Source organism: Bos taurus, chromosome 11, assembly GCF_002263795.3.
Source record: "Bos taurus isolate L1 Dominette 01449 registration number 42190680 breed Hereford chromosome 11, ARS-UCD2.0, whole genome shotgun sequence".
Taxonomy (NCBI): Eukaryota; Metazoa; Chordata; class Mammalia; order Artiodactyla; family Bovidae; genus Bos; species Bos taurus.
The window spans coordinates 82,390,227-82,462,091 of NC_037338.1; the positions used below are offsets into that span (position 1 = coordinate 82,390,227).

The 71,865-nt window shown below is 46.0% G+C and overlaps 1 protein-coding gene across 1 annotated transcript; it reads right to left on the bottom strand.

The window, feature by feature from the left end:
* Positions 1-17,608: 17,608 nt before the first annotated feature.
* On the bottom strand, positions 17,609-23,523 carry MYCN (MYCN proto-oncogene, bHLH transcription factor). The gene is made up of 3 exons (XM_002691523.5): positions 23,331-23,523; positions 21,193-22,096; positions 17,609-19,104 (listed from the first exon to the last, which is right to left on the bottom strand). Exons 1-3 carry the CDS (start codon positions 23,484-23,486, stop codon positions 18,500-18,502), a joined length of 1,665 nt encoding a protein of 554 aa, XP_002691569.2. The 5' UTR covers positions 23,487-23,523; the 3' UTR covers positions 17,609-18,499.
* Between the last annotated feature and the right edge of the window lie 48,342 nt (positions 23,524-71,865).

The following is a 71,865-nucleotide window of genomic DNA, read 5'->3' on the forward strand; positions in this document are numbered from 1 at the left end:
TGCGGGAGACATAAGTTGGATCCCTGGGTCGGGAAGATCCTCTGGTTGAAGGGCATGGCAACCCATTCCAGTATTCTTGCCTGGGAAATCCCAAGGACAGAGGAGCCTGAGGGGCAACAGACCATGGGGCCGCAAAGAGTGAGACACATCTGAGCAACTAAACAACAACAGAAGTGCTTGGTGTCCAGCAGCAGGAGCCAGTGCACGTGTCTGAGCACCAGGACCCGGGGGCCAGGTCCTCCCTCTTCACCTCCCAGGAGCATTTCCCAGTCTCCCAGGGCACATTGGCGCCAGGCAGCCAGAGCCCCCAGTGCTGAGATGACAGGAAGCCGGGTGGCAGAATCTGTCCTCCACCCCACAAAAGACAGGAAATCCAGAGCTGAAGGTTGAAAATCTGACCTCAGCTCACCCCTGCATTGTGTCGGCCGGAATGAAAGAATGGGCTGCACAAAGGCCTCTAAAGAAAGTGATTAGAGCCTGTCCCCCGGGGCGAGGCAGAGAGAGACACCAGCCCAGCCCCACCACCCCAGCTCACAGGCCGGGTGGACCGGCCCACAGCTCCCAGGACGAGGACAGACTGAGTCCCTGCAAACGGGAACACCCAAGGCTCCCCCAGAGAGTGAATGCCTGGGGCTGCTTCTAACCAACCAGACTCCTGGAGCACAAAGGCCAGTGTTTAAAAAAAGTGTTAGTGCACGCTCAATTGTGTCTGATTCTTTGCAACCCCATGGACTATAGCTCACTAGGCTCCTCTGTCCGTGGGATTTCGCAGGCAAGAATACCGGAGTGGGTAGCCATTCCCTTCTCCAGAGGACCGTCCCAACCCAGGGATCGAACCCAGGTCTGCCACATTGTAGGCATTTTTTTTTTTTTTTTTACCATCTGTGCCACCAGGGAAGCCTCAAACCCCATCGGAGCAGGACTTGGTGACCGCCAGAGGGGCTGGAAACCTGCATCCTCTCCCCAGCTCTGCCAGCACTTTTCCTGGGCTTGACCTCAGTTTCTCCACCTGTCATGTCAAATTGGAATCACCTCCACCCAGCACAGAGGTGATTAGGCAAATCAAGTGAGCTGTACTTAGTCGCTCAGTCATGTCCAACTCTTTGCAAACCCATGGACTATAGCCCGCCAGACTCCTTTGTCCATGGGGATTCTCCAGGCAAGAATACTGAAATGGGTGGTCATGCCCTCCTCCAGGGGATCTTCCCAAGTCAGAGATCAAACCCAGGGCTCCTTCATTGCAGGGGAACTCTTTACCATCCAAGCCATGAACAGGCTTCCTGGAAGTGGGTAGCCTATCCCTTCTCCAGGGGACCTTCCCAACTCAGGAATTGAACCGGGGTCTCCTGCTTTGTAGGCGGATTCTCTACCATTTGAGCTAAGCTATTGGGTAACAATAACCTCTTCCATTCCTGTGATGCTTTGCATCACCCTGAGGTCCTTTATTTCATTTAATCCTCCTCGCAATCTGTAAGGTTAGAATGATCGCTCCCTGTTACAGACGAGGTCATAACTCCTGAGAGCTCAAATGACCCCCAGCTCAGAGAAGAGGAAGAATAAGCTGAAAGCATCCTCCCCACGTGCACACATGCACACACACACACACACACACATGTGACCCAGAGGCTCCAAGCTTGGTGTCAAGATGGAAGGCAGACCTGCACCAGTGGACGACTAGATGGGTGAGGGGTGGCAGGGGAATCGATCCTTCAGGACTGGCCATGTCTGTTCGGGGTTTTCCTGGAGTCTCTTACCTAAATGGACTAGAAGGTTTGTTTTCTTTTTTATTTAATGATAAAAAATCATTGTTTACCATCATTAAATATTTATTATGGGCCTTTTCACTGTATTAACTCATTTAGTGAAGGTGAACGTCATTCAGTTGTTTGACTCTGTGATCCCATGGACTGTAACCCACCAGGTTCCTCTGTCTGTGGAATTCTCCAGGCAAGAATACTAGAGTGGGTAGCCATTCCTTTCTCCAGGGCCCCTTCCCAACCCAGGGATTGAATCCTGGTCTCCTGCATTGCAGGCGGCTTTTTTTTTTTTTTTTTTTTAACCATCTGAGCCACCAGAGAAGCCTCAAACTCCAGCGAAGCAGGCCTCAGTGAGAGCCAGAGGGGCTGGAAACCTGCATCCTCTCCCCAGCTCTGCCAACACCTTTGCTGGGCTTGAGCTCAGTTTCTCCACCTGTCATATGGGAATCACCTCCACCCAGCTCAGAGGTGATTAGATTCCTCTGTCTGTAGAATTCTCCAGGCAAGAATACTGGAGTGGGTAGCCTTTCCCTTCTCCAGGGGATCTTCCTGACCCAGGGATCGAACCCGGGTCTCTTGAATCTCCTGTACTGCACCACTGTGCCATCTGGGAAGTCCCATATTAACTCATTTACTCCTCACAAGAAAACCAAAGTACTATTTTTATTTCTATTTTCCCAGCGTGGAAACTGAGGCTTGCAGAGATGAATAATAGGCTCAGCGTTAAAAAGGAATCCGGAAAACACACCAGGTATTCTCACCCAAGAACCTATGCTCTCAACCTGAGATGTTAAACTGGCCCTCACATGGAGGATGGGGTCCGAGTCACATCTTCTCATTGTAGCTGTAAAGGCTATTGCACCCAGAGCCACACAACGGAGGGAATCTGGGCAAAACTTGGAAAGAACAATGTTTCATTTCTGTCCTGCAAATAACAGTCACTAGGACATGTTTCCTGAGTTCCAGAAGCTCACAGTCCATTGGGGAGGAGATGGTGTGAACAGAATGACAAAGTTGTGTGACAGCAGGCATTCTCTGATGGGGGCCTGAGTGATCACAGTGCCAGGAAAAGGACAGCCTGCCTGAAGGAGTTGCAAGGGGCAGAACAGCGAGGAACTTGTGAGCCAAGCGTCCAGGTGAGCTGATGACCAGCAAGGGGGCTGATGGAGGTGGAGAAGGGCCTCCACAGAGAGGCCCTGGCACCGCCCTGGAGCTCCCGGCCATGGATGAGATGACCAGCCTTGCAGTGAAAAGTAGAAGTGAAAAAGTTGCTCAATTGTGTCTGACTCTTTGTGACCCCATGGACTATACAGTCCATGGAATTTTCTAGGGCAGAATACTAGAATGGGTAGCCCTTCCCTTCTCCAGGAGATCTTCCCAAGCCAGGGATCAAACCCAGGTCTCCTGCATTGCAGGCAGATTCTTTACCAACTGAGCCACAGTGGAAGCATGAGCTGTCTATGGGCTCCGTGTGAAAGATCAGACAGCTGACTAAAGGTTCCTATGTACTTGGCCTGAGCCCCCTCCACCTGGTGCCCCCTTCAGATCCAGGCACTTAGTCCTACCCTAGTCACACTCTTCCTCACAGGGCCCAAGGGGACATGCCCACTAGATGCGAGAAGAAGCTGGTGATGCGAGGTAAAAGGGGCAAGCTAAGATAGGGCCCCCATTTGTGCTCTTGGTCAAGCCTGACAAATGCCTCCCTTTCCTGGATGGCACTGCAACACATTCGAGCAGAGAGAAGAAAGCAATTCGTTTCCCAAGGATATGGCCCAGGTCTCTACCAATTTCTCCTTTTATATCTGCTAACATTTGCCTTATATATTGAGGTGCTCCTATGTTGGGTGCATATATTTTTTATAATTATTATATCTTTTAAAATTGATCCCTTGATCATTATGTACTGTCTTTCTTTGTCTCTTGTAACAGCCTTTATTTTAAAATCTGTTTTGTCTGATATGAGTTTTGCTACCCTAGTTTTTATTTCTTAATTGGCTTAGCTGCATGGCTTGCAGGATCTTAGTTCCCCAGCCAGGGATTGCACCCAGGCCCCTCAGTGAAAGTGCCCAGTGCTGACTATTGGACAGTCAGGGAATTCCCCTACTCTAGCTTTCTTCTGATCTCCATTTGCATGGAATACCTTTTTCGATCTCCTTACTTTCAGTCTGTGTGTGCCTCTAGATCTGAAATGGAAAGAGAGGGCTCTCACACTCTGCCCTCAGCAGTCCCCAGAGCCACAGGGAGACACTGCACAATCCCTGGAGCCTCTAATGGTTCATGCTTGAGGCTCTGGGCTGCTCTGTCTGTGCCCCTTGTTCACGCCCCCAGCTCTGCTCTAGTGAACATGCCTGTGCTTCCTGCCATGAAGCCTAGGCTCTATCATCTTACAGTGATTCTCATTCCTTGCTGGATGTTAGAAATACCTGGGAAGGCTTTGAAAATCTTCAGCATCAGGAATCCCCTGGTGATCCAGTGGTTAGAACTCCACACTTTCACTGCAGATGGTGCACGCTCAATCCTTGGTCAGGGAACTAACATCACATAAGCCAAGTGGTGTGACTAAAATATATATACTGCTGCTGCTAAGTCGCTTCAGTCGTGTCCGACTCTGTGTGACCCCATAGACGGCAGCCCACCAGGCTCCCCCATCCCTGGGATTCTCCAGGCAAGAACACTGGAGTGGGTTGCCATTTCCTTCTCCAATGCAGAAAAGTGAAAAGTGAAAGTGAGGTCGCTCAGTCGACTCTTAGCAACCCCATGGACTGCAGCCCACCAGGCTCCTCCATCCATGGGGTTTTCCAGGCAAGAGTACTGGAGTGGGGTGCCATTGCCTTCTCCGAAAAAAAAAAATATATATATATATATATATAGATATAGATATATAAAATATATATAATATATAATCTTCAGCATCATGTGGATTTAGTGAATCCAGAGATCAAAAAGACTGTGACTCTTCTCTAGGAGTTTCACAGATAGCAAAACATACATATCTTCATTGGGATATTCATAGTACTTATTGAGGAACTTGGAAGATGTAGCCTATTTTCTCTATTTTAATGATGATTAACTTGAGGCCCAGCAGGATGCCTGGCCACTATGTAAACAAATCACCTAACACCCAACGTGAAACATGAGATGCACACAGCAGAAGAGGGTAGAGTGGTTGTAAGGCAGCACAGAAGAGGGTTCAATGAATTCCAACAACATGGGTCACAGAGGGCTTTGTGGAAGAGACAGCCTATGAGCTGAGCTTGAAGAATGGTGGTGTTGAGAAAGGGGGGACAGGGTAGCCTCCAGATAGAGGGATCACCAGGAAGAGACACACAGTGTCTTTACCCTGTGATAAACCTTATTGCTATGTGAGCCCACAAATGCTATGGTTTCTGTCATTTGCAGCTTATTTTTCTTTGTTTAAAGAAAAGTCCTGAACAGAAATATAAAACATTTAACTGGCATTTTCAGTTCTTTGAAGTACTCTGCACCAGGGCTGCTGGTATAATTGTTCACATTGTGTCCTACCCAAGAGGTGCCCTCCTGGGGCCAGGGGCGGGACTGGGGTGGGGAGTTGATATCCAGCTGCATTCTGTTCACCAATCCGTGCATCCAATGTGGTCTGCATCTGCCTAGAGAGGAGAGGAAAGTGAAAGTGTTAGTCACTCAGTTGTATCCAACTCTTTGAGACCCCATGGAAGTATAACCCTCCAGGCTCCTCTGTCCATGGAATTCACCAGACAAGAATACCGAAGTGGATTGTCACTCCCTTCTCCAGGGGTTTTTCCTGACACAGGGATCAAAACTGAGTCTCCCGCACTGCAGGCAGGTTCCTTCTGTCTGAGCACCAGGGGAGAGGAGAAGCCTTTCTTTAATTCATGCAAAGGTGCCATGTAGGCTATTGGTAGGCAGTGCTGCAGATCAGAAGAAATACGAAATCCATAGCATTCAAAGCAATTTGTTTCTGGACTTCCCTGGTGGTGTGGTAGATAGGAATCTGCCTGCCAAAGCAGGAGACACAGTCCAATGCCTGGTCCAGGAAGATCCTACATGTTTCAAAGCAACTAAGCCTTTGCGCCACAACTACTGAGCCTGTGCTCTAGGACCTGAGAAATGCACTGCAATGAGAAGTCCATATACTGCAACGAAAGTAGCCCCCGCTCACTGGACCTAGAAAAGGCCCATGTACAGCAAAACACCCAGCACAACAACCTCCCCCACCAAAATTTGTTATTCTCAGAGTCTAAGTGTCTGCTGATATCCCCAAATCTGTCATTTGGGGTAAGACAAAAAAAAAGAGAGAACTGTTCCCACCAATCCAAGTGGTTTTTAGATTTTGTATGGACACAGTGTGAGTGCATGTAGTCATCGTTTGATCTCCTTTTAGTCTGGGGACATAACAATGTAGGGGCTAAAAAGAACATACCCAGCAACCAGATTTTAAGAAGATTCTTTCATCCACCACAGACACGTAAGAACCAGAAATCTACAGATGGGAACAAGAATGACTTCAAACATAACACAATCCCAAACCTTCATTTTACAGAAAGATACAGTTTAGAGAGAGGTTTCCCAGGTGGCTCAGTGGTAAAAGAATCTGCCTTTCAATGCAGGAGGTGCAGGAGACACTGGTTCGATCCCTGGGTCAGGAAGATCCCCTGGAGGAGGAAATGGCAACCCCCTCCAGTATTCTTGCCTGGGGTATCCCATGGACAGAGGATCTGGTGGGCTTCAGTCCATGGGGCCACAAAGAGTCGGACACAACCGAGTGACTGAGTATGCGCTCACACACAGTATAGAGAGACACATTCAATCATTCATTCATCACTTGCTGCTTGCCTACTATGTGCAAAATTCATTCTAGAAAATACAGAACAAAGGCCAGAGAGCCTCTTACCCCTAGTAAGAGAGATAAGACATAATAAAAAAATAATTCATGACCTAATAAAGATACAAAACAAACAGGCATATTCATATGTATTTATGTGTTTATGGAAAAATCTAGAAAGATGTACACCAGCATTTTAATAGTTGTTCTCTCTGGAGGGTGGGTTACTAGTGATATTTTTGTTTCTCTTTTATACTTCATTGGCTAATTTTTTTCATAGTGACCATAGCTGGGAGGAAGCGAGTTACCTTCATTTCCCAAACCCAAAATGATACAGGAAAAACACCAGGTGAGGTTAGAGGCTGGGAAGACAAGTCTACAGTGTGAAGTTTTGTGAAGGAGAGACCTTAAAGCTGGTTCCTGGAAGATGTGTGGGCTTTGGATGTGAGAAGATGAGTGGAGGGAAGAAAGAAAACACAAGGTCAACAAGGCTTGACATAGAAGAAACTGTGAGCAGTGGCCTTGCTGAGCCAATTCTGAGGCTCTCAAAGGTCTGGGCTCCTCCTACAAGTTCAGGAGTGCTGAGGAGCTCCCCCAAGAGAAGCAAGCATGATGATTACTAGTTATTGAAGCTGACAAGCACCATCCAGGGAATTTTGTATGGCTTAAATATATGCCAACAAAGGTCTGTCTAGTTAAAGCTATGGTTTTTCCAGTAGTCATGTATGGATAAGAGAGTTGGACCATAAGGAAGGCTGAGCATCAAAGAATTGATGCTTTTGAACTGTGGTGTTGGAGAAGACTCTTGATAGTCCCTTGGACTGCAAGGAGATCCAACCAGTCCATCCTAAAGGAAATCAATCCTGAATGTTCATTGGAAGGACTGATGCTCAAGTTGAAGCTCCAGTACTTTGGCCACCTGATGCAAAGAACTGATTCTTTAGAAAAGACCCTGATGCTGGGAAAGATTGAAGGTGAGAGGAGAAGGGGATGACAGAGGATGAGATGGTTGGATGGTATCACCAACTTGATGGACATGGGTTTGAGCAAGCTCCAGGAGTTGGTGATGGACAGAGAGGCCTGGCACACTGCAGTCCATGGGGTCACAAAGAGTCAGGCACTACTGAGTGACTGAAATGAATTGAATTAAATATGCTCATATGTTCTTCCAGAGTCAGGTGAGACCCAAGTGAATCCCTCTCCTCAGACCCCATGGCAAGTTCCCCATTGCATGGAGGTGGTCCTTAGACTCCACCCATCCATCTCACCTGCTGCCCCAGTGTGCACTTGTACCCTAAACACACTCCATTCATACCTCCATGCAGCTCCACTCAGGCTGCCCCTCAACCCAGAATGGTCTTCCTGCCTTTCCCCTTCATGCCAATCACCCATCTTTAAGGCTACCTTGCATACCATCTCCTTTATGGGAAGGCTCTCTTGTGCATCCTGCAACCCCAAGTCTCTGAAAACTATCTGCATTCACATCTCACCTTCCTTCCCAGGTGATGGTCAGAGTCCTCAGCAGCCATGACTGTTCTTCCCACCAGCCCTTCATCTCCTTCACCTGCCCACAGGTCCCATCCCTGAAAGGGTTGACTAGAACGGCATTGAATGCTTTATATTTTGTTGTGGAGCCCTAGTACAGGAAGGGCAAATGTTATGTGGCTCAGGAGACTTGGGGAGCCTGGCATTCTGTAATCCTCAAACTCCAAGAAATCAAAGCAACATTGTATTTCGACTTCACAACACATTCTGTGATCAGGCATCGCAGTAGCATTTTACAGAGGAGGTAGGGATGTGGAGAGGGAACCCCCACACTGCAGCCATTCTGCACTTAAGAGCTGACTCTCTCAGGGCCCTCCAGCATGAGATTTATAATAAGGGTACCATCTGCATATTGAAGAGTCTCCAGATCAACTCTCATTCCCAAGCTCCAGGCCCTTTGTCCCTTCTCTTAATAATATGCACATGTCATTAACATGACAGACTCTTTCCCCTTCAGGGGGCCTGGGAAGGGAGGATCTTCAGCTGGGCACTTGTGCCCCTTGAATAAGGATTTTCAGAATGTGGAAACTATTGATCCCTGGGAGTTAACTGAGGGTGACTCCCCAAAGCTAAATATATGTAAACATCTCTTTTAAAGGTGCTTAAAGTCTCTCCTGGTGGCTCAGACAGTAAAGAATCTGCCTGCAATGAGGAGACCTGAGTTTGACCCCTGGGTCAGGAAGATCCCCTGGAGGACAGTATGACAACCCACTCCAGTGTTCCTGCCTGGAGCATCCCACGGACAGAGGCGCCTGGCGGGCTACAGTCCATGGGGTCATAAAGAGTCGACAGGACTTTGTGACTAACACTTTCACTTGCAGAAGGTCTATTTGACTTGCCTTCTCCTTCATTCTGTGAAAGAACCCACCTTCAAATCCTCAGGGATGCCATCCTTCTTCCACCCACCCTTCCCCTCAACAGACTTCTCCAAAATGGTTTCACAACCGCCAATAAAAAGGAAAACTCCAGCCCGGGAGTCATGAATCTCACAGATGACGTTAACAGCAATTTCATCACAGGGTCTTCAACCCAGGGAACGAAGCCCCAAGCCCTGTCTAGGTGCCTGAACTACAGCTCCTCTGATGTAACAGAATACACCTCCCCAATGGGTGTTGTGGAGGATTTTACACCATGTGTCCCAGGCAGTCTCTGGGACCAGTCCATCCCCAGATGGCTTTAGGAAGGCCAAGCCTTCACTGCTTGGGATTATTTGGTGACTTAAAAATTGCTCCTTTGGCTCCTTGCAAAGACCTGAGAAATAAAGGGGATGCAAGAAGGGCCAGACTAGAAGACAGAAGCCAGCATCATGGTCACGCCTCCATAACATTTTTATTATCATCAGTAGTGTTATCATTATCATTATCTTGAAGGAGACCCAGAAGCTGATAGAAGTAGAGGGGGCTGGCCAAATGGATGTGGGTCCCCGGCCTTTATTACCCTCCCATCTTCCCATTCCTGGTTGACAGCATCTCCAAAGGAAAAGAGAGATTTTTCCTCCTTCCACAACCTCAGGATGACTTGTTCCAGGTCACGTAGCAGAGGTTCCAGAGTTCAAATCCCGGTGCTTGGACACCAGAGCAATATTCTTTCCAGCCCATTTTTGCTTGCCAGGCCCTTGAACTCTGCAGGGCTGGTTGAGCCCTCAGGCTGTGTGTGGTGCGGGTCCCAACTTCAGCCTCCAGGCCTACCCAGCTAGCCTGGCCAAGCTGGTCCCACCCTGCAGTGAGAGCACAGCAAGCCCTGAGGGTGTGTGGGTTAGGCTTAGCAATGGGAACTCTCCACTCCCATGTGCCCAGAGACTCGGTGTTTACTGGGACACAGGACTTTCAGCTTTAAAACTGGGACAGTCATGAGCCGACTGGGACCAGTCAATCATGCTAGGTAAAGGTGGGGGATGGGGGTAGGGGGAAGATACCACATCCCTGCAAAAGGGCTCAGTTCAGTTCAGTTCAGTCACTCAGCCATGTCCAACTCTTAGCGAACCCATGGACTGCAGCACACCAGGCTTTCCTGTCCATCACCAACTCCCAGAGTTTACTCAAGCTCATGTCCATTGAGTTGACAATGCCATCCAACCATCTCATCCTCTGTCCTCCCTTTCTCCTCCCACCTTCAATCTTTCCCAGCATCAGGGTCTTTTCAAATGAGTCAATTCTTCGCATCAGGTGGCCAAAGTATTGGAGTTTCAGCTTCAGCATCAGTCCTTTCAATGAATATTCAGGGCTGATTTCCTTTAGGATGGACTGGTTGGATCTCCTTGCAGTCCAAGGGACTCTCAAGAGTCCTTCTCCAACACCACAGTTCAAAAGCATTAATTCTTCAGTGCTCAGCTTTCTTTAAAGGTCAACTCTCAAAAAAGGGCTTCTCCTTCTTAAATGGAAACACTGTGGAGACAACATGTGAGTGGCAGTGAGCACCACAGTAAGCCTTCCATGGTGGGTTCTACTCCAATTACCCAGCCCTCAGAGTCCATGCCTCCTCCAGTGAAGTGTGTGTTGGGGGGGCTTAATTTGCACTCGAGCTAAATGTTGCTTCTTTGCTCCAACATGTTCACATTGTGGTTCATCACAGTGGACAAGAAAAAAGTGCTCCTGGGATTGGCCAACCAGAGGAACCCACAGCCACATACAACACAGCAGCCTCCACACACATGCAGCCAACAGTAACGGAGGCTCAGACCTCAGTGACTAAATGACATGCGCACTTATATTACCCAGAGGAATTTCCAAAGAGGAGAAGTGATCTCCCAGAACTGTCAAATGAAATGCCTTCACTGGCATCCCGGAAGTTTACAAGACAACAACCCAGAAGACACGGAGAAAACCTCCGACTTCATTATTTTAATTATTTTAATGAGATGTTTGGGGAACAGGGTTTCTAGTCGAAAGATGTTTTTCCCTCAAGAGAAACTATAACATATTAGTTCAGGGAATTCAGAAGAAGGACCAGTTTAGGATTAGAAAGATCTACTTTCATATCCAAATGCAAACCAACCATTTACAATAGTAAACTTTGCTCTCAACCCTGCCCTCCTTGTCAACAAAAATGCCTCTTAACTATAGTTTGAGCATCTTCAAATCTCTAGTATTTGTATAAATTCCCTGTTCTTCTTGGCTTTATGCCAAAGAAAAGTGGCTACAGCAACCCAAGCGAATACTCAAGGTATTAGCTGTCTGTTATCATATTCTGCTTTCATTTGAGCAACACAATTAAGAATTGAATTTATCATCGTTTTCTCTAGTTCCATATGAGACAAGCCTGTGTATCCAGTTGCACAAATTGAGAATCTCTAGCTGGCTGTGAACAATGAGTCAAGTCTTTTCGCTGGTAATAATTATTGACTATTATGGGACAGTTACTTGTTAAAGGTACCATGGAGCAGGGCAATCAGAGATATGCCTATTGCCTTTAAAGGTGTATCCTAGCTGGGGGAAACCTACTTAGAGATGAATCCAGAAAGCAAACAATGAAGTAAAAGGCACATGCTGAATAAGAGCTGACTGTGGCAATAGGAACTCATAGAAGATTCCCCAGTGCTGTCCCATTCTTCATACACTGTATGGCATTCCCTATTAGAACCTTGGGGGTGATGATTGCTATTGTTGTTTGAGAGTTACAGAAAGTGAGAGGCAGAGGGAGGTGGCTTACCCTCAGCCACAGACTGAATAAATGGTAAAGCCTAGTCCTGCTTTTCACCCAGAGCTTCCTGGAGACTGGAGAAAGTTTCCAAGCACTGCAGATATTTGTAGCAATTCAAGGCTTCAGGCACTCCCCAAATTCAATGACTCTCCTTAGAACTGAAAGGACTTCCCTGGCAGCCTAGAGGTTAAGACCCCTCTTTCCCAAAGCAAAGGTCACAGATTCGATCCCTGGTTGGGGAAGATCTTGGTGCATGATGTTGCTAAAAAGAAAAGAAAAGAAAAAAGCAAAATACAAAATTATCAAAAGATTTAAAAAAAGAAGAAGAAGAACTGAAATGGAGCCCTGGAAATCACCAACTCCAACCCCTTTCACTTCCAGACAAGACAATAGAGAACCAATCGCTTACCTCCTGTGCCAAGACTGCAAATAGCGAATAACTGAGCTAAGATCCAAGCCCCAAACAAGTATTTTTATTTCCCAGAGTTGCCTTCCAGTCCACAGGTAACATCATTCTGTAGGGTGAAAGGACTGCTTTCATGGTCCCCTTCAGGAAAATAGTGGACGGTAACATAAGATCCAAAATTCAATGGGTAACAAGCTATGGATTTGTGAAAAAATAGACTTATCTCTTGCAAACCACCTCCCCAAAGCCTGCTGAAATTCTTGGGGTTGCTGAAAGGCAGAAGAAAATTGATTTCGCCTTGCATCTCACAGCACCCCAGCTGTGTTTAACACAGGGGTATGGCTGTGTGTGTTCTCCCGATATGCATTGTACCATGGGTTTGTCTGCTTCAGCCATAAAAAGGCTCTGTTACTTCTCCTGGTCAAAGGTTTCAGGATGAATGTCTTGTAGCAGGATACGCCAATATCAAAAGAGATCAGGTAACTCTGGTCAGTGGCCTATGAAGAGATTTCCTTTACAAGTAAGGAAAACTAATAAACCATTGTAGAAGGCGTCGATGTTCTGCCACACTCAAATTCCTAGGCTTCATCTTAAAATAGGCTTCAAAGCTCACATTCATTTGTTTCCAAGGTACCCGTTTTCAGGTTTTGTAAGGCCTCTATTGAGGAACAAAAGTCTGCAAAGTTCTTGTTAAGTGCAGGCTTGTGAATTTGTTCTACCAGCAAAGGTTTTTTTTTTTTTAAAGATTCTTTTCCCTAGTAACATACTAGGGAAATGGAGAAAGGAAGGTTTCTGTTAACAAGAAATCAGATTATTGAATAGATGTACATCGTTCCCAGCATGCACCAGGCACTATTCCACGTGCCATGCGTTAGCTAATTTCTGAAATCCCCCAGAAGCCCAGGCGAAGTACATGGTGCCTTCAACCCTAAAGTGCCTGTGGGGAAACGACACAGCCCAGTGCTCTTCTGTGGGAGTCGGATTCAAACCGTACGCTTTAACTCTAGAGCACACTCAACTACGGCTTTCTCCTGCTTCCCTTTGGGGTTGGAAAGAAGACGTTATTGGGGCAACGTTGCAGACATCCAGAGGAAGATGCAGAAGGAAGAGCCTTGAACTGGGAAGACTGAGGGCACAACTGTGCCCCAGGGTGCTCTCGGCTGACCCTGCCCCTCAGCTCCACGGAAACTTCCAGATCACTCTACTCTAAACTGCAACTCTCTTCCCTCCTGCTGTGGCACCTTAGAATTCCTCCATCCTGTTCTACTTTCACAGCATTCACCACCTTATTCAATGCTATTTAATTTAGTTGATTATTTTCTTTCTTTTTTACTGTTGTCACTCTCTCCGAGAATATAAGCTCCCTAAATCATGGATTTGGGGGAATTTTGTCTCTTGTTCACTGATGTCTTCCAAGCTCCTGGATCTGTGCTTGGTGGGTGTGAAGTAAATGTTTGCTATGAAAGAGAGAAGGAACAGAAGGAAGAGGGGAGGATGGGAAGGAGAGAAATGAAGAAAGGAAAAAGAAAAGTGAGCGGACCATCTACTACTTTCTCATCCAGTGTTCCACCTCTGAAATGGGACACCGAGCTTAATGGCTGCTAGTGTTAGTCACTCAGTCGTCTCTGACTTTGTGACCCCATGGACTGTAGCCCACCAGGTTCCTCTGTCCATGGAATTCTCCAGGCAAGAATCCTGGAGTGGGATGCCATTTCCTTCTCCAGGGGATCTTCCCAACCCAGGGATCAAACCTGGGCCTCCTGAACTGCAGGCAGATTCTTTACCATCTGAGCCACCAGGTAAGCTGCTTCCAAATATAATAACCTCTGATTCTAAAGACAATCCAAACCCAACCCAAATTAGGATTTTCGAAAGACAGCCATTATGGGGATGAAAGAGTCAAACCCAGAAGACCCAGTTGCCAACACAGGTATAGAATGAATTGGCCAGCACTCCTGGAGAATTGTGAGACTCGGGTATAAAAACTTGGGTGATCTCTCAGATGCTACACAGAGGTGGGAAGACTGGAACCACTGTCACTACAGCACAGGGGACCTGTGGCCTCAGATGAGTGTAAAGACTTCTTAGGCCCACGGTAGACCAGCAAACCAGCTCCCTCCAATAGCAAGCTCCATACCGGGAGCCTGGAGGAAGCTGATTCAGCCACGGGACCCCTCACAGACTTTGGATCAACCAAAGTTGGTGATATACTTCCCACCAAGGACTTGATTCCAGACTGTGGGCTCCCTGAAGACTGGCCTCCCGTGTGTGCTCTATTTTCACTTCCAGCAGTCAGTTTCCAAGGTTAACTGATGCCCAGTGGATCTGCTTCCCTGACAGGAGTTAGCCCAAGAGCTTGCGAACCCAGTTGGCAGGAGGCACTCCATAATGGTTCTCACTGCGTTCCTTCATCTGCTGCCTACTCAGCCATCAGCCCTTCTACCAGCTTCTGCCAAGGCCCTGTCATCTGCCAGCCACCTGGCCAGGGCTGAAGAATCAGAGGTGGACAGAATGCTGTACTTGCTTTAAGGGAGGTAGCTCAGCTGGTAAAGAATCCGCCTGCAATGTAGGAGACCTTGGTTCGATCCCTGGGTTGGGAAGATCCCCTGGAGAAGGGATTGGCCACCCACTCCAGTATTCTGGCCTGGAGAATTCCATGGACTGTATAGACCATGGGGTCACAAAGAGTTGGACACAACTAAGCAACTTTCACTTAATGGTCAAGGAGTTCCGGGAGGGTGATGAAGATAGCTCTTCTCTCTTCAGAGGTAATGAGGGATTAGGAGCTGAACACCCACCCCCACCCTCCACCTTGGATATGAGAAATGCTCCCTGAAGGAGGTGATGTTGCATTTGCCATTCAAGGTTGAAAAATATTTCAATAAACGGAAACTGGGTAACCCAAGAGGAAGGAATATAGTGGGACAAGTCGGAGGTGAGAGACCGTGAGCGTGTGGTTGGAAGGAGTGGTGTCTGTGGAGGAGGGGTGATGGAGCTGGTGTCCAGGGTGGAAGCAGCCTCGCGAGCTGGGCTGAAGATTTGGATTCAGTCAGAGATCCCCAACCTCCAGGCCTTGGACTGGTACCTCCTGCCAGATCAGGGGCAGCATTAGATTAGAAATAAAATGCACAATAAATGTAATGCACTTGAATCATCCTGAAACCATCCCTCCCAATTGTCTTCCATGAAATCCATCCCTGGTGCCAAAAAAGGTTGGGAACCACTGCTGGAAGTGGTGGGGAAGCATTGGAAGTTTTTGTGCAGGGTGAGCTAGCTAGGACTAATATGGAAACACTCTGTAGATGGATCGGTGAACCAGGAGGTAAGGAAGCCACCATATGAGTGTGGGGAAAGCCAACAGCATGGAAGAACATGGGGTTGATTATCAGAAAACTCCAGTCCCAGGTGATGCCACTAATTTGACGTGGGGTCCTATAAGCCCATTCCATAAAATGAAGTAATGCAACGAGATGACCTCCACAATCCCTCCAAGTCCTATGATTTATTGATCTAACCAGTAGAGTGGTTTCTCAGTCTCAAAACTGCTCTTGGAATGCAGAGGGTCTCTCATGTTATTGAAAGGAGTGGTTCAATTCTTCTGTGACTACAGCAATTACTTTTTAGATAATTGCAGAGCTAAATTGGGTGGCACTTTCCCAGTGGCAAATAAGAGGTATTTTATTGTAGTTTTAATGTTTTAATACATATTTTTGATCCACCTAAAGCAAAAAGTTCTCTTTAAGGTAGCATAGAGAACATTATTAAAAAGGTTGTTAAACTAACAATGAAAAACAGATCATAAACATTTAGAAGAGAGAATGGGCACTAAGTGTGTAAAATTTGAAATGGAATTTGGCTCTGAGATTCCCAGCAGCCAGAGCAAAAATGAAGCCTGGTAGAAATGCCAATCTAGGGCCTCATTCATCTCAATGGTTTAACCTCCGCCAGGGCTGTAGTTCCAGTCATCTGAAACACTTCTGTAGCACCTTATGGAATCGCAACAAACAGAAATTGGGATGACTGAGTTGAGTTTTAAGAATCTGAGGTCTCTTGGCTCATGGGTACAGACAAAATACAGACTGCAGGGAGATTTGGGGCCAGTAAAATGCAAATAGATGGGAAGTCTTTTTGAATGACAATTCAGAAAGGACTTTCAAAGGGTGTTACTTTCTAGTGTGGGGATGGGGGCAAGGAGGGAGATTAAGGAGTAAAAAGATTTCAACATGGTCTGACCATTGGCAATACCACCAGCCTCTTAGGAAATGTGGCTGAAAAGCTGGTGGGGGCGGGGGAGGACCTCAAATTCTAAACTGCCCTGAACTATGTAACATGGCCAAAGCAGCTGGAGACCCACATGGCCCAGGCAAGCAAAGCTCTTTCTCATTCCTGGACCTGTTTTCTTCTGAGCAGAGGTCTTTTCAGTACAAAGCTCCTATCTGAGATGAATGAAACCTTAGAGAAATGGCCTTGAATACCACCATCACCTAAGAGAAATATTTGTAGGCTCTATTCTGAGAAGCTGAACACCTCCTCAATAAGGATATCACCTCCCATGAGGGAAACTGTGAAATTGCCCCCTAGCTTCATTGTTATCCCCGTTCCCCAGACTCCAGAACCTGCAAAGGTTAATGCTGCTTCCATAGGCTAGTCCAAACTAACAGGAGTGTCAAGCAGACAGAGCTACACTCATACCCCAGTGCCTCTCCTGAAGGGATGGGGCACTTGATTGGGGCCACACAGTTGTCACACCACACATCAGTTAGCTTTTTGAGGGGAGGGACCAACTCCATCCTTATTTGGCTACAATGCCTTAGCTTAGTAAATTCTGACCAGAGCTTTCTTCTTGGAGACCAACTACATATACTTTATGCCAAAATATAATGCCATCAGCTAACAGAACAAAGGTTACCAACACCAAACACAACCAATTTGCAGAACTCGGGGCCTTAATTTTACTTCTCATTCTAAAGAATCTGATGTCCCAGCTGTTTAGTTAAAAGGACCCTGATGCTGGGAAAGATTGAAGGCAAAAGGAGAAGAGGATGGCAGAGGATGAGATGGTTAAATAGCACCACTGACTCAATGGATATGAATTTGAGCAAACTCCAGGAGACAGTGAGGGACAGGGAAGCCTGGTGTGCTGTAGTCCATGGGGTCGCAGAGTCAGATATGACCTAGTGACTAAACAACACAGGAAAATGTTTTTAAACTATACGATGCTATTGGTAGCACATATAATCACTAATAACATATCGATATTGTATAATTTGGGAGAAAGCTCATAACCTTCCTAAGCTCAGTATCCTCCCCACCAAGGGGGCACAATGGCAATTTATCTGTGGAAAACCAAGTTCCCTCTCTAGATTATGTGCTCTTTACAATCACTGCCTAAGAGCTAAGAGTTTAACCATTGCTACTAAGGAAAAAAAAAATGTTGCATCATTTAATTGCTATTTATTTTCATAAACATGAGGTATTTCAAAGTGCTATAAGATGCAGCACTAAATATATACATTTTGAAGAAATTAAAACACAGAACTTTGCATTTACCCAGTTCTATGCACCAAACATGAACAAATACATTAACAGGAAGAAACAGGCTAGGAAAAAGGCATATATATATAGTAAATTTCTTTACAAAAGTTTCTTAGTTCAAAAAGTGATAAAGTAATATCTACTCAAAACTTTCACAACTCATTTTCATACGAAAATATAAGTATCAAATTTAGTTATGTATCAGCATCATACTAAAGTATACAGGCAGTTTAAGAATTAGTACAGTACATAACAGAGATTAACAATATATTTGTATACAAAACATGCTCCTCAAACATTGAGGTATTACAGTACTTAGGTGTGAACTTCCAGTCTAATACTGGCCGCAAAAGCCACCTCTCATTACCCAGGATGTATACAAAAAGGCAGGTGTGTCCATGGTATTTACAGAAATGTTCCCCAGGGGTATCAGTGGCAAACCCCCATGTGGCATCGGCTGGAACTTAAGCACCATTTGAAAAAGAAGGAATGACTTTCTGTCTGGAAACTTGGAACAAACAAGGTGACTTCAACAGCCCCAGAAGGCTCCCAACGGTCACAGGCTTCAACCGCTGTCTCAGAAGTGACGCACAGGAAAGCCGCCAGGGTCACCAGCATCCCACCAATGCAGGTCCTGGTAGGACCCCTCGTGTCCTGCTCCCCACCCCAGATCCGAACTCGACGGGGGACCGATTTGAAAGTAAACCAACATTCTTAATGTCAACACAAGGTTTGTTTAAAAAAAAAAAATCAAAATGTGCAAAGTGGCAGTGACTGTCCAGTTCTGAGATGCATTCAGCAAGTCCGAGCGTGTTCAATTTTCTTTAGCAACTGCTGCTGTCTGGCCTGCAGCTTCTCCTTCTCCAGCAGAAGCTGGTGCTCCTCGGCCTGGAGGGAGTGGACGTACTCGGTGGCCTTTTTCAAAATGACCACTTTGGCGGCCTTCTCGTTCTTCACCAGCTCTGGCACGTGGTCCCTGAGCGTGAGAAAGCTGGAGCGCAGGTCATTGCGGCGCTGGCGCTCCAGGATGTTGTGGTTCCGACGGCGCTCGCTGTCCTCCGAGTCAGAGTTGCGGGGGCTCAAGCTCTTAGCCTTGGGCGGGGGGACACTCTTGAGGGGCCGTGGGGAGGCTTCGCTCTTGATCTTCTTCTGGGGGGGTGCCTCCTCGCTCTCCACGTAGGGTGATGGGGCGGCATAGTTGTGCTGCTGGTGGATGGGGACGCAACGTTTGAGGATCAGCTCCCCTGACGCAGCCCTCCCGGGGCCCAGGGCTGCGCTCTTGGGACGAACGGTGATGGTGAAGGTGGTGACAGCCTTGCTGCTGGAGGACGACCGCCGCTTCTCCACGGTCACCACATCGATCTCCTCCTCTTCGTCTTCCTCCTCCTCGTCTTCATCATCTTTGAGAACAAGATGAGAGTTATTCTCAAGGTAAGACACATAGGAATGAAATATACACAGTCTCACAAGGTAGGCCTGGCACGTGGTCTGTTATTACTGATCCATCAGCATTAGTCTCTGAACAGAGATGTATATACTTTTCCCCTCCCCATCCTCAATTCAAGCTTGAGTGGGTGGCAGAAACTAAAAGAACCTTGGCTTTGGAGTCAAGACAGAATCCTGGCTTCATCACAGTTTTCCCAGCAATGAAATGGGGAATGACACCATAGATTGAGTTGAAGGGATAATATATAGACAGAAGCTCAATAAACAGTAAGCTTTCATCATCGTCGCTAGTCTGTCCCGTAGACTTATTTATATTTCCATCTCCATACTTAACTGACACTTCTCATTTTAGGAGCCTCAGCTAGCCACTACTTACACATGATGGAGTTTGATTTTTAAGTCAAATAAACTTAAAGAACAATTTAATTAACTAAGGAAGAAAAATACCTTGTCTTCCATGAACATGAGTTCTATACAGTAAGCAGTTTTTCAACTAACAAAGATTAGACCTTAACTGCAAAGTTGTAATCCATTGGAGCTCTAAACCCAAATAGCGGGGCACCTCTTTTCAGTCACCACCAAACAACACCCACAAGAACATGAAGCATCGTGTGTCCATTTTCATTTACCACCCCCCCCCTTTTCATTTACTACCAGGCTTGGATAGAAAATTATTGTTTAAAATGCAAGCATGAAAATCAAAACACATCTTCGGCTTGATCTGAAGGGGACCGGAAAGCTGAACAATTGTGGGATTTGTTCTAAAGCCGAAATGTGAGGCTGTTCCAGTCTGTGGGTCCCTTTAAGCCAATGTTTTGGTTTTCTGCCAAGAAGACAGCTGTTGGAAGGAAGTGCTTCCTCACCGAAAGCTGTCAAGGCACAGACATTAAAGGGGCAGACCCGTTCAAACTGGAGGCTTATCACCAAGTTTCCTTCCAGGAGCCTGGGACCAATCTGTCCTCAGCCCCAAAGGAAATTTAGGCTTTTTATGCATCTGTATTCTGAAAACACTGGATTTCAAAGGTCCAAGGCTCCCAGCTCCAGGGACAAGAGCTATTCCAGTATTTGGGTAGAGTGCTTCACTTCCAGGCAAAATCTTGGTTTTAACCCTACCCTTCAGTTTCAGCAGCAGGCACACAATAGAACTAATCAATGAGTGCTCCAGGGTGTGTGCATTCCTTGACAGCCGGCTAAGCGCCCGCCCTCACCTTTGAAGGGCACTGGGTTACAGAAAACAACTCGGATCTGAAATTAGTCCTAGAATTTTGGCTAGAAGACAAAACTCGGCCGGTTTTCACTGCACACTGTAAAGAGGCAGCCCCTTGAGAATGCACACAACCGCTGTGGTACTTGCCGCCAGCTGCTCAATGAAGGGGCGGGGGGGGGTGGCCCCACCACCACCCCCAGCCTTTCCGATCCTCGCCCGCCCGCTGGCCAGCATATCGCCGCCTGCTGGCGACCAACCAGAAGCAAATAGCCCACCACCCAGACAGAGCGAAGGTACGGAGGTTTGAAAAAATAAAAAATAAAATCGGTACTCGCTATTTGTGCAATGCCCCTTAACTTCCTGCACCCTTAATAGGATTTTGCACAGGCTTGCCCTTTATGGAGGGTCTCTCCACCCCTGACCTGTGTCTGTCCTTTTTCACCCCTTGGGCTAACAGGTTTCTGTCCAAGCAATGCACCCTGCGGCCCCCTGAACCCCAACTCGGCTTTAACCACTCAACTTTTCCTAATTTTCCCCCCACCCTCGGAGGGAACGCTGCCAAGAGAGATGCGGGACAGGGTGGGGGCCAGTGATGGAATCAGGCTCCCGGAGGGAGCTGAAGGAACTTCAGTTAAGGAGAGGCTGGAGAACACAGCTTTCACTCACCCTCTCCTCCAAACCCTGGGGATGGGCCTGGGAAAAACCTAACCTCTCAGCCATCAGTACTGTCTCCAAAATACCCTCTCCCAAAGCCAGAACTCGTGAACCACAAACGGGGGGGCCACCCCAGCCCCAGCGCCCCAAGGAGGCAGCCGGACCCTGGCTCCCGCTTTACCTGAGTCGCTCAGGGTGTCCTCTCCGGAGGTGCTGAGGGCCTTGTGGTCACTGGCGCTGGCCAGGCGGCCGCCGGTGCGCGGAAGGGCGACTACCGGGGCGGCCGCCGGGGCTGCACTGCCGGCCCCCGAAGCGACCGCGGCGCCTGCCGCCGGGGCATTGGCTGGGGAGGCGGGCACGGGCGCGGGCTCGCGCTTGTTCACCGGGAACGGGAAGACCACGGCGGGATCCACGCACTCGGCGGCCGGGTGGGCGAGCTCGGCGGGTAGGGCGGCCCCGGGGCGGCCCGGCCCGGCTGCCGCGGCTCCGTGGCCGCGGCCCGGGGGGCTGGGGGCGCCCGGGGCCGGGGCTGCGGGCCCCGCGGCGGGCGGCCGGCCGTGCTGCAGCTTCTCGCTCACCGCGCGCTCCAGCTTCTCGCGGGCCGAGAAGCCGCTCCACATGCAGTCCTGGAGGATGACCGGGTTGGGGGTGAGACCGCCCAGACCCCCCAGGCCGAACGCGTCCTCCTCGGCCGGGTTGCCCCACAGATCGGCCTCGGGCAGCAGCATCTCGGTGGCCCAGTTCGGGGGCTCGGGGCTGTGCTCCGGGAAGGCACGGCTGGGCGACAGCGGGGGCGTGGGCAAAAGCTCAAACTTCTTCCAGATGTCCTCCCCCGGGGGGGTCGAGTCGGGGCCGCCGAAGTAGAAGTCATCTTCGTCCGGGTAGAAGCAGGGCTGCAGCGAGTCAAACTCGAGGTCTGGGTTCTTGCAGATCATGCCCGGCATGGTGGACGCGGTGCAGCTCGGCATCGGCTCGCCTCCTGGCCCCCGAATGAGGGCTTCTTTCCGCTCCGCTCTTTTTAGTTCGGGGGGTGCTTCCTTCCCGTGGGGGGCGTGGAGGGCGGGGGCCCGCGCCAACCTCCAACACTGCAACCGGCAGACACACCAGGAGAGGGTTGGCAAGCGGAGCCGGATGCGGGGTTGGGGGAGTGTGTGGGGGGGGGGGACGACAGGCAGCGGTCACCCCCTCTTCCTCGGTTCCTCAGTCTCCCCTCCAAGCCCCCCACTCCGCCCAGCGCTCCCGAAGGTGGAGGAAGTTGTGTCTCTCGCTCTCTCCCTCCCTCCTTTTGTGTACAAGCTGTCTACGACAGGGGTGGGAGGGGGCATGCAGATGCGGGGGGTGGTGGCCTGGCTCTGCAACTTTGGAAACTGCCATTTCATTCACACCAGGCACTGCCTGGGGGAAGGGGCTGTTCAAGGCTGCAGAGTTCTAGCTCCCACCAGCTCGCAGACAGCCCCGGTGGCACCTAAGTAGGGCCAGCTGCTCAGAGGAAGCCCAGGCCTCCAACCCAGCAACTGGGTATAGGATTTAAGAGTACCCTCAATTCCTCCTTTGTAAAATTGCCACCTCCGGACCGCAGGCAATAGCGGGGGAAGCCGGGGGGGGGGGGGGGGGCGGGGGCGGGAATTCAGGCAACTTTGCAAATGGAAAAAATCCTTTCTTTAGACCGAGCCCAACAACAGGCACCCCAATCCTGAATCCCTTCCCCCCCCCAAATTTGATGAGACGCCCCCAGCAGTCACTGGCTGCAGGCAGAGTACTGCCAATAGCTGATTCTGAACGTCTCTAACCCCACCCCCGCTGCTCCAAACCCCCAAGTACGCCCTCTTCCTGAGAGAGGCTGAACCCCAGTTCCTGGGAACGGTTCAGGGGCACCAGCGCGGAGAGGGTCTCGCGGAGAGCCGCTGTCTCCTCCGAGCTGGAGCAGCCGTGACCCAGATTACCACCGCATCGGCCTCGCCCTGCTGAACCCTTTTCGTCTTCCTCTGGGGGCACCATTTGGAGACGAACCCAGTTTCGGGGTGGGGACGCACCGGCTCCCCATCAGCTCAGATGCAGACAAACGTTCTAGAGAAGGGTGAATTTCCTTTCGATGAAGCCATTACACCCCCCTGGCAAGGGCAGTAGAGGGATCAGGGCGGGTCTCTCCAGTCCCGGAGCCTTCGGGAGTGGAACTGGCTTTTCAGGGAAAACCCCGAGATGGTTTTGTTTCGGAAGCAGTCCCCCGGGCATATTCGGGCCCCCGGTGCGTCAGCCGCGATCCCCGTCCAGGGCTTGCCTTCCCGCCGCGCTCGCCGCTCCCGGGGCGCCTGTCCTTACCTCCCGCCGACTGCCGGGGATCCGGAGGCGATTCTGTGCGGGGGACCCCGGGTGGCCAGGGGCGGGGGGTGGTCCTCGGGTGGCTGCAGTCCGTGCGCGCTTGCGCCTGGCTAGAGCGAGCTCGGCTCCAACCCAGTTCCCAGGAGCCCCCCGCATCCACCCAGCGCGTCCAGACAGATGACTGTCACTGGCTGCGCTTTGAAGCTCGGGGGATATTATTAACTGAAAAATCTGACACACCCGGGGGGTGGGGAGAGAAGGGGGCTGCGGCACAGACAAGGGGGAGGGAGAAAGGCAGAGGAGAGCGGCTTTACCCCGCCCTCTTGATTTCCATAAAAATCAGGGGAGGCGCCAAGGCTTTCGCGCCAAAAGCCACTTGCTTTTCTTCTTTGCAGAACGGAGGCTGCAAAGCTGGGAAGCCCGGGGCGTGCTCCTCCCGCCCTTTTAGACCCCCGGGCTTGCACCGGGTGCACTCTGCGGACCAGCTGCGAATCGAGCCGTGCAATGCCGCACCCAACCCGCGGGGCTGGCCATTGCTCGGCATTTAAAAAAAGAAAAAAAATTTTTCCGGAGGGCTCCGGGGGTGTTGGTTGAGGTTGCGGGGTTGGGGCGGGAGGTGGTCGGGGACAGTTCAGAGGCTCCTAACCCATCCCCCGCTTCGACGGCGCGTGTGTGCAGCTGAGCTCGAGGCCAACGTCCAGCCGGGCAGTAGGGGGGAGGGGGGAGGGCGGGGAAGTGGGTGGTTGCTCGTGGGTGATCTCGGAAGGGAGGCGGGAGCCAGGGTGCAAAGTGGGAGGGAAAGGACGCGCCCATTTAGGAACGAGACCGCCGGAGGTTTTTCTAGTTTTAAATTGAAAGGAGAGGGGCGCCCCCTTGTTTGAAAATAAATAAATAAATAACTGCGGGCGACGAGGGTGGCGCAGCGGTGGTTTCTTCGGCCGAAGGCGACACCTCGCGGAGACCGCGCAGAAAGCGGAGCTGCTGGGCCTGGTCTCGGGGGGGCGGGGAGGGGCTCGGAGCAGGGCCACCGGCGCCCTCCCGCCGCCCTGTCAACATATCCCCACCACCGAGGATGGCGGCTTGGGCCCGCTTCCGCAGGGAATGGGCGAGAGGCTCCCCAAAACGTCCCCACGGGCTCCCGAGTTAGCCTTTCAAAAACCAGGGATTGCCCGAATTCTGGGGAGGCAGATGAGGTTCACATAGGAGTTGTGGTCCACAACTCCGGCAGCCCAAACCCCGGTTCGGAAATCTTGGCTCCCGGTTGTCGGAGGCAAAAGGGTAAGTGGCTGCTGCCACTACTCAAGACTCTGTGCCTTGGTGTCTTCAGTTGCCAAATGGAGTTAGTAATGGTGCTTACCTCACAGGGCTGTTATTGAGAAATAGTTTTGAAAGCACTGAGAACGGTGCCCATCAGCAGAGGGTGAGTGTTGAGTGTCAGCTATTGTTAGTTACCAGACCCTGATAGATTCTTCCTGGGAAACAAACACCCTCACCTCTGCTCTCCCAACCCACCACCACTATGAAATCTTCAGTTGGCTCTGATTAAGCTTTCCTGCAGATATGTTGGGATGCAGGGTTGACAGGGTTAAAGATTCTAGTACCCACATTCCCCAGAACAACCCAGTCTCCCAGGCAGCCCCTTTAATAATCAAATGCACAACAAAGTGGGATTTCCCCAGGAAGAATTCCTCTTGGAATGATTTGGGGCAGGGAAACCTGCCCTCCTCCAACCCCCGCCCTGCCCCCCGGGTTGGGGATGGGGGTGAGAAATCTTCTCCACCTTTTTCCCAAACTGGAAATGCCAATCATCCTCTCCATTCATCTCCACATTCAAACTAGTTGTGGGTGAGGATGCGGAGGGGCAGGAGGCAGCCTGTAAAATGCTCACCTATTAGCATTTGTGAAGACTCCCCAGTCCTTACCCTGGATACCTACATAATTCAAGGGGAGGGGGCAGGTTCCTCGAGTCCTAGGAAGTGACCCATGAATGAGGATGAGCTGCCCTTCCAAACACTTTCATTATTATTATTTCCTTCCCATATGTAAAGCTCTAAACTCTTGCAAAAACCTTTTATACCCCCTACTTCTGCTTTTCCCTAACTCCCTAATCTAAACCAAGCCCTCCTGCAGTTTTCTCCTCAAGCATCCCAGATTTTCCTTCAAAACACTTGCCTTCATTTGTAATGATGTCTGCCTGGGAGAATTTGTCTAAGGCCAGCTTCCCCTGAGACAAGGAGAGGAAACTGGCTCTGTCCTCCTCACCCTACTTGTGTCTGTCTTGCTCCAGGGGGCATCCACCACACAAAGCAGATACCTATCCGTACTCTACTACAGTATAGTATTGGTCAAGGCAGAGGTCCCCAAATGAGTCCTTCTGAAGCAGCCAACTTTTTGGAGAGAGTTTCTGTTTGTCAGCAACAGAGGGTAAGAGGAATGATGACCACACCATCAAGGCAGCAGCCCCAGGAAGGGATCTCAGAATTGCCTGACCCACCTTTTTACCGACACGGTAGGGGAAGTATCAACAGATCAGGTTGGTCCCTGTCGCTACAGAGCCCTACCTTGTCCTCTCTCACCCAACCTGTACCCTTCACCACAGCATTTGTCCTTTGTCAAGGGACAAAGTGCAGCAGAAAATGAGAAGACAAGAGACCCGGTTACTCTGTGTGCCTCCAAGCAAATTGTGTATTCTTCCTGGACCTCAATCTCTAATCTCATCCTCTTAATGCTAACCAATAATTACTGACAAGTCTGAATTTGAAGTTTAACAGAGTGATAAAGTTTTACAAGTATTTATTGGTACTTTCATTTGCAAATGGAAAGATAAAAGACTTTGTCCGTGGAGAAATCTTGCTACTGCTGGTTCCTCGTCTGCTTGTAGGGAAACCTTCAAATTCTTCTTTGAAAGGTTGAAACTCTCTCAGACTATGTGGACACACATGAAATAAATCTTCAGAGGACTTGGAAGACACGTTCAACCAGCATCCACTCAGAACAGAGATGAGTGAAGGCACAGACTCAATGAGCTCATCACAGGCTGAGGGAGACACATCTAAAATGGACCAACAGACAGGATGGAGTTGTCCACAGGATTCGGTTTATAAATAAGGAGATTTTTGAGGGAGAACAATGTTTTCGTCTACAAATCCCTTCTTTAAAAAACAGAGCTAAATCACGCACACACACGCACATTCAGAAGAGTCCAACCCATGACTGGCTAGGCGATCAAAAACCTCTAGATGTTTTTCCTAGATTGTGAGTTAAAGATCTGGATCCAGCTTCAGGGACCTCAGTTTCTCCTAGGAAACTTAATGGGTCCTTTCCTGCCCACTTCACCCCTCCACCACCAAAGTGTACATTTTTGCCGATTAAATACTTTTAAAATTCCTGACTCTTCATTTAGAATAAAGCTAGCTGCCTGACTTACCCAGTTACTAATGAATTAATTAAGCAACTTAATGAATGAATGAAACTTAAATTGAAGTTTTAAATTGGAAAAAGTAAGATAATAAAGTTAAAGGAAATATAGAGTGGCATTCTAAAACAGATAGCCCAGAAACACAAGACGGAAAATTTGAACATATTTGACAGCAATGAAAATTTTCAGTTATACTGAAAACACATCCAAAGTCAAAAGACAATGGTGTGATAGAAAAATATTTGCCTCATCTACAAGAGACAAAGAGTATATCCTATGTCTACAAAGAGCTCTTTCTTACACATCAAATAGAAAAACAACCCCATAGAAACATGGGTCCAGGATAAGAGTAGATAATTTACTGAGTAGGAAATGCAAATTGTTCATAAACATATGAAAAGATGCTCAGCTTCACTAGTAGTCAAGGAAATGCAAATTAAATCTCAAGGAGATTAACATTTTTTGGTCTAGCAGATTGGCCCAAGTATTGGCAAGGCTGGGGAGAGGGGGTAGGGACCCTCCTTACACTGTTGGCATTCCAGCCCGAAGAATAAAGGCAATCCCAGTCTTCCAAATACACCCTATTGTTACAAGAAATAATAAAATAAATATGTCAAAATGCATAAACAAGAAGCTGTGTTACAGTCTTGTCCTCAGTAGCAAAAATACAGTTAATAATCTAAATCCATTCCATAGGAACATGGTTGCATCTTCTATAATACACGTAAGCAGTGGAATAATGTGCAGCCTCTGAAAATAATGTGTTAGATCTACAGGTACTGACTTGGAGGTATCTATGAGTATAAAGGAAAATAAACTAGGTCTTGGGCAGCAGTCTGCCACTTTGGATATCTGTGCATTTAGACATGTCTGCATAAACCCAGCAACAAATTGGATGTAACATGCAACAACTGGTTAATAGTGGTTTACTTTGAGGAAAGGAATCAGATGCAGGGAGAAGATTTCCTCTTCATGCAATATTTTTGAAGCAGTGGAATAATTTTTTGTTTTGGTTAATTTTCAAAACAATGCTTTTATTACTTCCCAGGAAAGTTCGTCATTAAGCTGACCAGTTGGGGCAAGTAAAAGATCCTTTGGTGAAGGCTAATATGATCCCCAACATTCTCTTTTGTCTCCCAGGCTAGTTGGCATTCTTTCAAACCAAACTAGTGCTAAACTGAGTCAGCTGAGAGTGGGTTCAAAGAAATAAAATGGCACTGGCTTAATTAGGATTAGAAGCAAGCCAAACAAAGCCATTTGAGTATATGATGTTGGATGTGCCCAAGACTAGACATATATATATTTACTTCTAAGGATGCAGGAAAATTTAAAATACAACATTGAGAGAGTTTTGGGGGTGAGAAGTTTTACTGGTAATGGCACAATAATAAATAAAACAAAAATTATCTTCATTGAATGCCAGTAATTTAGTTACAGATTTAGCAAATCAGAAGTATCCAACAGGCTCTGTACTCCCCTCAAAGACAGATTTCGCATTCTTTGGGGCAGCTCAGAGATCTCCCTTCCACTAGGAAGCCTTCTTTCAGGCTTAGTATGTTACAGAGACCTGGGGAAATCATGAAGATGGGATGAGTAAAAATGGCTTGCAAACTCCGAAGAGCTCAGGGATGGTAGTTGCCATAGAGCTGGAATTCCTGTTTACCTGTTTTCAGTTCAGTTCATTTCAGTCGCTCAGTTGTGTCCGACTCTTTACAACCCCGTGAATCACAGCACGCCAGGCCTCCCTGTCCATCACCAACTCCCGGAGTTCACTCAGACTCACATCCATCAAGTCAGTGATGCCATCCAGCCATCTCATCCTCTGTCGTCCCCTTCTCCTCCTGCCCCCAATCCCTCCCAGCATCAGAGTCTTTCCAGTGAGTCAACTCTTCGCATGAGGTGGCCAAAGTACTGGAGTTTCAGCTTTACCTGTTTTACTTGATGCTAAAAAACGAGATGGGAAAACTGTCCAGGGAGACAGGCAAGTGGCTCAGGGCCAGGCTCAGAGGGGTTGGGGAGGCAAAGAAGCTTCCACTCTGTAGACTATACAAACTTGATTTATCAGCATCAGAGCTTTTGCACGGAGGGGAATCCAGTCTCAGTGTGAACCCATAAGAACTACAAGAAATTCTGACTCCAGATCTGGTCTTCAAGTCTGTTTGCCACCACCCCTTAGAAACAGTAGCACTTCCTATGTCCAATCTTTTTTTCCTGGGGCTACTTTTCAATGTCACTGATTTAGTTTGGTGGGGTGTGTCCAGATTTCCTCAGCTGAAGTTTTCAGACCTCTTGCGATGGTTACATAACTGATGGCTGATTTGCCCATTCATTGATTCTTGTTACTCTCAGTTTCCTAGGATGCTGGAGAAATTCCCTAAAGCCCATGCATGCATGAGTGCTAAGTTGCTTCACTCATGTCCAACTCTTTGCGACCCCATGAACAGTAACCCACCAGGCTCCTCTGTCCATGGGATTCTCCAGGCAAGAATACTGGACTGGGTTGCTATGCCCTTCTCCAGGGGATCTTCCCAATCCAGGGATCGAACCCATATCTCAACGTCTCCTGTTGGCAGGTTCTTTACCATTAGCACCACCTGGGAAACTCTATAGCCCAGATCTGCCTGGAGGCAGGATAGGGTGAGGGGTTTCCTTGTATGTAAACAGTGATGAGTGACAGGTCCCACTGCTACTTCTGGCCTAGAAAGTCTTTTTCTTTTTTGCTTCAAATTCTCAAAAATCAGCTGGAGACTCTCTAAGAAGGAATGCTGATCTTCTTAGCCCCAGCCCCACTCTTCCCTCCGAAACTCTGTTCATTGTTGATTGCCAGCTAGCATAAGCCAGCTGTGTTCTTTATCAAGTTCTTGTGTAGGCGTGGCTCTTCTAACAAGATGGCCAGTTCCGGGGTAGAAGAAGCCTTCCCCACAACAGGCCAACTGGGCTCTGCTGGATGAGCCAATCCAGACAGCCACTCCCAGACTTAATTTCAAGTCTTTAAATTAAATTAGCATTCCGTGAGGATCAAGTTACTTTGCCATTACTTTGCCAACAAAGGTCCGTCTAGTCCAAGGCTATGGTTTTTCCAGTAGTCATGTATGGATGTGAGAGTTGGACTATAAAGAAAGCTGAGCGCTGAAGAATTGATGCTTTTGAACTGTGGTGTTGGAGAAGACTCTTGAGAGTCCCTTGGACTGCAAGAAGATCCAACCAGTCCATCCTAAGGGAAATCAGTCCTTAATAATCATTGGAAGGACTGATGTTGAAGCTGAAACTCCAATACTTTGACCACCTGATGCGAAGAGCTGACTCATTTGAAAAGACCCTGATGCTGGGAAAGATTGAAGGCAACGACAAGGGGACAACAGAGGATGAGATGGCTGGATGGCATCACCGACTCAATGGACATGAGTTTGAGTAGGCTCTGGGAGCTGGTGATGAACAGGGAGGCCTGGTGTGCTGCAGTCCATGGAGTCGCAAAGAGTTGTACACGACTGAGCGACTGAACTGAACTGAGGATTAAGTGGTAGTGGTAGTGGTGGGTGGGGGGGGGGGAAGTCCCTAAAGTGCCTGATTCATAATGGATTAGTTCAGTTCAGTCACTCAGTTCTGTCCGACTCTTGGTGCCCATGAATCACAGCACACCGGGCCTCCCTGTCCATAACCAACTCCCGGAGTTCACTCAAACTCATGTCCATCGAATTGGTGATGCCAGCCAGCCATCTCATCCTCTGTTGTCCCCTTCTCCTCCTGCCCCCAATCCCTCCCAGCATCACGGTCTTTTCCAATGAGTCAACTCTTCACATGAGGTGGCCAAAGTACTGGAGTTTCAGCTTCAGCATCAGCCCTTCCAATGAACACCCAGGACTGATCTCCTTTAGGATGGACTGGTTGGATCTCCTTGCAGTTCAAGGGACTCTCAAGAGTCTTCTCCAACACCACAGTTCAAAAGCATCAATTCTTGGGTGCTCAGCTTTCTTCACAGTCCAACTCTCACATCCATATATGACCACTGGAAAAACCATAGCCTTAACTAGATGGACCTTTGTTGGCAAAGTACTATCTCTGCTTTTCAATATGCTATCTAGGTTGGTCATAACTTTCCTTCCAAGGAGTAAGCGTCTTTTAATTTCATGGCTGCATCCACCATCTGCAGTGATTTTGGAGACCAAAAAAATAAAGTCTGACACTGTTTGCACTGTTTCCCCATCTATCTGCCATGAAGTGATGGGACCAGATGCCATGATCTTAGTTTTCTGAATGTTGAACTTTAAGCCAACTTTTTCACTCTCCTCTTTCACTTTCATCAAGAGGCTCTTTAGTTCCTCTTCACTTTCTGCCATAAGGGTGGTGTCATCTGCATATCTGAGGTTATTGATATTTCTCCCGGCAATCTTGATTCCAGCTTGTGCTTCTTCCAGCCCAGCGTTTCTCATGATGTACTCTGCATGTAAGTTAAATAAGCAGGGTGACAATATACAGCCTTGATGTACTCTTTTTCCTATTTGGAACCAGTCTTTTGTTCCATGTCCAGTTCTAACTGTTGCTTCCTGACCTGCATACAGACTTCTCAAGAGGCAGGTCAGGTGGTCTGGTATTCCCATCTGTTTCAGAATTGTCCACAGATAATTGTGATCCACACAGTCAAAGGCTTTGGCATAGTCAATAAAGCAGAAATTGATGTTTTTTCGGAACTCTCTTGCTTTTTCGATGATCCAGCGAATGTTTGCAATTTGATCTCTGGTTCCTCTGCCTTTTCTAAAACCAGCTTGAACATCTGGAAGTTCATGGTTCACATATTGCTGAAGCCTGGCTTGGAGAATTTTGAGCATTACTTTACTAGCGTGTGAGATGAGTGCAATTGTGCAGTAGTTTGAGCATTCTTTGGCATTGCCTTTCTTTGGGATTGGAATGAAAACTGACCTTTTCCAGTCCTGTGGCCATTACTGAGTTTTCCAATTTGTTGGCATATTGAGTGCAGCACTTTCACAGCATCATCTTTCAGCATTTGAAAGAGCTCACCTGGAATTCCATCACCTCCACTAGCTTTGTTTGTAGTGATGCTTTTTAAGGCCCACTTGACTTCACATTCCAGGATGTCTGGCTCTAGATGAGTGATCACACCATCGTGATTATCTGGTATGTATGACTTGGTACTCTCTTGTCCTGGCTCCAACCTGCCTATAGGAGCTCAACACATCTGACATCAACAAATTATAGCATTGGGTTCCAGGATGAGCCTTCTGAAGTTGGTGGTAGTTTAGTCACTAAGTAGTGTCTGACTCCTGCAACTTCATGGACTATAGCATGCCAGGCTCCTCTGTCCATGGGATTTTCCAGGCAAGGATGCAGAGTGGGTTGCCATTTCCTTCTCCAGGGGATCTTCCTGAACCAGGGATTGAACCCAGGTCTCCTGCACTGTAGGCAGATTCTTTACCAACTGAGCTATCATTTTCTGGGTGGGTGTAGTTAATAATCTTGTCTCCTTCTCCTCTAATAATCTCTTTGCCTTGTTAGGGGATCCCTGGTGTCTCAGTTCCCTGGGTGGCTTCCCCTCCCTCTTAGCTTGTCCATAACCCAAGCAACTTTGGCCTTGGAAGAAGATCATGCACAATCAAGGTAGTGTAAGATAATAAGAGTGAAAACAGAAGACCATGGGGAGAGGATTGGTGTCCTTCAGGATTGGAGGTGGTGGTTTAGTCCCTAACTTGTGCCCAGCTCTCTGTGGTCCCATGGACTGTAGCCCACCAGGCTTCTCTGTCTATGGGATTCTCCAGGAAAGACTACTGGAGTGGGTTTTCATTTCCTTCTCCAGGGGATCTTCCCAATCTGGGGGGTCAACCATCATCTCCTGCATTATAGTCAGTCTCCTGCACTGTAGGCAGATTCTTTACCAAATGTGCCATCAGGGAAGCCCTAAGTTGTGAATTAATTGTTGAAGCATATTACACTGGTCATTTAACTTCCTTTGGCCTCAGTTTCTTTGGTTCACTAAATGGAATAATGAACTCTGCTCCTGCTTCTATTCCACAAGGTGGAAATAGTATCCATGAAGCAGGGGGTTTAGATTCAGAAATTAAGTTTAATGTCCTCATACTATGTCGTTTCATATCTGAGACAAGTTCACTTCCAGAGCGTCGGTTTTCTTATCTGCAAATAGGGATAATAATATCCTTTTTACTGCAAGGGAACAGATAGGAGATTTGGAATTGAAATAAGTCCATACCTTACATTATATGATGAACTCCTAGAAAATGTGAAGGTGAAATTGTGCCAGAAAAAATGGTAAAACCTATCCACGAGAATAGTAGAGATTCTCTGTGAAGTTATTAAAACAGAGCTGTTTGGGATGGGCACTTTGGAATAATCTTACAATAATGGTCAGATTTCCTGGTAAGTGGTACCAAGTCCAAAAACCTGTCAAAGGGACAGATGGCATTCTTAGCACAAAAGAGGAAACCAATTAGAAGTTAAAATACAGAAAATGGGAACTTGTAAATGCTAACAAATTGTTTCAGCATGGAAGACTGCTCTATATTCCCTGACACTTGCTGCAGAGGGTTTCCGTCTGGCTCATCGGTGCTCACGGGACATTGGCTGTTAGAGTCTAAAGAAACCTACCAAATCCTTTTTTCTAACCTCCTTGATTTCAAAGCTAACCCGAATTGTCAGGCAGATGCTGACAATTGCACTTTGTCACTTACACAGTAACAGATTGTTTCTTTGCAGCTCAGAAATGAGCAATAAACACTAGGCTTTAAGAATCAATTTCCAAAAACTGTACTTGCATTCATTCAGTCTATCAGCAAATACATACATATAACTTCTGCTCTCAAGGTATATACAAACCAGTGGGGAGGACAGACAAAGATCCAGAGAGTCCAGTTAAACTTATTTCATGTTGTAATATATTGTACACACAGAAGATCCTTCACCTCCATCTGGGGGAGGGGGCCATGAATTCACAGACTGGGAAACATTTAAGCTACAGGATGAGATACTGGAGTTTGCCCACAATATTAGAGTAGATGAATTATATTAGGACGGATGAGGTTATGCAGTAGCAACAAACAAACCCTAAATCTCAGTGGCTTAATATAACAAAGGCTTCTGGGGTTTTGGTTTTCTCTCTTTACATAGCATCCTTATTAGAGAAGCAGACCCTCATGAAAAGAAAAAGAAGGCATGAAACAGATGAGTGCAGCTGTTCTACCCTTTGTTAAAACCTCTGATTGGATTAAGGTGACTCCCCATTCAGACAAAATGGTTTGGGAAAAAGAAACTAAAACATGGCTGTCCCCCAAAGATGCTACATAGGTTGAAGATACTGAAGTAAATCTAGAAAGAGAGATGTCCTGAAGAGAACTGTGTCCTTGGCTACAGCTCTTAGGAGTCAGATCACACAAGGGTGAAAACCCAGGCCTGCCTCCCAGCCCATACTCTTTTTGATCCTCTGAACCACCTGCCATGGCCTGTAACCTGTACCGTTTAGCACTACATAACCTCCTTAAGGGCTGGGGTGGAGGGCAGGGCACATTTATTAGAACTTTTTAATTTTTCATGAGGCATAGTTTTACCTGGCACAAAGGAAGTGCTCAATAAATGTTAGTGGAATGAGTGAATGAATTTCTCTGTTCTCCTGAAACGAGACTGTGCTCTCTATATGTGCAGAATGCCAGGACCAGCACCCCATAGAAGAGTGAGACTACAGACCTGTGGTTTCCAAATCTGGTTTTAGCATCAAAACTATTTAGTCAGTCAGTCAGTCAGTTAGTTAATTATGACTGTGCCTTGCAACATGCAGGATTTTAGTTCTCCAACCAGGATCGAACCCCCACCCTCTGCAGTGGAAGCTCAGAGTCTTAACCAGTGAACCACCTTAACCAATTTGGCTGTGGTTAAAGACCAATTTGGATCTTTCTTGTTGCATGGCCTTTCTCTAGTTGCATCAACCTGGGGCTACTCTGTGGTTGCTGTGTGATGGCTTCTTTTGTTGCAGAGCATGAACTCCAGACATGCAGGCTTCAGGAGTTGTGGTTCCCAGGCTGTAAAGCACAGTCGCAACAGCTGTGGCATATGGACTTGGGCTTAGTTCCTCTGTGGCATGTGGGATCTTCTCAGGTCAGGGAAGAACTTGTGATGAGTTCTCCTACATGAACTAGTGCTTCGTGTTTTGGCAGGTGGATTCTTTACTACTGAACCACCAAGGAAGTCCCCAAAACTATTTTTAAACAATTATTTTAAAAAATCAAATAACTTTTACACTAAGCCCAGATTTTTTTTGAAAATGAGACATAAATGGAATATGTCTGATTGATATGAAAATAGGGGACCCTGAACCCCACTTTCTCATTTCTGTTTTGGCCCTCTCCAAAGAACCTCTGGGCATCTTTAAGATTTTCAAACTCAGATTGAAAGTCAAGCATTTAGATAAATCAAAACTCACAAATAAGAAACCCTGGTACTCTCTCACCAAACCAGAAGAAGTTTCTGGCTTTCATCTCCTCCTGCTGTTGAAACTTGCAGTTATCTCCATTCTCCTGTGATGGGTTTAGAGGTAATGCATTTAGTTTTGTGAGGAAGGAATGAACTGTTCAGATATGAGTGTGAGGTGGGCAGTTCTCATGAGTGGAGGGCTGAGAGAAGCCACTGGCTCTAGGACACTCACAAAGGCTCACCCTGCAGGTTCCAGGGCTGGGACTCCTGCAGAGAACAGATTAAGTTAAGCAAGGCTCCCAGTGCTTCCTGAAGATGGGAACCCAAGCATGTGTCACCTTTTCTGCCGAGCCTGCTTAGGCTCCCAAGGAAGATTGTCTTTCTCTCTATCTGATGCTCATTTCTCACACTCCAAGGTTTTGGGAAGGCTGGGGAGAAGGAAAAACGGGCTTTGCCAGTTTGCTCCTCCTGTTTGGCTCACTGAAGACCCCCTACCCATCATACGGCCAGACAAGAGCCATAATCCCCTCTGTGAGTGGCCCAGAGAAAACCCGGGTCTTCTAGTCTCATCGCTGCTAATCAGAGCCAAGGAGAGCCAGACCCTAGGACATGGATGCTGTCCTAGAGCCAAGTGTGCCTGTTTTCTTCCCACAGCAGCTCGCCTAACTTCCACTGAGAAGACAGGGCTACACAGCCTGGCAAACTTTCCAAGCATCATCACTGAGTGCCAGATGGGGTCTCTGGTTCTCTTTGTCCTCATTCTGCTCCATTAAAACCCAAAGTCAATCTTAGATAATTCCAGGCTCTTCATTCACCTTTGAAAACAAGAGGTTGAATACAGGAGATTTTCACTGATTGAACCTGGGAGCGAATAAGGTCCCTTCTCCACCCTCACGGAGGCCCCAAGGACCCCAACTCCAAGCCAAGAAGAGCTCCTCTAGTCCAAGCCACTCCTCAGGCAGCTGGAGTGACAGCATCCTGAGAGGAATGAGCACACCTAGGTTGGGACTGAAGCCAGGATGCCAGCCCAGTGCAGGCTCCACTGTCCTGCATTCGGTGATTTTCAACAAGGGGCAAGCACTTCAGAGGTGCTCACCAAACACTGTGAACCGTTTGCAACTATGTTTAGACAAAAAAGAACCCAGCCCTTAAGCCAGAGGTCCCAAAACAGCATTCCACCGAAATTGAGGAAGTAGCCTCAGTTCTGCATGATCCATGAGGTCAGATACCAAGGGGTGCTCCTTTGTAGGTTCATCTGCTAGCTGAGGACCTTGATAAGTCAGCTCAGGGAGAAGTAGGTTTGTTAAGCAGTCCAGCACAACCCCTTTCCTTGCTCCCAACTTCTGGTCTCCCAGCTGCATGGACACTTCTTTGAACCTCAGTCTTCTCAGGCTTAAAATGGGGGTAATTAATCCCTCCATCCTTGCAGGATCGCTGTCATTGCCAACTGTGACATAAATGACAAAGCGCCACGTAACTGTAGAGATGATCAACAATATTACAAAAATAATCCCCACTCATTCAGAATTCCCTAATTATCTAGATTATTTCCCCACTTGCTGTCTGAATTTCTGCCATATTTTCAAGATGAAATAGTCGGATATTAACCTGAGTTTTTTCTGCTTTCATCCAACTCTTTAGAATCATGGACTCAAAACATCACATTTCACTGGCATTATTTCTAATGAAACCCTTCATTAAAAACCCATCAGAGTAATATATGGCTAAGAATAATGTATAACTTCTTTTCAAACCCATCAGAACCATACATGGCTCTAGTGATAGATGAAAAAGCAAGTTGTACAACAACATACAGCATGACTTCATTTTTGAAGGAAAAACATCATATGTTCTTATTCATGCATATTTGAAAGGTTGTATATCAAATTGTTTCGTGGAATTGTTGGGGGTGGGATTTAAGGATTGAGGAGGTGGATGGTAAAGGAATTTTTATTTATTTATCTGCTTGAATTTTTAAAAGAAGTTGTCCATATTTTATTTTATTTGTTTTTAATATTTATTTATAGATTATTTATTTATTTGGCTGCATCGGGTCTTAGTTGCAGCACATGGGAACTTTGTTGCAGACTGTGGGATTCTCTCTAGCACATTTGTTTATAAAGTTGCCTCTCTATAGGTTCCCTGATGCAATCTTCAAGATTGCACTAAAAGTCATGACCAGAAGTATTAAATTTGTAATCAATATACACTTATACATACAATTTGATTTTCAGTTCAGTTCACTCAGTCGTGTCCGACTCTTTGCGACCCCATGGACTGCAGCATACCAGGCTTCCCTGTCCATCAACAACTCCCAGAGAGCTTGCTCAAACTCATGTCCATCGAGTCGGTGATGCCATCCAACCATCTCATCCTCTGTCATCCCCTTCTCCTCCTGCCTTCAATCTTTCCCAGCATTAGGATCTTTTCAAATGAGTCAATTCTTCACATTAGGTAGCCAAAGTATTGGAGTTTCAGCTTCAACATCAGTCCTTCCAATGAATATTCAGGACTGATTTCCTTTAGGATTGACGGTTGGATCTCCTTGCTGTCCAAGAGACTCTCAAGAGCCTTCTCCAACACCCAGTTCAAAAGCATCAGTTCTTCGGCGCTCAACTTTCTTTATAGTCCAACTCTCACATCCATATATGACTACTGGAAAAACCATAACTTTGACTAGACAGACCTTTGTTTGGTCAATTTGATTTTAACATACTCAATATAGCATGTTATCTCTCTTCTTCCTGTGCTGACCCCCATCACCCTCAAGTGATGATGGCCTAGGTAGATCTTAGGGTGCACTGTCCTTTATGTAAATGACATCTGAATGAAACTGCAGCAACTTATGAATCTGTTCAGAACTCCTTCTGAAAGATTTCTCAAGTCCTGGAATTCTATAGACTTACACCACCACCATGGAACATGAAGTCAGCTGACGTGGGTTCAATCCCTGGGTTGAGAAAATCCTCTGGAGGAGGGCATGATAACCCACTCCAGTATTCTTGCTTGGAGAATCTCATGGACAGAGGAGCCTGGTGGGCTATAGTCCATGCGATCACAAAGAGTCAGATACGCTGAAGTGACTTAGCAAGCACAGACTCCCAAGAGCCTCACCCTGATATATCACTAGGGACCAACGGATAGCACCTAGTGAGTCTGTCTGTTTCCCCAGGACTCAGTTCTCAAAGGAATCTTCAGACTGGAAATGGAAGTTTTCCATGTTGCTCCAGAGAGTGAAATTTACAAGTGACGGGAGGCAGTGTCTGGGAATGGAATCCCCAGTCTTAACAATAGGAGAAAGAATTTGGTAACTAAAACTAGAATTTGGTAACTAGAACTGAAAATGGATGGGGCTGTCTTAGTCGTAAGTGCTGAGATGACTGTCACAGGATTCAGGCAGAGGTGAGTGAAGCATCAGACTCACTATAGAAGGAATTTTGGTGTAAAAATAAATTTTGTGATTCTTAATTATATACTTTGCATCTTTATTTATTAGTGGTAAGATTAACATGTGGCTTTAGGGGAAAACATCTTTAAAGTGATAAGCTCTGTGATCTAAATTCGCTGTGTATTTATAGTGTTGGGTTTGGAAACTGGTTAGTTTCTGAAAGCCTGGATTTTAAAGACCATCAATCAATTGTTTGGTCCTAATTAATTTTCCTTGAGAATGTCTGACAATGTTAACAGAAGCAGCAATTAAAATTGAATGGTGGTGTAATCACCATCTCAAATATTTAAACAATGTGGTTATATAATATCTATCAACACAGTGGAAAAAAATATTCTCAGGGAAATAGATGTGAACAGAAAAGAACTATTGCTTCAGGGTTTAGAAAATGTTATTTCTTCTCCTTATGCCTCCCAGATCTTCAAGGTACAAGACAACAAGACAAGCTCTTGCTGGCCCCTCATGCTGACTTCTGACAGCAGTAAGCCCCCACAGGCCCTACACCTTGGGTAGTTGGAGCTAAAATATGCCTTCCAGTTGTCTGCTTCGATCATAATCAGACAAAAGATGTTCTGTGTTTCCCCTTCAAGTCAGTCTGTGTGGGCTCATTCTAATCAGCCAATGAGCCTGGGGCAGAAGTGTTGGTGTGAGGGGTTCTGATTCAGCCCAGGACAGATTTATTGAGGTCCTACTATATGCCAACTTAACCTTCCAGACTGCCATTTGCATCTTCACCTTATTTCCTAAAAAACTATACCTATCTATTCATCTATCTTGGAGAAGGAAATGCAACCCACTCCAGTATCCTTGCCTGGAAAATCTCATGGGCAGTGGAGCTTGGTGGGCTGCAGTCCATGGGGTCACAGAGTTGGGCACAACTGAGCGAATAATACTACTAATACTATCTATTCAATGCTTGCAGACACCTCTTCCTAGAAAGTCCAGAGATTCATCACATTTATGGTATCCCAAACTGAACTCAATGTCTTCCTTTCAAGCTACTCCTCCTGCCAAATTCTCTCTTCCAGTGATGTTCCTATCACCTGTTACCAGATCAGAAACCTGGCATTCAGGCTTCATTTATTTGTTTTTGGCTGTACTGGGTCTTTGTTGCTGCACACGGGCTTTCTTTAGTTGCTATGAGTGAGCGAGGGCTGCTCTTCGTGGCAGTGCTCTGGTTTCTCCTTGCGGTGGCTTCTCGTGTTGCAGAGCATAGGCTCTAGGCTGAGGACTCAGTAGGTTGAGGTACACAGGCTTAGCTGCCCTGCCGCATGTGGGATTCCAGTTCCCAGACCAGGGATCAAATCAGTATCCCCTGCATTGGCAGGCAAATTCTTAAGCACTGAACCACCTCGTGAGCCCTCATCTCCTCCTTTTGAGTTATCTGGCTTCTTTGCAGTGAGCTGATTTCATTATTTCTACCTCCATCCAGGGCTTATAGAAGGCACCAGCATGTCCACACCCATTTTTCAAAGATGGAAAGCCTTCCATTCCAGGTAGTAAAGAGCCTCAGAACCACACTCCCCAAGCGTCCCTCTGTCCACTATAACAACTCCTCCCTCCAGAGCCTGCAGTCCTTCCCATGATCCAGCCAGCCAAGGGGTGAGGTCTGGCACAGTGGAAGGCTGGGGAGCCTTCAGGAACTTGCTCTGGTTTTGATTGTCTGGTAGCTGGATGGGACTAATCATTACTGTTTGACTACCCTGTTCACAGTCCTTGACTGTCTTATCAGTTACAGCACAGTAAATGTCATGCCTGGGGCCCCTACAAAGGCTTAAATTAATTTTTTTTAAATCAGAAGAAAAGTAATGAATATAATGACTGTTTAATGATGAATCATGCCTGGATTTACACTGATAATCACACAGCCACAAAGTTTAATTTTGCAGTATTTTTCATGGATGAACCCTACAAGCCAACCCAGAATGCAGTCCCATTCCCTTCTTCCTCATCCTTCTCTTATCTCCAGAACTCCAGATGATTTTTCCTCAGATCTTCCTTCATCCACTGCCTTCCTCTTTTACTCCTCACTTGTGGACCACCTACTGGGTACCAGGGGCTTCCATGGCAGCTCAGTTGGTAAAGAATCTGCCTGCAGTGCAGAAGACCTGGGTTTGATCCCTGGGTCAGGAAGATCCCCTGGAGAAGGAAATGGCAACCCACACCAGTATCCTTGCCTGGAACAATCCCATGGACAGAGGAGCCTGGTGGGCTGCATTCCATGGCATCCCAAAGAGTCAGGCATGACTGAGAGACTATCACTTTCACTTTCAACTTTCCAGGTACCAGTTCTGAGCATCTGGAAATGAGCAAGCCACATTGCTGGCCTTCAGGTTGTTCACAGTCCAGAGACGATGAAGATGAAGAAACCACCAACTGGAGTACCATGTGGTAGATGGTCCAGCAGGAGACCCAGAGCTCAGAGAAGAGAGAGGCTTCTCCACTCAGGCAAGTTGAGACAGACCTGATGCTTGAGCTCCAGGTGTCCCTGAAGGATTTCACTCTTGCTTCAGAAAGGAGAGCACAGAACAAGGACCATCTGGGGGCTTGAACGCCTCTCCCAGCCGCTGCCAGGGTTCACACCCCTGGTCCCAGCACCTGTCTACAATGGTTCCGTGGCAGACTAAGCTTTCAGAGGGTTGGCAAGGCTCTGCTTGTGGCTTACCAGCCCGGGCTGTGGACAGTGTTGGGTCTGGATGGAGTCCAGCACTACCATGGGTTATCGGTCTAGAGAACCACCACCACCCACCTTGGAGGAGGGGCTCCACGCCTCTGATGTAGGGCTGGTCTCCAAGGGGGAGTGGGGCAGGTGCAGCCAGCTGACCAGGGGAGCCAGCGGTGGTGGTGTGTTACTTGTCTGTGGGGCCAAGTCATCTACCTCGATCTTCGCTGCCCTCACCTCTTCCTGGGCAGTTCCTGCACTGGCATTTGGACCTTGCTCAGAGGGAAGGCCAGAATACAGGTAGCTGGCTAGGCATGATGGTGGCGCTTCCTGAGGTCACCTTCCTGACCTGTCCCCCGTCCCCCAGGGCAGCCCCAAAGGCTAGTCCTACTCCGGGCCTTTTCTGTGCTTCCACACCTCTTGCCCACCCTTTCTCTAACTCTAAAGCCTCATTTGGCCATCAAAACCCTGGAAGCTCTACAGTGAAAATTCTATTTCACTCCTCCAGTTGGAACTTCTCCCTGTGTTCCCAAAATATATGGCAAACTTGTAAAGGGGTGTGACAGTCCTTAGAAGTTTTGGCAGGACTTGAAGTTCATTGCACGCATATGTCTTGCTCACTAGCTGCACCTCTTAGCTGCACCTCTTCGAGAGCCATGATCAAGCGTGATCTTCGAGCCCACAGAGACCAGCACAAACCCATCAGTGACCTATGTCTCAGCAAATGCTTGTAAACGACCCTCTCCCACTGGGACTTGGAAGTGCCATGACTCCTAGATTAAGCTACTTACCCCTCATAGGCTAGGTTCTGCCTGTATTTTGGCTGTTCTTCCTTAGAACAAACCAGAAGATCAGAAATATGACTGAACCACAGGTATCCAGGACAAGTGTGTCCTTCTCATAATATCCCATAATTTAATCAAAGGGAAGCTAGTTCAGAGGAGACCTCACAGGCTGTAGGGAAGAATAGCATGTCTCCATCAGAAGCAGGTGAGCAAGGAAGCTTGCTCTCCCCTCCACTGGATGTGCTAAGTCGCTTCAGTCACATCTGACTCTATGAAATCCTATGGACTGTAGCCTGCCAGGCTCTTCTGTTCATGGGATTCTCCAGGCAAGAATACTGGAGTGGGTGGCCAAGCCCTCCTCCAGGGGATCTTGCCGACCCAGGGATCAAACTCACATCTCCTTTATCTCTTGCATTGCAGGTGATTCTTTACTGCTGGGCCCCTGGGGGAAGCCCTCCCCCTCCATCATGGCCTGACAGTGATGCCCCTCCCAAGATGCCCATCACTTTCCTGCTGGGAAATTTCTGTTCTCTGGAAGATCCATTACAGACCTCAGCTCCTTTCTGCAGCCATCTTCAGTCTTCTGAGAAAGAATCTATTGTTGCTTCCTCAGGGGTCCCGTGATACCACCCTCTCACCTCTGTTAAGCTGTTTGGCACATTTATTGAAATCAGCCCCTGGCCGATTTGGCTTTTTTCACTGAGCCAAATACTCACGGCGGTTAATTCTGGGAGCAATGATTTAAAAGGAGACAGATTACAAAATACCCAGAAGAGAGCAGAACAAAGGACTTGGAAATCTGTGCCCCATGAGGTAACCCACTGAGAGGTCAGCCTGGGAGACTCAGGGTTTAGCCTGTCTTCTCTGTGCAGTCATTATTAATAGCAATCACTCTCACTCCCAAAACTGTCCTGGTTTGGTCCATAAAATATTTATCTCGTCACCCTATTTGAGGAATAAGTAAAGAAAACAAAGGTGTTTGATTCGAGGGAGACTTGAGGAAGCACACTGCCGTCCTCAGATATCTGAAGAGCCCTCTTCAGGGTGGGCCAGGGTGCTCTGTGTAGCCCCAGGGGAGACCTGGGACCTGTAGTCCAGGAGGAGCCCATGTCAGCCTTCCCACTAACTTTTGTTTACTGTGGGGCACCAGGACTTGGCAGTGTTCCTGGACTCTATGAATCCCTTGATAAATATTTGTGGGAGGGAGGTAGGAGAGGGAATTTCCAGCAGGAGAGCTGACTGCATCGAGGAGCCGTGATGCATCCCTCAGTGGGAGTGCCCATCAGAGGCTGAAAGGCCCTTTGTTAGGGAGGCAGGAAAGGTGTCATAGGCTGAATTGTGCCCCACCTCCTGCAGTAAAAAGGGTGTGTGGGTGCTCTGACCCGCAGAGTGTGACCTTACCTGGAGGCAGGGCTGTTGCTGATGTCACCAGAGTTAAAATGAGGTCATACTGGAGTAGAGGGGCTCCCCAAGCCAAAAAGACCAGAGTCCTTAGAAGCAAGAAGCCAGGTGAAGGCAGAGTCATGCGAGAACGGCACATGACTTCAAAGGCAAAGGTTGGAACCATGTGACTGCAAACCAAGGAATCCTCGAAATTGCCAAGGAAGCACCAGAAGCTCGAAGAGACAGGACATCTTCCCCCCACCGCCTTCGGAGGGCGTGTGACCTTGTCACTGCATGATTTCAGAGTTCCGGACTCCAGAACCACCAGAGAATATGTTTCTGTTGTTTGAAGTCACGCTGTTTGAGGTACTTCATGATAGCGGCCTCGGGAAACTAAGAAGGAACTGTATGCTGAGAGAGAGGACGAGTGTGATCTGGAGTCCCCAGGGTCTCTCTCAGCGGGTCCAGCTGGTCCCTCCATCTCTGAGCCAGGCTGGCCATCATGGGTTGGCCTGATCTCACTCTGAGCCCCGCCGTGTGTCCACCTAGCTCTGGACGGGTGGTCCGCACCAGGGAGCAATCTCCTCTGGGCTGACCGCAGCGTCTGTGTCCTCACACCTCCTCTCTCTGTCCAGCTGCCCACAGGCGCCAAGATCTGTGATTCCTAAAAGGTCAGAACTTGAGGACGTTCAGAAGGCAATCAAATCCACCACCACTAGCAGCACACATTCTAGACCCCGCAAGGAGTGGGAGTGCCTGGACCCCTATCCCCTTCTCTCTTCACACACATCAAGTTTATCCCCACTGAGGGTTTTGCACTCAAGTCCGTTCCACCCTGATGTCTCCTACTCTCATTCCTTTCTACTCCCGCCCCCGCCTCTGAACACGTATTTCTAGAGTGTCCTGTCTGACACCACACCTGGCCACTCTCGATTCTCTGCCTTGCCCTCCTGTTCTGAGAACTCATTCGTAATAGCAGTTCTGTTCACGTGTGCTTGTTTCTTGACTGTCTCCCTGCTGGAATGTCACAGCACGCTGTTTCGGTGTAGTGAGGACTCAGTCAGCCCTCAATGGATGAAGAAATGAAGGAATGAAGTGACCGGGTGAGTCAGCCAGATGGAGAATGTTCCTGACAGAAGGAAGAGCATTGAAAATGCTCAGAGATAGGACTGCATAGTCAAGAAAAAGTTGGAGGGAAAAGGTGAGAGCGGGTCCTGGAGAGGAAAGCAGAGCCCCTGCAGGCCAGGTGCAGCCTCGTCCTCAGCCTGGGTCGGTGCCTGTTAAAGCACGGATTTGTACTTCTGTTTCCTGCATCTCGGAGATGACATACCCACCTCCACTGACACCTGAAGAACAAGGATTCAAGGGGACAGAATTCTTCTACTTCAGGCTCATTGCTGTATCAGCTGCCTCAAAATATTCTTTGAATAAGACAGGTAAATATAAACATACGACAATAGTCACACAATGATGCAGGAATAATTGTACATCTTTGAGAAGGAGAAGAGAGACATAAGATTTATTTCAACAGCAAGGGCCAGCTTCTCTATTGCTGCAATATCCTTTAATCTTCAGAACAATCTCTTTAATGCAAGACATACTCAGTCCATTTTACAGAGGGTAAAACTGAGGCCAGAAGGAGCTAAGCAACTCCCCCAAGGTCACTGAGCTAGTGACCAGGATTCACACCCAGCTCTTCTGCCTCCAAAGCCTGTCTTCCATGTACTAGAATACACTATCCCTCCCTCTCAGATTTCTGGCTGAGAGGCCGCAGAGGTGGGGGACAAAAACAGCAACGGATTTGAAGGAGGCCTTCACCTTGGTGCTTGAGGGTGATCCTGAGCAAGTCAGGTAGCTTTTCTGACTTCTTTTATCTGACTTCTTTTATCTAAAATGGGACTGGTGAATCCAGTCCTGCCAACTTTAGTAGCAGGAAAAATGTCTCTGAAAAAGCTTTGAGGACTAAGTGAATACATCTAGGATTTGACATCAAACTGTGCCCAAAACAAAGATGGTGTTTATTCCCTGCACTTCTTTGTTTGAGATCCTACAATGCAGGTGGCTCTGGGACCCTCCCTTCTGCGCCCATCCTATCCTATCCTTGGCATCATCCCAGTCCTAAAGGAAATCCCCTGAGGGCAGGGCTGGAAGACCTCAGGGCCAGTTCTGAGAAGATGGGAAACACACCAGCTGAGCACAGCTTTCCTGCAACTGAGAGCAGAGGGCTCAGGGCCAAGAGGCAGCCCCTTCCTGGGCCCGGACTGCCTGTCCTGCCAATAGAGGTTCTGCCAGGGTCTGGGCTGCTGTCACAGTTCTAGAATGTTCTAGAGTTCTTGGAAGGTGCAGGACCTTCCTAAGAAGCCAATCCAGGTGTCCCAGTGTAGACAGGACAGATTGTGGAAGCAGGCACAGGCTGACAGAGAATGGCTGCCTCCCCTGCACCCTGTGGATTGCCTAGTGACTCAGTTATCTCTTCAACAGGTGTGTGTCAAGTTTTTTCACTTTGTTAGACTCCAAGATAGATGGAAAACCCTTGAATATGAAAATTGAAGGCCCTTCTCCCTGGCTTGGTTCTACCACCGTCTTGATAGGGTAGCTCAACCTAGCTGAGCCTCTGTCTCCCCTTCTAGACAACTAGGGTAATTTTATCATCTTTCTACCTGCTGCAGCCGTTCTATGTAATGTCTGCACAGGACCTGGCCCCAACTAGGCAGTGAAGGGCGGTCATTACCATTCATAATTACCACCCCATGGGCCACTTTGTAGGTACTCAATAGAAAGGTAAGGGATGAAAAATAAAGTCCTAGTACTCCCTTCAGTTCCCTTTTGAATTCCACCCAGAGCCGGGGATGGGAAGAAATCCAGCAGATCCCGGTGGTTAGAAACGTGACATCCAAAAATGTCTGTTTTCAAGTCACATTTCTTTCTTTCCTGCAGCTGTCAGAGGCTAGAATTACTTTAGAAACTGTGGCCAGCCTTTTGGGAGGTGGGCTGTGCAGGAGAGAGATCTGCTCAGATGAAGAGAAGATAATACACCACACAAGAGGCCCCGGCCAGTGATGATGTCATTTGGCCTGGCAGCCTGAGTGAGGAGGAATTTCCCTTGTACCTGACAATAACATTTTTTTCAAAATAAAATATGTTGAGGTTGAGAAGTTTATCTTGGCGGAGCATTGTACCATTAGCTCAAGATTAAATGCATCCTGTCCAAATTCTTTTGCTACTTGTAAGGGGCCTCAGGCCCTCAGCCTCCAGATGTTGATTCCACGGAGACCTCAGGGAAGGAAGCTAATTGTTCTTTGCATTAGAAGTGTCCAAACTGGCCTGGGGTGGCTGTCCCCACATACTCCCCAGAACCCCCTTGGGGACCCAAGCCCTCCTGCTCCCAGCTACTGGCAGTGTTGCCTACTGATAGCTCCCAGCTGAGTCCCTCCTGGACATGACCCTTGGCTGAAGGCCATTGCTACTTGAAAAGTTATGGCCCCCATCCCATGAGGCAGCTCAATCCGATTTGTTGATATAGAGGTACGAACCCACCAGCCCCCTGCTTCAACCTGGGACAAGTCCGAAGAGCCACCCTAGTTCAGATTACCCTGTGAAACTGGCTGAGGTTTGTTACAAAGATACCAGAGTTCAGCTCCTTCTGGCTAATTGTACTTCCTTCACTGCCCTTCAGGGGTTGATTCAGAGAGCTGTCCCCAACGTATTTACCGTACTCATGTCTCCTGCTCAGAGATTCTGCTGCCAGGATTGGTTTGAGGAAGCCGAGCGACTCTCCTTGAGACTTTGGAGTTCAGTCACTCACTGGCCACTTGGCCAAGAGGACCCCATCACTTGCGGTGGAGCCCTGATTGCCCCAAGGTATGCTGTGAACTTTGTTAAGAGTTTCGTAATGAACTTGGATGGAATACTGTATCCATGGAAAGGAATACACTGGTGTGTGCGTGCTAAGTCACCTCAGTCTTGTCTGACTCTTTGTGACCCCATGGACTGTAGCCCACCAGACTCGTCTGTCCATGGGATTCTCCAGGCAAGAATACTGGAGGGGATTGCCGTGCCCTCCTCCAGGGGATCTTCCTGATCCAGGGAGCGAAGCCTCATCTGTTATGTCTCCTGCATTGGCAGGCAGGTTCTTTATCACTAGTGCCGCCTGGAAAGCCCACACGGGTGGGGACAGTATCTCAGATATTTGAGAGTCTGACAGAAAGGGGGAACAATGGAGCAGGGAGGCTGTTACTGAGAATGACTGATGTGTTTGAGAATGATGTGGGAGGCTGTGGATGAGTGATCAAAAAGGTCAAGTGTGAAAGCCAGAGGACCTTTCTGATAACATGTAAGGAGATCACCTGCAACCTGAAGGCAGAAGAAGCTGAGCGGCAAGTCTGGGACTTAATTATCAGGGTAGTGGAGCTCCAGAGATGGCTGAATCCTCAAGCCTGGCAAGTCTGCTATGCTAAGGTCAGAGTTCTTGTTCAAAGTAACTTCAGGCTAAAACACAGTTCAGTTCTTGCCTCTGACCAGTCCTGCTGCCTTCACTTTTCACACGAGTTGTTCCCAAGAGCCCTCCGCAACAATGGTCCTAGACTTTAATCTCACTTTCAGAGTCAGCTCCCAGGGACCCCAATAAGGAGTGTTCAGATCCCTGCTGGTGGGGTTCACCGTGCTATTTGGAGTTAGATGACTTTTCTCCACCTTCATCTTATGGTCTTTGCCCTTCCTCTTCTCTGTACCTGAAACACTCCGCTCCTCGATCTTTCTACACCTTATCCTTCAGGGCTCAGCCCAAACCTTGATTCCTCAGAGGTCTTCCCTGCCCATTTACTCTAAGACCCCCACCCCACGCTCACCCAGTTATAATTGCTTCACCGTGTTTCATTTGTGTCACAGGCCTAGTAAATATCTGCAACTGCTCTGTTCATTTATTTATTCTAGATGTCCCACTAGAATGTAAGTTCCATGAAGACCCAGACAGCAGTGTCATGCCTGGGTGCCATATAAATACTTTCGGAAGAAAAACAAAAAGTGACGAAGGAAGGCTGGAAGGGAGACAGGGGTGAGGAAGGATGGAGGCATCTGCTTTCTAACCTTGACTTTGGGAACTTGGAAAGATTCTTTGACCTCTCTCAGCTTTTGATTCCTTTTCTGTCAAAAGGGGATATAAATTATTGTTTGGAATTCAGTGAGATCATTAGTGCAAAGGACCCACTTTTCTAGTTTTTTCCCCTGGAAACTTTAGGAAGTTCTCTTTAAAATAGCCCTCAGCCTCTTCCACTTCCCTTCCCACTCACATTGTCCCCCTTTAACCTCTCACTTTTCCTCTAAAGGAGGGAGGTCTGGACATTGGCGTTTCCAAGTGGGAGATGCTGCTGAGGTTAGGTTGTAGGCATGGGAAGGCGGCCCGTTAGTGACGGCAGGATTCTTTTTGAATCTTCGATGGTGTGTGTGTGTGTGACAGTGGTGGTGATGGGGTGTAGTTGGTGGTGATGTGTAATATTTTTGGTGGTGGTGTGTGTTGGTGATCGTGTTACTGCTGGTAGTGCTGTATGTGAGGGTTGTATGTGGTGTGTGTGCTAGTGGTGTGTGTGTGTGGTGGGACGTGTGTGTGTTGATGTAATGGGGTATGTTTGGTGGTGGATGTGATGAGTGTGTGCTGGTGGTGTGTATGTTGGTAGTGTGTGTGTGGTGGGGTATGTGTGAGGTGTGTGTGGTGAGGTGGGTGTGTGTGGTGGGACATGTGTGTGTTGGTATGATGGGGTGTGTGTGTGTGGTGGTGTGTGTGTGTGTGGTGGGATGTGTGTGGTGGGGTGTGTGTGTGCTTTTGGTGGTGTGTGTGTGTGTGGTGGGGTGTGTGTGGTGAGGGTGTGTGTGTACTGGTAGTGGTGTGTGTAAGAGTGTGTGTGGTGGGGTGTGTGTGAGTGTGTGTGGTGGTGTGTGTGTGTGTGGTGGGGTGTGTGTGAGTGTGTGTGGTGGGATGGGTGTGTGTGTGGTGGGGTGTGAGTATTTGCTGGTGGTGGGGTGTGTGTGTGTGGTGGGATGTGTGTGGTGGGGGGGGGTGTGTGTGGTGGGGTGTGAGTATTTGCTGGTGGTGGGGTGTGTGTGTGTGGTGGGATGTGTGTGGTGGGGGGGGTGTGTGTGGTGGGATGTGTGTGGTGGGGGGTGTGTGTGTGTGGTGGGATGTGTGTGGTGGGGTGTGTGTGAGTGTGTGTGGTGGGATGTTTGTGGTGGGGTGTGTGTGAGTGTGTGTGGTGGGATGTTTGTGGTGGGGTGTGTGTGGTGGGGTGTGTGTGGTGGGGTGGGGGGTGTGTGTGTGTGGTGTTGCTGGTAGGCTGTGTGCATATGAAGTGTGTGAGGGTGCCTCAGAGGTCTAACCCTCACAGTAGTCAACAGCGAGCGTCAGGCTCTCAGGAAGCCCGGCTTCCATCCTGGAACGATCCCATGGTGAATTCCCCGGGAAGGCTGCTCCTGGGCACTGCTAATCAGGAGCATTGCCAGCTGCTCTGATTCTGGGATTTTCCATCTCGATTTCTACTTTCTTTTCAAAGTTTTTTTCTTTACCTTATTGAGCATTGTAAACAGGATGGGCTTTTTGTTCACTTGCATTTATTGACTCACTTATTTTATTCTTTTATGATAGTAATAAATAGACTTGGGAAAACTCTGGGCAAGTATAAACAAGCAGAAAAAATAAAGAGTCAAACCCACTGTATTCACAGTTATTGATATTCTCCCAACATTCTTTCCATACACTGTCTTAAATTTTATTTGGTCACAGAGAGATCTTTATATACAGCTTTAAAAGACAGAGAATATTGGATTTTGATAACAATCAGCAGTCTACTGCCTCAGTCTTCTTCCTTACCCTGATTCCTACTCCACAGAGGTAACTATTTTTATTTTCCCCAGCTTAAGTCTCTGCTATTTACCCCCACCTGTCTACAAAAAATGGTTATATTACTATTTTTTCCCAGCTTTATTGAGATATAACTGGCATATAACATTGTGTAAGTTTTAAGTTGTAAAATGTGATGATTTGACCAGGTATATATTGCAAAATAGTGACCACAAGTAAGCTAGTTAACACCTTCGTCATTTCACCAAATTATATTCTTTGTTGATGCTTTTAGATTTTTGTCTTTTAACGTCTTGGCAGGGGAGTTGCGATTCTAGCCCTCTTACACACTCTCTCCCCAACCACTCAGCTACACACCAATTCCTACTCCTCTTCCTCCATTTCTCCCAATACCATATATGAATTCAGCTAAATAAATAATCTTGAACTTCCTTGTTTATGCCACTATAAATATGTTTGGGACACCGATACTTTCTGTACCATCATTACATTTCCCATGATGTATACCTTTTCTCAATTCTTTGGAATTAATAATGGCCTCATTTTGTTTCCTCAGCTTTCTATGCATCCATCTCTAACTCACTCCAAACTCTCCAATAGAACAGAATTTCCTTAGTATTCATTCAATACTTGGTGCATTCAAACACACCAAGTAAGCTCTGTCCTTAATTTTTGCTCCTTGGAAACATCCTTCCTGGGGCTTTCCATCTTCTTGCTCCAATCTGGATTGACAGTTCTCTCATGGCATGTGTCCTGTGCCTTCTCTTACCAATTCCTTGGGCTTTCCCATCCCTTGTGTTGGCTCTGCAAAGTCCGATATACCCTGTATTTATTTTAAGGGCTTTAAAATTTTTTAACAGCTTTATTGAGGAGTAATTAACAAACAGTAAACTTCACATTAAAATGTACAACTTGAAACATGTTGACCTATGTATGCATTTACAAAACAATCACCACAGTTGAGATGATGAAAATATCATATATCCATCATCCCCTAAAATGTCCTTGTGTCTCTTTGTAATCTCTGTCTTCTGTCCTTACCCCATCCACCTGCAACCACTGATCTGCTTTCTGTCCTATAGAGTGGTTGGCACTTTTTAGAATTTTATACAAATGGCTTTATCTAGTATGCACATGTTTTTGTCTGACTTCATTTGCTCAACATAGTTATTTTGAGATTTATCTATAAATGTATGATCGATACTTTTATAGATGTATCAATAGTTCATTACTTTTGTTTGCTAAGTAGTATCTCACTATATAATTGTTCCACAATTGTTCATCCATTCTCCTATTGAGAACATTTAGGTTATTTCTGTTCTTTGGTTATCAAAGAGAAAACTCTTACAAACGTTCATGTTGACATGTACAGACCTGTGCTTTCATTTCTCTTGGGTAAAGAACTTGGAGAGGAATGACCGGGTCATACAGAGATAGGTTCTTGTTGTTTAGTAAACTGCCAAACTGTTTTCTAAAATGTTGGCACCACATTGCCTTCCCATCAGCTGTGTATAACAGCTTCAATTGCTCCACATTCTGGCCAGTACATAGTAGAATCAGTCTTTTCAACTATAGACATTCTATAGGATGTTTAGTAGCATCTCACTGTGGTTTTAATTTCTTGTAGTCAAGCTAGAGTTGGGTCTTTTTTTAACTCACTCTGACAATACCTGTCTTTAATTGATACATTTAGACCATTGATATTCAGAGTGATTAATGATATGGATGGATTAAAATCCTGGATATATAACACCAGTACAGCTGGAACCATACTTAATGGTATATTCTATTTGTTACCTTTCTTTTTTCCTTTTTTTTTTGTTTGGTCTTCCATTATTTTTCTGCCTCCTGGGGTTAAAAAAAGCATTTTATGTGATTGCATGTTCTCTTCTTATATAGGATATCAGTTATACTTTCTTTTTGTACTTAAGTCATTGCCCTAGAAATTGCAATATACCTTTACAATTAATCCAAATTTACTTTCAAATAACACTAGCCCACTTCATGTGTAGTGTGATACTTTATAATAACCAAATAATCTTAATTCTTGTCTCCAGTCCTTGTATCATTATATATAAATGTATATATGATTGATATGTGATTTATATACAAATGATTTATATAAATATATAAATGATTTTTATATAAATCATTCCATTTATATATAAGCAAGCATCCATATATATATATACACATAAGCATGTATAATCAAATATTGTTGCTATTATTGTTATGAATAACCTGTTATCTGTTAAGTCAATCAATAATAAGAAAAAATAACATTTTTATTTTACCTTCACTCATTACTTCTTTGGTGAGACCGTTTCTCTATGTAGATTGGAGTTTTAATCTTTTTTATTTTCATACCAGTTTTAGAATCTGCATGTCAATTCCTATAGGAAAAAACCTTGCTGAGATTATTATTGGAAGTGTGTTGAGTCTGGAGAGATTTAGTGAGCGACTTCACTTTCACTTTTCACTTTCATGCATTGGAGAAGGAAATGGCAACCCACTCCAGTGTTCTTGCCTGGAGAATCCCAGGGACGGGGAAGCCTGGTGGGCTGCCGTCTATGGGGTCGCACAGAGTCGGACACAACTGAAGTGACTTAGCAGCAGCCGCAGCAGCAGCAGCAGTGAAAGATTTAGTAGAGATTCTTAAGATGTCTCTTAAGAGTATAAAGTCATTGGATCCATGAACCTGTGCCTCTCCACTCATTTAGGTCTTCCTATCAGCAAGGTTTTGTATTTTAAATTTAAAAGTCTTGCATATCTTTTGTCAGATTTGTCCTTAAGTAGTTAATGTTTCCAGTGCTACTATAAATTATGTTTTTCAACTTTAGTTTCTGATTCTTCGTTGCCTGTCTATAGAAATACAATTGACTTTTGTATATTGATCTTGTGTCCTGAGACTTTGCTAGTCTCCTTTAGTAGTTCTAGAAGCTTTTTTGTGTATTCAAAAGAATTTTCTTTGTAGACCATCATGTCATCCATAAATGGAGAGAGTTTTACTTTTTCAGTCCAGATGCCCTTCAATTCTTTTTCTTGCCTTTATGGAGTAGCTCCCACCTCCAGTGCAATGTTACATAGAAAGGATTAGAGAAGGCATCATTGCCTTGAACCTCATCTTAGGAAGAAAGCATTTGGTCTCTGTGCAAAGTTAATTTTAGGAGTTTTGTAGATGCTACTTATCGGATTGAAGAAGTTTCCCTCTATTTCTAGTTGGCTGAGAGTTCTTATCAGTAATAGATTTTAGGTTTTGCAAATGCTTTACCCCTCATCTATTAGAGGTAATCATATGTGTTTTCTTGGTCTCATTTTGGACTTAGTCTGTTAATAGGGTTAATTATGTTACTGGATTTTCCAATATAAAGCCAACTTTGCCTTTCTGGGATAAACAGCACTGAGTCTTGATGTATTATTTTTCTTTATATATTGTTGAGTTCAATTTGCTAAAATTTTATTAACAATTGTTGCACTTATGCTCATGAGGAATATTGGTCTAGTTTACTTGTAATACCTTTATCTGGTTTGGATATCAGTATAATACTAGTCTCATAGAATCTGTTGAGAAATACTATTTCCTTTTCAGCATAGAATCAGAATAGTTTCTTCCTTAAATGTTTATTAGATTTCACCATTAAAGCCACCTGGGCCTGGAATTTCCTTTGTGGTAAAGTTTTTTATTTATTTAAAAGACATAAGGTTATTCAGGTTATCCATTTCTTCTCAAGGAAACTTTGGTAATTTGTCTTTCTAGGAATTTGTTCATTCATCAATTTGTCAAATTTATTGTCTAGAGTTGTTCGTAATATTTATTATCCCTTTCATTACTAGAGAATGTGAAATGATTTTCTCACTCATTGCTGAAATTGGCTCTTTCTGGTTTTATCTATTTTTTCAATCTGACTTGAAGTTTATCAGTTTAATTGATCTTAAAGAGGCAGCAATTGATTTCACTGATTTTTTCTGATTGTTTATATATTTTCTCTTTTATTGATTACCTTTTCTGTTCCTTTCTTCTACTTTCCTTGTTTCATTTGCTCTTTTCTTTTGAACTTCTTATGGTATAAAATTAGGTCCTTGAGACATTTCTTCTGTTTTCTGATACAGTCATTTAGCGCTGCAGATTTCCAAATAGTATCTTGGATGGTATGTTGTGTTTTCATTTCTTTTTAGTGGAAAATATTTTTAGGCTTGCCTTGAGATTTTTTCTTTGAACCACAAATAATTCAGACTTGTGTTATTTAGGATTCAAATATTTTGGAGTTTTTAGATCTCTTCCTACTATTGATTTCTAAGTTTATTTCACTGTGGTCAAAGAACATACTTTGGAAGACTTGAATCCTTTTCAATTTATAGAGTTGCTTATCTTAGCACCTAAGCTTTATAGTCTCTTGGTAAATGTTTTGTGTGTCCTTGAGAAGAATGCATATTATGCTATTGGTAGTAATCTATAAATGTCTATTAAGTAGGTTGATAATGTTATTCAAGCCCTCTGTAGTCTCACTGGTCTTATGTTTTCTTGTTTTATAGTTTTGAGAGAGGGTTGTTGAAATCTTAGACTACAATTGTGGATTTGTCTGTTTCTCCTTGCAGTTTTATTAATTTTTGTTTCATTTATATTAAAGTTCAGTTATTAAGGATATGATGTTTAAGATATTGTGTCTTTTTGATGCATTGACCTGCTTTATCCCTGATAATGTTCTTTTCTTGAAATAGCTTAATATAGCCATTCTAGCTCTCTTTGGATCACGTTAGCATGTCATATTTACCTCCTTCTTTTTGCTTTTAACCTATTTGTATCTATATATTTAGGGCTGGTTTCTTGTAAGCAGCATATAATTTGGTCTTGCTCCCCCCCGCCCACCTTTTTAGATTGTGGCAAAATATGCATAGGATAAAATTTATCATTTTAGCCGTTTTTTCTCCATTATGTAAGTAGCTTTTTCTTTCTTTTTTGTTGAAATTTAGTTGATTTACAATATTGTATTAATTTCAGCTATACAGCAAAGTGATTCAGTTATCATATATACATATATATGTATACATATATGTATACATATATATATACATTTTTATTCATTCCCATTAATGTTTATTGTAAGATTTTGAATATAGTTTTCTGTGCTATACAGTAATCTTTGCTCTTTATCTTACCATTTTAACCATTTTAAAGTGTACAGTTCAGTGGCATCAAGTACATTTCCAATGTTGTGCAATTGTCACTGCTGTCCATTTCCAGAACTTATTCATCATTCCAAATGGAAATTCTGGACTCATTTAAACCATAAGTCCCATCCCCAGTCACTGGTAACTCCTATTCTACTTTTTGCTCCTATCAACCTGTCTACTCTAGGTACTTTGTATAACTGGAATCTCACAATTTTTTTTCCTTTTGTGTCTAACTTCTTTCATTTAGCATATCTTCAAGGTTTATCCATTCTGTGGTGTATATCAGAATTTCGTTCCTTTTAAAGGCTGAATAATATTTTATTGAGTGTATATACCTAATTTTGTTAATCCATTCATCCATCAGTGAACATCTGGGTTGTTTCTATCTTTTGGCTATTGTGAACAATGCTGCGAGGAACATTGGTATATAAGAATTTGAGTCCCTGCCCTCAGTTCTTTCAGGCATATACCTAGGAATGGAATTGCTGATTAATAGTAATTCTACTTTTACCTATTTGAGAAACCACCATACTATTTTCACAATGGTTATACCATTTTATATTCCCACTCAGCAATGCGCCCGAGTTCTAATGTCCTGTTATTCTTGCCAACACTTGTTATTTTCTATTTGTTGTTGTTTTGTTTTTTAAATAATAGCCACCCTAAAAGATGTGAAGTGCTGGGTCTATTTTTTTTTTTTAATTTTTTGACCATCCCAAGTGGCATGCAGGTTCTTCATTCCCCAACCAGGGATTGAACCCATGTTCCCTGCAGTGGAGGCATGGGATCTTAACCACTGGACTGCCAGGGAAGTCCTGGGTCTTGTTTTTTTTAATCCAAACTAACAATATGTTTTGTTTTTTAATTAGAATCTGTGTGTGTGTTCTACCACTGTGTAACAAATTGTGTCCAAACTCAACAGCTTAAAGCACCAAACATTTTCTGTCTTGCCAGATTCTGAGGGTCAGAAAGCCTCAGGTAGCTTAGCTGGGCAGTTTTGACTCAGCATCTCTCAGCGGGCAGCAGCAAAAGCTGCTAAAGCAAAAGTCCCTGAAGACTGAGACTGAAGACTTCACTTTCAAGCTCACTCAGGAGGCTGACTGCAGGAGGCTGCAGTTTGTCAGCATGTAGACTCCGCTGTAGGACAGCCCATATCATAGTCTTCCCCATAGGGAAGGCTTATGTTCAATGGAAAAGGCTTACGATGGGAATAGCGGAAGTTGTGTCTCAATGGTAGCCATCATGGAGATGGTCTAAACATCTCAAGGTTCACTTCAGTTCAGTTCCGTTGCTCAGTTGTGTCCAACTCTTTGCGACCCCATGGACTGAAGCACTGCAGGCCTCCCTGTCCATCACCAACTCCTAGAGTTTACTCAAACTCATGTCCATCAAGTCAGTGATGCCATCCAACCATCTCATCTTCTTTTCAAATGGGTCTTTTCAAATGGGTCAGCTCTTCCCATCAGGTGGCCAAAGTACTGGAGTTTCAGCTTCAGCATCAGTCCTTCCAATGAACATTCAGGACTGGTTTCCTTTAGGATGAACTGGTTAGATCTCCTTGCAGTCTAAGGGAATCTCAAGAGTCTTCTCCAACACCACAGTTCAAAAGCATCAATTCTGCGCTCAGGTTTCTTTATAGTCCATCTCTCATACCCATACATGACTACTGGAAAAACCATAGCTTTGACTAGATGGACCTTTGTTGGCAAAGTAATGTCTCTGCTTTCTAATATGCTCTGTAGGTTGGTCATAACTTTTCTTCCAAGGAGCAAACGTCTTTTAATTTCATGGCTGCATCCACCATCTGCAGTGATTTTGGAGACCAAAAAAATAAAGTCTGACACTGTTTCCACTGTTCCCCCATCTATTTGCCATGAAGTGATGGGACCAGATGCCATAATCTTAGTTTTTTGAATGTTGAATTTTAAGCCAACTTTTTCACTCTCCTCTTTCACTTTCATCAAGAGGCTCTTTAGTTCTTCTTCACTTTCAGCCATAAGAGTGGTGTCATCTGTATATCTGAGATTATTGATATTTCTCCTGGCAATCTTGATTCCAGCTTGTGCTTCATCCAGCCCAGCATTTCTCATGATGCATTCTGCATATAAGTTAAATAAGCAGGGTGACAATATACAGCCTTGACATACTCCTTTTGCTATTTGGAACCAGTCTGTTGTTCCATGTCCAGTTCTAACTGTTGCTTCCTGACTTGCATACAGGTTTCTCAAGAGGCAGGTCCGGTGGTCTGATGTTTCCATCTCTTTCAGAATTTTCCACAGTTTATTGTGACCCACACAGTCAAAGGCTTTGGCGTAGTCAATAAAGCAGAAATAGATGTTTTTCTGGAACTCTCTTGCTTTTGTGATGATCCAGTGGATGTTGGCAATTTTATCTCTGGTTCCTCTGCTTTTTCTAAACCCTGCTTGAACATCTGGAAGTTCATGGTTCATGTACTGTTGAAGCCTGACTTGGAGAATTTTGAACATTACTAGCATGTGAGATGAGTGCAATTGTGCAGTAGTTTGAACATTCTTTGGCATTGCCTTTCTTTGGGATTGGAATGAAAACTGACCTTTTCCAATCCTGTGGCCACTGCTGAGTTTTCCAAATTTGCTGGCCTATTGAGTGCAGCATTTTCACAGCATCATCTTTCAAAATATGAAATAGCTCAACTGGAATTCTATCACCTCCACTAGCTTTGTTTGTAGTGATGCTTCCTAAGGCCCACTTGACTTCATATTCCAGGATGTCTGGCTCTAGGTGAATGATAATACCATTGTGATTATCTGGGTCATGAAGTTCTTTTTGGTATAGTTCTTCTATGTGTGCTTGCCACCTCTTCTTAATATCTTCTGCTTCTGTTAGGTCCATACCATTTCTGTCCATTATTGTGCCCATCTCTGCATGAAATATTCCCTTGGTATCTAATTTTCTTGAAGAGATCTCTAGTCTTTCCCATTCTACTGTTTTCCTCTATTTTTTTGCATTGATCACTGAGGAAGGCTTTCTTATCTCACCTTGCTATTCTTTGGAATTCTGTATTAGACCATTTCTGTTTAATGCAATTATTCATGGTCTTTGGGTTCAAATCTGTAGTCTTACTGTTTATTTTCTGTTTCTTCCATGTGTTCTTTGTTCTACATTACCCCCTTTTCTGCATTCTTCTGAATTCAGTTTTTGTTTTTTTTTAGAATTCTATTTTAATCCCTTTGTTGATTTATTAGCTACAATTCTTTGTTATGTTACTTTAGTGGTTGCTTTATAGTCTATAGTATACATCTTTAAGTTTCTACAGCTACCGTCAAGTCAGTCAGTCACTTCAGTCGCTCAGTCATGTCCGACCCTTTGTGACCCCATGAATCGCAGCACGCCAGGCCTCCCTGTCCATCACCATCTCCAGGAGTTGACTCAAACTCACGTCCATCGAGTCAGTGATGCCATCTAGCCATCTCATCCTCTGTCGTCCCCTTTTCCTCCTGCGCCCAATCCCTCCCAGCATCAGAGTCTTTTCCAATGAGTCAACTCTTCACATGAGGTGGCCAAAGTACTGGAGTTTCAGCTTTACCATCATTCCTTCCAAAGAAATCCCAGGGCTGATCTCCTTCAGGATGGACTGGTTGGATCTCTTTGTAGTCCAAGGGACTCGCAAGAGTCTTCAACACCACAGTTCAAAAGCATCAATTCTTCGGTGCTCAGCTTTCTTCACAGTCCAACTCTCATATTCATACATGACCACTGGAAAAACCATAGCCTTGACTAGATGGACCTTTGCTGTCAAATTAATGTCTGCTGTTGAATATGCTATCTAGGTTGATCATAACTTTTCTTCCAGGGAGTAAGCATCTTTTAATTTCATGGCTGCAATCACCAACTGCAGTGATTTTGGAGCCCAAAAAAATAAAGTCTGACAATATTTCTTCTGTTTCCCCATCTATTTCCCATGAAGTGATGAGACCAGATGCCATGATCTTCGTTTTCTGAATGTTGAGCTTTAAGCCAACTTTTTCACTCTCATCTTTCACTTTCATCAAGAGGCTTTGTAGTTCCTCTTCACTTTCTGCCATAATGGTGGTGTCAAGTAATATTATACTATTTCATATATAAGACACTTACAACAATATAGTTTAGGGAGTAAGCTTTCAGCATTTTGCCAAAATGGATGTCTGGGATATAGTAGGGTACCTGGAGGTCTAACTGCCTTGTATGAAGACTTTGGGCTAATTCTCAAGGTTTTAGCCTCATTCTGAATCCTCTCCTTTAGAGAAGTCTAGGGACCCAGTTGAACTTTTCCATAGTTCTAGGGTTCATATCTGTTTCTTTCTAGTCTACTGAAGACAGGTTAGATTCCCTTCTCACCCTTTTCAGTTGGATACCATTAATTCGTTTTTATGCTTTTAGAACTTTGTCAACATCTCTTGCTTGCTACTGTCTCCTCTCTAGTTCACTTAACCTACTGGAGAAAGTTAAATGATCCATCTCTCTGCCAAGTTAGTTATTACAAGTCCATCTGTTTTCCAGCTTCTGTAATTCTGTTTGCTGTCACCTCCTCTCCTCTCCTCTCCTCTCCCCGTGTCCTTGTGGCCCATGCCTTTTGCATTCCTTTACTATCACTTTAGTGGGATTCCAGGAGGCAGTGGAGATAACGTGTATCCACAGGGCATTCACTGGAAGGAGAAGCCAGGGGTCCAGGCCACCAAACATCCGATTGTGGAAAACAGTGGTGATTGGACAGATCAGAATCCACTCCCTGCTTGCCAGGGCTTGCTGACCTCCACTGACCTGTCAGGATTCATTCCAGGAGGAGCAAGGGACTGCAGACATCCCACTGAAACACTGGATTGTATGTCACCTTAGACCCAGCTGTAGGGATTCCTTCAGTTTATTCCAGATGCCTGAATTGGCAGCTCCTTCATGCCAGTCCAGGCCAGCTGACTCTGAGCCCTTGCTCTACATCAATTTGATTTTCCTTAGGTCGAGAGAGATCAGAGAAGCCACTTTACCTGATACCTGTCCTTCTTTTGAGATGTTACGGTGATTTCTCTCCTTGAGCTGCTCAAAGCCCAGGGGCCAAAGCCTCTGCATCCTGCCCACATTAACAGAGGTTTGATATTAAGATTGATGGGGGCGGAACTACTGGCTAATCTAGGTTTTCTGGTGGTGACTCTAGGTGAACAATGGTCCTTTGATCTTCGGAAGCAGGCCATACAGTCCTGCCTGCTCAGGGCCTGGCACAGGCTGTGGAGGTCAGTCAGAGGCCCTAGAGAATCTAGTTCTCTGGCTGCAGGTTGGAGTGATTTGCATTTCAAAGGCTCCAGATAAACTGCAAAGAAGTACATTGGGGAAAGATTACTTCTAATTCCTAAAGACATTGAAAGGCTTGGTCATCGCTGACCAGCTAACTGAAGTCTGTCCAAGAGTGAGTTTTCAAGTGAAAGAAAGATGCAGTCAAGCCCAGGGATGATGTCAGAGACATAGGGAAGGGTGGAAGCAAGGGGGAGGAAAGCACTGAAAGCTACAGTCAGCAAGAAGGACATTGATAGCAGTTCACCTTCATTTCTCTCCGTTTCCTTAATTTCCTATGTAAGAGCAGGAAGGACCTTTCAGAACTATCTGGCTGACCACCAGTTTCATGAGTGAAGGGATTTAGGCCCAGAAAGCCAGATATATTGTTTATCACCCAAATGGGTAAGGGGTGAGTCGGGATTAGAAGCCTCGCATCCAGTCTCCCAGTCCTGTATCCTTTCCTCAAACAGGCTTGGCCAGTGTTGGCCTGGAACCTGTTGATTTGAGACATAGAGGAAGTGGACTATGGGGAAGAAACCTAGAACTGTATGATTGTCCCTTCAATTTCTCTCTTTGTGTTTACTTTGGAAGTTTTAGGACTTTCACAGTGACTGTGATTGCAATACATATCAACAGCCTTAACACTGTATATCTTTCTTCTTTTAAAATTTTTTGTTTTGTGTTAGGGTAAAGCCAATTAACAATGTTGTGATAGCTTTGGGTGGACGACAAAGGGGCTCAGTCATACATATACATGTGTCCATTCTCCCCCAAACTCTCCTGTGGTCTAGGCTGCCATATAATGTTGAGTAGAGTTCTATGTGCCACACAGTAGGTCCTTGTTGGTTATCCACTTTAATATAGCAGTGTGTACATGTCCATCCCAAACTCTCCAACTATCCCTTTCCCCACCCTTGTCCCACAGCAACTATAAGTTTGTTCTCTAATTCTATGAGTCTCTTTCTGCTTTGTAAGTTCATTTGTATTATTTCTCTTTAGATTTCACATATAAGGAATGCCATACAATATTTCTCCTTCTGTGTCGGACTTACTTCACTTGGTATGATAATCTCTAGGACCCTCCATGGTGCTCTAAATGACATTATTTCATTCTTTTTATGACTAATATTCCATTGTATATATGTACCACATCATCTTTATCCATTCCTCCATAAAGAGAAATTTAGGCTGCTTCCATGTCATGGCTATTGTAAACAGTGCTGCAGAGAATACTAGGGTACATGCATCCTTTCAGATCATGTTTTTCTCCAGATATATGCCCAGGAACACTGTATATCCTTTAACCTAACAAATAACATTTCCAGAAATCTTGTCTCCAAAAAATAATTTAGATATGCACCAAAATAATAATTATCTCAACCCATTTTGTTTTTTTACAGCAAAAAAATAGGAAAGAAACATCCCACAGTAGGGGTACAGTTAAGTAAATTCTGACACAACCATATGAAGGACTACCATATAGTTATTAAAGTAGTTGTACAGACTGTATTTAATGAAACAGAAAGAAACTTTGACATATCAATGGATAAAAAGTGTTATGGAAGAAAACATAGCATGTGTGCTGTTTTGAGGTAAATAATATACATGAATACAAACATAATTAGAAGTATATATCAAATTTTAGTAGTAGGTCTCTTTGAGTGGGATTATTGTCTCTTTGTATTTATGGTGTTTTTCACATTTTCTAGAATGAAATTTTTAAAAAAGCTTTAATCTTTTTCAGAGTCACAATAAGTTACTAAAGAATAGAACAAGTCAATTTTTGACTTACTCTGCTTGTATAAAATGTGGTTCTTCTAAGGATCAACCCATAAATATCTCATAATAATTACTCCTTTTACCCATCCTGCCAGGTCAGCCATTTTGCTTGTGTTAGTCCTACACTTAGACTTTTTTTGTTTTTAATTATTGAACTGAATTGCTGCCTTTTTTTTTTTTTAATTACAGGATAATACCTATCAGACCACAGATAAAAGAGCTTCTTTAAGCTTTGAAGCAAAAACAAACAAACCATTAGAGATCTGGGCTTGCAAATTTTAAGCAAAGATGCTTATAACTGTCCCCACTGAGTGACTTCAGAACAAAGCCTGCCGTATCAATCTTGACAGCCTTCAGATGGTTTTACCTTGTAGGTTTCAAACCAAACAGTAATAAGAATTTACAAGAGGCAGTTCTGACTGTGAGGTCTGAAGTCAACTGTTGTCAAAACAAAACCTGGTTAGTGCATTTGTAGGGTGAGCATATCATCCAAACCATGGCACTTTTGAAAGTTTAAGGGGTACAGCTGTCATTCCATGGGGAACAGGCAGGAACTGGGATGGCCTGGAGCAAAAGGAGACTTAAAGTTACCCCTATGGATTTAGCTTCTTTTAGACAGCTCTGTTTGAGGGTCTATGCAAGGTAATAGAATGTGGGACTGAGAGGAGCCCTTGGAAGCTAGCCACAGGATAGCTTGATGGGGAAGCTGAGGTGCAGACTGAGGAGGAACTAACCCCAGGCCAGAGGCAGCTCCTAGCTAATGATCCAAGACTAAATGCCTTTTGCTGATAGTTTTCTGTAAAAGGAACAAAATCCTTTTAATCTGAGGCCATGCAGAGGGTGCTGAGGCATTCAAAGGAAAGGAAGCAGCACAAAGAAGTAAAGAACTACCAGAAAGATCTGGCTTTAGATCCCACTCTTAGTTCTGGCTTTGCCACTTTGGGGGCATTCACAGGGCCACTCTGAACCTCAGTTTCTTCATCTATAAAATTGAAAGGATAATAACTACTTCTTATGGCTTACTGAATACCTATTAGGTGTTCAAAAAAATGTTCCTTATTATTCAGGTTTTACCTTGCCTTTGTTATTTATTTTTAATGATGATGATGATGATGTTTGGCTGTGCTGGGTCTTCACTGTGGCACTGACTTCTCTAGTGTGCAGGCTGAGTGGCTGCGGATTTTGTGTTTTAATTGTGGTAAAAGTATATGTAACATAAAATGCAAATGTAATTTACCATCGAACCATTTTAAAGTGTACATACAGCTCAGTGGCATTGAAGGCGTTCACACTGTCGTATAACCATCACCACCATCCATCTCCAAAACTTTGTCATCATCACAAAATTCACACCCATTAAACATAATTCCTCCTTTCCACCCCTGCCCCCAGCTCCAGGCAACCACCATTCTATTTTCCATCAGAATGAATTTGGCGACTTTAGGTATGTCATGTAAGTGTAATCATACAATTTGAATCCTTCGGAGTCTGGCCTATTTCACTTAGCATCATGTCTTCAAGGTTTATCCAAGTTGTAGCATGTGTGAGAATTTCTTTCCTTTTTGTAAGGCTGAATGATACGTATGTACATACCACATTTTGTTTATCCATTCACACCTCGATAGCTATTTGGGTTGTTTCCCCCTTTTGATTATTGAGAAGGATGCAGCTATGAACACTGATGTACAAGTACCTGCTCAAGTTTCAATTTTTTTTTGTGGATATGCCCCAAAGTGGGATTACTGAACCATATGGTTGTATTTATACATCACTATAAAGTGATACTTGTATATATAACCTTGAATTAAAAAAAAAAAAAAAAGATTACTAAACCTTTTGAACCTCACTGGAAATAATAACTCTCTTTCAGGCACTGCCATAAATGTAAGTTACCATAGGCATAGTGATGATACATAGTAATGCAGGTTTTAAAAAATGTAGTTGGTTGCTCCAGGGCTATGAACAGGTTGGGGTGACCCAAGGCATTTGTCCTCCTCAGGAGGCCTCCCTGAGAGCCTCCTGCACTTGCAAATTCCTTTAGTTAAATCCGGAGATTTTACTTCAGCCCAAACTGCCCCTTTCTTCCCTTCAGCAGATTTTGATCCTGGAAAGTTGTGTTTAGTAATATTTTAACCACTCATTATTCAAGGAACCCTGCAGTGGTTCCTTCTGGAAAAGCCAGACTCCGTCAGGGAGGAAATAACAAGCTCTAAATTACTGGTAATAAATTAGAGCTTTGATGTAGAGAGTTTGGACCTGTGTGGAGGACTTCACAGTTTACAGGAGGCTCTCACCTCTGCTAGTCTGAGTCATCTGGTGTTTATGGGGTGGAGCCATGTAGGGAGTCTTTTACACCAAGGAATTGAATATTGGGTTGACTATTGCCACAGAAGAGAAGACTTTGGAAGCCAGCATTTCTGCCTTCAGACTCCATCTCTGGCATCAGTTCTGCAACCTGAGCTAAGTTACTTCTCTCTGTTACTTCTCTAAGTTACTTCAGTTTTCCTGGCTGGAGAATGGAAATGATACCTATCTCCTGGGATTGTTGAAGAGATTAAATAAAATAATGGATTTAACATCCAGTAGGGGCTATGTATATTGTCACCCTGCTTATTTAACTTATATGCAGAGTACATCATGAGAAACGCTGGGCTGGAAGAAGCACAAGCTGGAATCAAGATTGCCGGGAGAAATATCAATCACCTCAGATATGCAGATGACACCACCCTTATGGCAGAAAGTGAAGAGGAACTACAAAGCCTCTTGATGAAAGTGAAAGAGGAGGGTGAAAAAGTTGGCTTAAAGCTCAACATTCAGAAAACAAAGATCATGGCATCTGGTCCCATCACTTCATGGGAAATAGATGGGGAAACAGTGGAAACAGTGGCTGACTTTATTTTTGGGGGGCTCCAAAATCACTGCAGAAGGTGATTTCAGCCATGAAATTAAAAGAAGCTTACTCCTTGGAAGGAAAGTTATGATCAACCTAGATAGCATATTAAAAAGTAGAGACATTACTTTGCCAACAAAGGTCCATCTAGTCAAGGCTATGGTTTTTCCAGTGGTCATGTATGGATGTGAGAGTTGGCCTGTGAAGAAAGCTGAGCACCAAAGAATTGATGCTTTTGAATTGTGGTGTTGGAGAAGACTCTTGAGAGTCCCTTGGACTGCAAGGAGATCCAACCAGTCCATTCTAAAGGAGATCAGCCCTGGGTGTTCATTGGAAGGACTGATGCTAAAGCTGAAATTTCAATACTTTGGCCACCTCATGCCAAGAGTTGACTCATTGGAAAAAACTCTGATGCTGGGAGGGATTGGGGGCAGGAGGAGAAGGGGATGACAGAGGATGAGATGGCTGGATGGCATCACTGACTCGTTGGACATGAGCTTGAGTAAACTCCGGGAGTTGGTGATGGACAGGGAGGCCTAGAGTGCTGCAATTCATGGGGTCGCAAAGAGTTGGACACGACTGAGCGACTGAACTGAACTGAGGGGCAAGTCCAACTCTTTGCCATCCCATGGACTATAGTCCATCTGCCCAGCTCCTCTGTCTGTAGGATTTCCCAGGCAAGAGGTACTGGAGTGGGTTGCCATTTCCTTTCCTTGTCCAGAGGATCTTCCCTACCCAGGGATCGAACCCACATTTCTCCTGCATTGGTAGGCAAATTCTTTGCCACTGTGCTACCGGGGTATGCTGTGCTGTGCTTAGTCACACAGTTGTTTCTGACTCTGTGCGATCCCATGGACTGTAGCCAGCCAGGCTCCTCTGTCCATGGAGGTTCTCCAGGCAAGAATACTGGAGTAGGTTGCCATGCCCTCCTCCAGGGAATTTTCCCAAGCCAGGGATCAAACCCAGGTCTCCTGCATTGCAGGCAGATTCTTTACCATCTGAGCCATCAAAGAAACCCAAGAATGCTGGAGTGGATAGCTTATCCCTTTTCCAGGGGGTCTTCCTGACCCGGGAATCGAACCAGGGTCTCCCGCATTGCTGGCAGATTCTTTACCCATTGAGCTATCAGGGAAGCCCGCCACTTGGGTATACTTCAATTAAAGGAACCCAATGGTTTCAAAAATCAAAAGGGAAAAAAAAAGAAATCATGTTCTAAAAGTGACTGTTTTCATGGGGGCTTCAACAAATAAACTTACTTTTCCTGCAGAAACGTTAGTAATAAAGGTCTTTTCACAATACATTTATAGCTTTCAAACCACCTTGCTTAAGCAATCCCTGTGCCCGATGACATTCAGCTCTCACTAATCAGCTAGTGACCTCATTTTTCTCTCACCATGGAGTGTCCTTATGCCTTTATCACCTGCTCTTTGGAACAAGAAAGCCAAGCAACAAGATTTTTTAAAAGGGAAGCTGTGATCAGCATAATGCAATTTGTGTTCCATAAGCAAAGGCTAAATATGTGATCCCCAAGATTAAAAACCAGAAGTGGTTTTCTATAGCAGGAGCTGTACCTGCCGCAACCAGCGCAAAGGCAACCTCCTTGTCATCTGTTTGGTGCTTATGTAACCTTTACATTCTCAAGATTCCCCCCAGCCCACCAGATAGGCAGTGTCCTACCATTGTCCCCATTTAGTCCAAAAACCCGAGTTCCAGAGAGGTGAGGTCAGTCACTCCGGGAGACTTAGCTGATAGGTGAATGAGACAGTGTCTCTTCTCTCCACACCACGTCTGTGGGCCGCAGAGCTGGGGGTGTCCCTACCAGCTTCAGGTGGTGATAGGCTGAGGGTGGAGGGACCCCTCCAGAGGGCTGGAGGCTAAGGGCTGGACAGAGGGGTCTTTTCCAAGAGACCTGTTGGTGGAACCAAGCAGATCCTGAGTTCATCAGCAAGTAATAACTTCTAGATGTTTCAGGGCCAATTGTACAGCGCCTGCGGAGGTAGTCAGCCTGCCTGTAAGTCTGAATAGAATTCCTTGGCTTATGAAATAGCCTGGAGATCAAAGCACCCTTATCTCTGCTGAGACAGCTGAGATTACCAGGGCTCTGGCCCCTTTCTCTGGGCTTGGCTTACCCTGCCCCCCTGGGGGTCACCATCTGAGCACAGAAGCCTAGAGGGTGCAGGCTCATAGACCAGTTGGTCCCCAAACCTGGCACATACTTGGTATCCCCTTAACACGGGTTGATAAAAAAAAGAAGGTTTTCCTCCAAGCCTCAGTGTTTCCATCTGTGAAATGGGGATATTAACAATACTTAATTCAGTTCAACTGTGTGTACTGAGAGAGAAATCAGCAAACAGCCTAGGAATATGAAGGACATATATGCGTGCGTGTGTGTGTGTGTGTGTGTGTGTGTGTGTGTGTGTGCATGCATGTGCACGCATCCAGCAGGTTAGTAGCTATCATTATTTGGCCTGTGGTTAGTGGAGGAGAGAAACATCTGTCTTTTGAGGGTACCAAGAAGGCCTCCTGCTTCAGTGAACCTGGGCCTGGGCCTCCAAGGAAGATGGTCTAGGAACATTAAGACGAGGAAACAACAGCATCCCAGGTAGGGGAAACCACGGAGGCAAAGGCAGAGTAGAAAGTGGGGCTGGGGATTTCCTTGGTGATCTAGTGGTTAAGACTCTGAGCTTCCAATGCAGGAGGGGATCCCTGGTCGGGGAATGAAGATCCCACATGCTGCATGGCCAAAAAAAAAAAAAAAGAAAAGAAATTGGGCCCAGAGTAGGAGGCAGGGGCAGAGCTGTCCATGGGTGCTGAGCTCATCCTGGTTCCATATTCAGAGCAGGAAGGCTCAGCCCCCATCCCAGCTCCTCTGGAGGCCCAGTTCTCATCGCAGAAGTGCAAGTGTACCCCCTCCTCTTGTCCTCTTCAAACTTCCTACGACAGAGAGGCCAGGATGGGAGTCAGAGCTGCACGCCCCGTGCTCAGCTGCTGTGTCTCTCTCAGGCTCTGGAAAATATGCTGCAGGTCTGGGGTGGGCCTGAGAGTCTGCAGATCTCACAGCTCCCGTGGGTGTGTAGATTTCTGGTCTGGCTTCAAGGACCACACTTTGAGTAGCTGGGCTGGGGAGGCCCCTGGTGAAATCCCTGGAGCTCCTGGCTCCCTCCCTGAAGGACCCACAGCTGGGGGGACAGTGACTCAGCTGCCTTGTGTCTGTAAGCCCAGCTCTCGTATGTGCGTGTATGTGTGTGTGCATGCATAGGCACGCATCCACATGCCAGTCCACATCTATGTATGTGACTCCACTCCTGCTTGTCGGAGTGTCTGACTCTCTGGCGCCATCCCTGAGGGTCTCTCACCTGAGTCTCCACCTGACTGCAGGGTGCTCAGGTCTAGAATGCTCCATGTCAGTGCGTCCGCCTGTCAGAGAGCTCTGCTGGGCTCCCCGGTGCAGGGGCAGCTGTGGCGGGGGGAGATGGTGGAAACTGTCATGTGGCAGGGACAGGGCCGTGAGTGCTAACAACTGGCTGACAGCTGGTTACAGCTGGGGACAGCTTGGGCAGGCGTGGGCGTGGGAAAACACACTTCAGGTCGCAACAGCTGGGAGGGGACCACACTCAGAAGACGGGCCTACAGTGCCACACAGCATGCGAAGGGCAGGGCCTGAGGCCTTAGGCCTGCCAGCCCGGCCACTGTCCTGAGGAACGAGGCCAGCACACAGGATGGCTGACATTCCCTGCAGGCCCGGTCAAGCGGGCTGTCCTGTCGGGGCCTCACGCAGTTGCTCTGAATCCTGCTCACACTGAGTATGGACTTTATTTGGTGGGTTCGTGAAGGTGAAGAAGGAAACATCTGTGCATCTCCACCAGAATGCTTTCTTGGAAGGTCTGAGTGTGCAGGCTCCAGGGGTGGGTGTGCTGGGGGCAGGGTGATTGTGTCAGATAGCCGACACTTCTAGAAGGCTCAGGGCCTATTGTGACAATCAAATAGGTGAATACAGGGCTGGCAAACGGGAAAGAGCATGAAATATCAAAGCTGCTTATTATCATCATTATTGTTATTGCTGTTTTAAACATGAACATGTTATTCTATTCATTTTGAACAGAAACCGTCCTAAGATATGCTACAAAGCCCCCGTTTTCTTAATCCAGGGACACGGAGCTCATTAAGCCAAGAGCAGGCAGGAGGAGAAGGAGGAGACGTCAGGGCTGCTGGCTCCACCACCCTGCTTGAAGTTCCCCGGGTTCCCCCCCTTATTCCAGGCTGTCGGTCAAGACTGCCTGTGGCCTCCCCCAGTCACCCCCTCTAAGCCTGCTGCTGCTTACAGCTCAGCAAGCAGATGACCAGAGTTGCCAGACCTGCATGCAAAGCGAGAGGCAGACGGCAATCAGGCCTAGGAGGCTTTGGGGACAATAAAGCTTTTGGCAACTGGGTGTCTACATGGTGACCTTGACTTTGATTTTTCAGAAGCTCCTTATTTCTTACTCACCTTCCTCTGGCTGACACCGTGTGTGTGTGTGAGAGAGAGACAGACAGGGATACTGGCAGAGAAAGATCACTCCCAGTTAACTAACAGCATCATGATACCTGTACCTGTAACCCAGGGATACTGGCAGAGAAAGATCACTCCCAGTTAACTAACAGCATCATGATACCTGTACCTGTAACCCAGCCTGATGCTGGAGTTTATTTCCCAGACAGAGGCTGCCCTCTATGAGACATGACTTAGCATCTTCAGAGGTGTATCATCTAATGCCTGCCAAGGACCTGGGGATGCATATGCTCACACCAGCCCCCACCCCCAACCATGCTCTCCTCTTTCAGGCATAGCTGCAAACTGAGACCAAGTAGGTATTAGGCAAACTCTAGAGAATTATCCTGATGTGCTTAAGCCCCCGAGGGCTCCCTACAGCTTTGAGAGGGAAATGCAAACAGCTTTCTGTGGCCTGCCCCTTCTCACTTCTCCAGCTCCCAGCTCTGCCTGCCCTAGCAAACTAGACCCAGGCACACTGGGCATCTTCCATTTCCCCAAACATTCCAAGCTCTTTGCACTCACGGGCCTTTGAATTTGTAGTACCAGTGCCTGGAATGTTCTTCACCCCTGGCCCCATCCCTCCCAAGGCTGACCCATTTCTGTGTCACTTCCTCAGAGAGGGCTTTGCTAACTGTCCTTTTCAAGTAGGTCTCCCGCGGCTGTTGGCCACCTCCACTGGATGTATTTCCTTCCATAGTGTTTGTTTATCACAATGGGGAATAACTTTGCATCCTTTTTTATTTGTAATCTGCTCCCATTCCCTCCCAACTAAACTGTAAGCACCATGAGGGCAGTGGCCTGGTCTGACTGGCTCACTATTTCATCTCATCTCCAGTCTCTCTGACCCACTAGGCATTTAATAAATGCTTGTTGACAGAATGAATGATTAAAAAAAAACCTTGCACATCTCAGGGGTGCTGAGGTCAAAGAGCACAGAGGCATTCCAAAATGCCTGCAAAAGGGATTGAGTGTCCCCAAAAAAACACTGCTGAGTCCCCTGCTCAGCTCGCTAAGGACAAGCCTTCCCCTTCAAGGGATCTACCTTCCCAGGTGGTGCTAGTGGTAAAGAACCCACCTGCCAATGCAGGAGACTCATGAGGCTTGGGTTAGATCCCTGGATTGAGAAGATCTCCTGGAGGAGGGCATGGCAACCCATTCCAGTATTCATGCCTGGAGAATCCCATGGACAGAGGAACCTGGTGGGCTACAGTCCTAGGGATTGCAAAGAGTTGGACACGACTGAGCAACTAACACTTCACTTTTACAGTGCAGTGGGGGAATGTCCCTGTGGATGCACCAGATAGTACCCCAAAACTTAGTGGCATAAAGCAACCATCCACTGTGCTCACCGGTTCTGTGGGCTGGGAATTTAGAGAGGACACAGTGGGGCTGCCTTGCCTCTGCTCTGTGGTGTCAACTGGGAAGCTCAACATACGGGCACTGGGATGATCGAAAGGTTGGTTCCCTTGCAAGTCTGATGTTTGATGCTGGCTCTGGCTGGGGGTGGGGAGCTCAGTTCCTCTCCCTGGGCTTCTCCATGTGGACTCTGCTTGTGGTCTAGTTTGGGCTGCCTCACAACATGGAGGCTGATTTCAAAGACAAGCATCACCAGAGAGCCTGGAAAACTCTGAATTGCCCCTGTGAACTCACCTCAGGAATCATGCAACATCCCTGCCACCACATTCTGGTCAAGAAGGGATCACAGTGCCCCATCCACAGTCAAGGAGATATTGATCCTTCCTCTTGATAGGGAGTGGCAAGACTCCGGAAGACCATGTGGGACTGAAAATATGGTGTGCCATTTTTGGAAAATACAGTTGTCCTCCAGAAGATAATATTAGTAATATAGGCTGAGAAAGGACACTAATCCCTCTAAGACTTCACATCATGAGGGTGGGCTTGGG

Bases quoted from the DNA above. Each gene is read 5' to 3' on its own strand.
- MYCN (XM_002691523.5), bottom strand. From the start codon at position 23,486: ATGCGGGGGGCTCCTGGGAACTGGGTTGGAGCCGAGCTCGCTCTAGCC. The intron at 22,097-23,330 runs GTAAGGACAGGC...TGCCGGTTGCAG, and splicing joins TCCCCGGCAGTCGGCGGGAG to TGTTGGAGGTTGGCGCGGGC. The intron at 19,105-21,192 runs GTAAAGCGGGAG...TTGTTCTCAAAG, and splicing joins GGACACCCTGAGCGACTCAG to ATGATGAAGACGAGGAGGAG.